Source organism: Cynocephalus volans, chromosome 3 (genome assembly GCF_027409185.1).
Source record: "Cynocephalus volans isolate mCynVol1 chromosome 3, mCynVol1.pri, whole genome shotgun sequence".
Classification (NCBI taxonomy): Eukaryota; Metazoa; Chordata; class Mammalia; order Dermoptera; family Cynocephalidae; genus Cynocephalus; species Cynocephalus volans.
The window spans coordinates 16,462,025-16,532,152 of NC_084462.1; the positions used below are offsets into that span (position 1 = coordinate 16,462,025).

The following is a 70,128-nucleotide window of genomic DNA, read 5'->3' on the forward strand; positions in this document are numbered from 1 at the left end:
TTCCACCACCACCCCTACCCCACTCACCGTGAAGAAGTGGAAGGAAAGGCCAGTTAACAAACGGGGAAACCGAGGCTCAAACAGACGTGCCTTGCCCGGGGCTTAAGCCCTGGGCAGCCCGGCCTCCCCGGGAGCAGGGCACGCCTCGCATTTCAGGGTTTTCAAAGGACTTCCCAGTTAGTCTATTTTCTGTTTTCACGCCTGGTACATGCCCGCGGCGTGTACCAGGCAGGGCGGGGATGACGCCTCCGCGTTTACAGAGGAGGAAACTGAGGCTGGGAAGGGGCTGTGGTGCCAGGTTATGCAGTTGGTTTGTGGGAAGGGATTACCCCACCCGAGTTCCTCTCCTTGAGGGCCTGCCTCATGGGCTGTTCCAGGGGCAGGCGATTCCTTGGTGATTTTTGGAGTGTTTCTCAGTTTTCCACTTGAGCATCTACGACACAAGTAATTAAGGAAAAGTTCCTCTCGTGGGGCCCTAAATTATCCCGGGCCAGCCCTTCTACACATTCTCTGAGAACCCTGTGGACTGAGCAAAGCCAGAAACACTGACACTAGAAATATGAGGTTGCCCCACCCTCCTGGTCACCCAGCCCTAGGGCTTGCCCAGGCAAAGCTCAAAGGAAGGAAGGTATTTTGCACAAGTGGCCCCGGTTAGGGAGTCAGGGTGGCGTCTCTGTGCCAGTTGGAAGGAGCAGAAACAGGCCTTCCAGCTCTTTTCTGAGGCCAGCCCCCGACACCTCGGTGTGGACGTCCCACTGCCGACCAGTGTGAGTGTGGTCTGTGTGTAGGTGGTGAGCTCCCTGTTGCAGGGGGCATACAAGCAGGTACTAGGCAGGGAGTCCCTGTGACTTGGGATCGTTTCTGGCCATGCTCACTGCTCGGCTGCAGTCCCTGACCTGTCAGGGGGATTCCCAGCAAGGGGACAAAGGACAAGTTCAGCCAGCACTGGTCCTGGAACTGGGTTATTGACCCCTAGGGCAGAGGTTAGGAGAACTGTTAGGAGAACCAGAAAAGCTGGTAATGAAGGGAAACACCAAGAAGAGGAGTGGGTGGGGGAGGACACTGAAGTGGACAAGGGGCAGACAGGGGCCCTCTACCTTGAAAGGAACAAGAGTGGGGTGGCCAGCGTTCTGATTTTTAGGAGTTACAGTTGCACTCTCGAAACCCACTCACCAGTCACCACATGGAAGCCTTTATGGTGGTTCCCTGGGGCCACCGAAGATATCCCCACCAGCACCTCACACGCAGTATGTCCTTCAGGATCCTCCAAGCCAGGAGCCAGGATACCCCCCATCCACCCACTTCTCCCCACTGCCCACCACTGCTGCCCCTCCCATCCAGACCACGGTCATCCTGCCCCTGCAGACTGCACCAGACTCCCTGGGCTCCCTCCGGCCCCCATAGTCCATCCTACTCAGCAGCCCAAGGGATCTTTCTAGAAAGCCTATCTGGCCAAGCCCTTCCTCTGCTTGGAAGTCTCCCTTGCTGCCTCTGAATACAGTCCAGGCTCTTATCAGGCACCCCTCCACCACCCTTGAGCCTGCCAGGCCCTGCTTATCACTTCCTGCCATTCCCTGGCCGCACCCGGCCACACTCACCTACAGTCTTTGTCCAGGCTGGGCCCTGCACTCGCCACTCCTCCTCAGCCTCTGACACCCCACTCCCAGGCCCCCTGAGGAGCCACTGAAGCTTTTTGGGGTCCCCACTCTGCTCCTCCATTGGCCCATGGGTCCCATTTGGCTTCAACACCCTCCTGAGGGCTGCTTTGTGGATTCTGCATCTGGGTGCCTCCCCCATCAGACACAGAGCCTCCATCGTGGGAATGCACCACCTTCCTGCGCGACTCTCGCAACTACCTTCCCCTCTCTTGGCCTCAGCTTCCTTATCTGCAAGGGGAGATCATAGTCCACTTCCCACAAGGGTTACCCCACAGCCGGCACACAGTAGGCACTCAATAAATGCAGGGTCATGTTCCCACACTTGAGCTCAGGGGTGAGGAACAGGTAAAAGCTGTGTGAGCTAAACAGGCTCCCGGGAGGGGTGGTCCAGACCCCAGACCCTTTAGAATGTTTGCTGATTCCAGCCTGAGACCAACAGAGAGAGAGAAAGAGACAGAGAGATAAAAAGAGAGACAGAGAAAGAGACAGAAAGACAGAGAGGGACACAGAGAGAGAGATTGCTGGGGAAAGTTGTAAGAATTTTCCCACGAACAAAGTAGTCCTTATTTATTGTAGAAAATTGAGAAACTGCAGAAAACAAAAAGAAGACAATGAAGTCCTCTTTATTGGTTTGTCTGTTATACCTTAATAAAATGTTTAATATAAAAAATGAAATGAATGACTTCCAGTCAAGATGGCAGAACAGACGGTCCCCAGCATCACTCTCTCCCACAAATAAACTAATTTACAACTATTAAAAAGCAATGACAGCCAAGCTGAGGCCTCTAGAGCTCAGGGAAAGAGGAGCAGAGATGTACGGAGTGCATGAAGGCGGGAGAAGCCATGATGACAGAAAAAAAAATCTCTGACCATTTTGAGCCCTGGCCACATCCAGGCTGGAGCTGCTGAGTATGCAGGGCATGAGCCGGCAAAAGCTATAGCTGTGCCCTTCGGATGAAGGTGCTTGGAGGCAGCAGGGGAGAAGAGGGCCTTGGTGGCCCCCAGGCTATCAAGACCACTAATAGGGTTCCCATGGACCCACATAGGAGTGAGCAGCCACAACAACTGAAAAAAAAGGAGCCACTCAGAGGCCAGTGAGTCACTGCAAGGGACCAGCACATGGCCTGTCCCATGGGATTTGCACCACAGGTGGTGGGGGAGACAGGCCCACAGGGAGAATACTGGGACACAGCAAAGACAGCTGATCCACCCCCCAATAAGCATAGGACCACTCAGAGGAGACTGGTCAGGAATATAGAATTGCATGGGTGCAGTTTGATGAAAAGACTCAGGCCCAGACCAGTGTTTCTATACAATCCAGGTGCATTGGATTTCATTAAACACAGAAGTCCTATAAAGTCAACCATTAAAATCTGAGCTGCACAAAAAGCTCTCCCCAGAGAATCAACAGCAAAGCAGCAATTTAGCTCAACCACAGGGCTCAAGTGCTGGTCCTCACAGGAAGTTCCCCCACTTTAGAAATAAGCAAAGGACAAGAAATTGGTTCCAGTACAGAGTTTAAGTGGTGGGAACAGCAAATAATCCAACACAGAACTGAAAGAAAAAAGAGTACCCACAACCAGAGACAAAGTTTGATATTAACTAGTAAAGGTCTCATTTCACCAAAGAATACCTATAACACCTAGAAGGACCGGAAGTCCCCTGGGCTACCAAGCCAGAAATGGGGGACAACCAGGCACACCGCCAGTGCCATAGGACCTGCCCAGGGTCCTGAGGTATGGAGTTGCAGACTGGACCCTCTCCCACAACCAGGCACACTGTCATCGCCACCACCAACTAGTTAAGGAGCATGCCAAAAACATCATCTCCATGTGGGTGGCCCACCACAGCCACCACAACAGCCACGGCTGCCACAAAAGCAGCTAGATGCCACAACCACCATGCAGATGGCCCACCAGCCACTGGAGTGCATTGACACAAGGAGAGTCACCCCAGAGACCAAAGAAAAGAAGAGGATGTCTCTCTCCACAAAGCCTATTCCAGAGTGACAGAAGAAGCATCTGCTCTATGATAATATTGGGGGACCTGAACACACCTCTCAGCATTGGACAGATGATCTAGGCAACAAATCGACAGAGTAACGATTACTCTTTCAGAAGGAAAGAAGAAATCTAGGGTAATAAAAGGGAGGAGAGAGAGGGGAAGGGGAGAGATTAGACAAAGGGTATAAAGAATAAGTATGATTTGTAACAATACATATGCTAGTAATATTGATTTGATCAATATGTCAATGTTGAACCCCCAAAATATGTATAATTAATTATGATTCAATAAAAAAAACAATAAAAAATAAATAAATAAATGAAATCACCACCCACCACCCACTCACCTGGCCACCAGCAACATCCATTGTGAACATCTCTGCACATCCTTCAGCGTTTCTCTCAGCATCTGCACCTTGCAATTTTTGCAAAATGCCACCAACTTGTTTGGTGACCTACCCTCTTCACAGAGAGTGGCATTTAGGAGCCAGAAGAGGAACAGGCCAGGTGAATCCTTTTTCTTTGCAGGCCTGGGGGAGCAGCGGGGGAGACAGATGAAGGTGGATTGCAGGAATACAAGGACAAGCACAGCAGGGTGGGAGCCCTGCACAGCCCTGGAGGCGTCATTCAGTTGGACTGTGGTGGGACTGGTACCTCAGGAGTTGTGCAGTGCACAACCTGCACCACCCTGGCCACCTGTCAAGAATATGTGGGAGGGGAGGTTGAGCTCAGGCTGTCATCCCCACCCCACTGGAGGCGACCCTCAGAAAGTCCCTCTTGCCCTGACAAAGCTGAGGTTTGTTGCTGGAGGACAGGGAGAAGAACAGTGCTGGGAACCAAAAGACCTGAGTCTGCACAGTGCCCTTCCCGGAGACCCAACCCTTCCTGGCTCACACCCTCTCCTCCAGGCCCGTCACTCACTTTAACACTCTCCTTTGGTGAAGTCTCAATCCTCTGTAGACCCCAACTCTCTGCCTATTTGGTCCTGTGATGGGCAGCCACAGGCAGTCACATATAAGTGCTCTATCGGCCACCAGCCATCACCTAATCCAGGACCAGGACTGAGAGTATAGGACGTGGGGTAGGGGGTCCTGAGTGCTACCCAGGGCAATCCCACCCCACTTCCCCTCCCGACCCCAGACCAAGCTCCCACCTTGTCTTTGCTCAACCTCCCAGCACCTCCTCCCTGCCCCACTCTCAGCCAGTCACCTTGCCCCATCCATCCCACTCAGAAGTCAAAAGCCTCTGAGGAGACCCTCAGAGGACATCCACTCCCACATCCCTCATGTCCCTGCATCCACCTCCCTCCCACATTGGGCACTAAGGCCCTTCACCTCCTGTCACCCAGCACGTGCACCCTCTCTCCTGCCTGGAGGCCCCCCTGCCCAACCACTCCCACCAGCCTTACAGACAGGTTGTTACTTCTTCCATCTTAAAAAACAAAACAAAACAAAACAAAAAACACAAAACACTCTCTCCATGCCACTTCCCTGCCACCTTTCCCCCATTTCCTGTTCCCATTTACAGCAAAACTCTGAGAAAATTGTGCATGCTGTCTCCAATTTCTCTTCCCCCTTTTTTCTAGAACCTGCTTCAAATAGATTTTTGCCCCCACCATTCCACCAAGAACACCCTGGCCAAGGTCACCCCCAGCTTCACACTGCTAAGGCCCATCAGTTCTGAGCCCATCTTATTGGGCCCCTGGCGGTTTCTGAACAGTCTTCTCCTGCCTGCTGGGCTCTCCCTGTGCTCCTGGGTCCCCCCCTCATCCCCCGACTTTGGCCCTCTTTCCCTCTGTTACTGTCCCTCCCTTGGTGACCTTGCAGCATTAAACTCCATATTCTTGCTGACGAATCCCAAGCGTCCATCTCTGGCCCCTCCCTGAGCTCCAGGCTACCCGCCTCGGGTGGCTCCCAGACATCTCAAGCTCAACTTCCCCCAAACTGAACTCTGACTTCCCCCACCCCAATCCAGCTCTACCCCCAGCCAGCCCTACACAGTCGCTGGCAACTCTGTCCTGCTAGCGGCTGGGGCCAGAGCCTGAGCACACTCCTTGCCTCTTGCCCTCTCACGACCCATATCCAATCCAGCGGGAAGCCATTGAGCTTGACCCTAAGAATATGTACCAAGGCTGCCCCCGGCTCACCCCCCACTCAGTCATTGTCTCTCCCACCTCCTCTCAGCCATGCTTGTCATGTTCCTGTCTCAGGACCTTTGCACTAGCTATTTTTCCAACCTGGGACTCTCTTCTCCCAGATATTTATTTGCCTGATTTGCTCCCTACGTCCTTCAGTTCTTTGATCAGTTACCTTCTCACTGAGGCCTTTCCTTATCACCCTGTTTAACAGTGACCCCCCAAAAAAACTTCCTATCCCCTTCCCTCCCTTACTGTTCAGCACCTGGCATACTAGAGTGAAAGCTCCACGAGGCCAGGAGACTCATCCATTTCATTCCCTGCTATATCCCCAAGCACCTGGAAAGTGCCAAATGCATAGTAGGTGATCAGTTAACTATCTGCTGAATGACTAAGTCCCCACCACAGAAGGCTCACCGTCTGATAGGGGAGGTGGAAGTGAATAAAATGGTCATGTCCTCAACACCCATTTTCTCTTTCTCCTGAGCACACTGCTGGAGCAAATCTTCCAGCCTCCCCTACAGGGGTGGAGTCTCGTCTGTTGGCCGGAATTCAAAGGACTCAAAGGAGGACCTGGAAGATGATGAGGATGCAGGTGGAGTGGTTTGGACACTGCAGGGTCAGGCAGAAGGCAGCCTCTGGGTGAGTGAGAAATAAATGTGGCCTGTGTCAGTTGCTGGAACTTTGGGGCCTGTTTGTTACAGCAACTAGCATTCTTACTCTGACTGATACACACACAAATGCACGATTGCACCGTGACCTTGCTCCAAGGGGATGTGCGGTGCTGTGAGATAGTAAAACAAGGTCTCCTATCTTTGTCCAGAAGGCTGGGGATGACTTCCCTGGGGAGGGGACATGAGAACTGAGACCTGCAGGATAAGTGGGAATTAACTTGTTGAAGAGGAAAGGGCAGAGGGAACAGCATGTGCAAAAGCCCTGCAGCAGGAATAACGGCACAGAGCAGCACTCAGGGAATGAAGAAAGGCTGCTATAGCTGGCACAGAGGAACCAGGGAGGAAAGAGTAGGGTTCAGTAGGAGAAAGGGTTAGGGAGGGCAGGGGGACCTAGCCAGGGCCCCAAATCCAACCTCTTCTATTGATTTTCATGCCCATTGTTTCATGTGATACAGCCACTCTTTAAAAGTGGCTCTACCCCTTGTGCAGCCCAAGAACCTAAGGTTCTGAGATGAGAATGCCTGATCAGCCAGGCAGAAGCCCCTTCCCCAACACGGTAGGAGAGCTGGGGAGTGGGTCAGCCAGCTGGTGTTCTGCCTGGGTGGCTGCCCTGGTCTGGGGCAGATTTCCAGGACAGATGGTCTCAGTTTCTCCACTTCCTGCTTCCACATGTTCTGATCCTCTCAAAGATGACAGAGGGACCACCTGGGGAGGAAGAGGGTATCTCAGGCCATCAGGGTGGCAGGGACAGTGCTGGGACCCAGGGAGGGACGGGGCCCAAGGCATCGCTCACTTCAAAAAGTCAGCTCTGGGGCCGACCCCGTGGCGCACTGGGGAGAGTGCGGCGCTGGGAGCGCGGCAGTACTCCCGCCGCGGGTTCGGATCCTATATAGGGATGGCCAGTTCGCTCGCTGGCTGAGCACGGTGCGGCCGGTCACAAAAAGACAAATAAATAAATAAATAAATAAAAAATAATAAAATAAATTCCAGCTCCACTTCTTTAAAAAAAAAAAAAAAAAAAAAAGTCAGCTCTGGCTTGCATGTCAGTTTAGCTCCTGGAGGACGACTGGTTGCTGGGCACCCAGGAGGGGCTGCAATGGTGGGGACACCATGCTGGAGGGGTGGGGAGGGGCCTGTAGACCCTTCAACTGGTGGATTCAGCCCTAAATGACTGTTTCGATCAAGGCTGATGGACCAAGCTGGTACAGAACCGGTCGCTTGGCCAAACACACTAGACCTGGCAGCCCCTTGAACCTTGAAGGCAGAGGAGGAGGGAACCAGAATAGAGGGAACAGAGCCAGTATGAGAGAAAGAACCAAGGGCGGTGTGTGTCCCAGCCCGTGAGGCGTTTCCTGCGGGACTTCTCAGAGCCTTCATCTCCTGATGTGTACTGTGACTCTTCAAGGGAGTGAATTCTCTGCACAGCAGTTCCTAAACTGACTAGCCCACAGATCCTTTGTAGGTAGTTGGAGGGTGGGAGTCATGCTGGCTTCACAGCAGAGTGTCCAAGGGCCATCCCTCATCCCCCATTCCCAAGGCGAGGGTTGGTGAACAGCTCACTTAGGTGGTTGAGGACACCAATGCCATCCCTATAGCCCCAGGCAGGAGAGGGAGTGGGAAGCTGTGACACCCCATTTGAAGGGGCCACACATTAATTAATTAGGCCCAATGAATAATGCATGCCACTTTGGGTATATTAATAGCATATTTATATGGCATGCTATGGATAGTATACATTCTCCTCTGAACATCTCACAAATAATTCACGACCCTGCTCCTTTCCGGGCCTCCAGGAGAACCTGGCCGGTGCTTCATGCTTCGGCTGGGGTTGCTTCCAACAGCCAAATTTTACATTTCATTATAAATGGCTTTGCTGGGCATGTCGGTAACTTTTACATTTCCATCCACTTTATTATTAATGGCTCTCCTGAACTGTAGCAGCCCAACGTCGTGCACAATGCGTTATAAATATTTGATCCAGCATCTATAGTCTGCCATTTATCATTTATAACGGGTTACAAAAACATTATAAAACATTTACTGCACATTTATAGATCATTTTCGGCTACCACGACGATGTGTTATAAATACATTATTAATCCTCCTCACACCATTTATAGGAACCCCTTGTAATGGGGCTTAGCCCCTCCAAACTCCTAGTAAACAGAGTGCACAGGGTCTGATGATGGGATCCCAGATGGCAGGACCTGGACGGACAGAAGTCCAGCCTGCCTCTGATTGCTGTGTGTCCTTGTCCAGATCACAGCACCTCTCTGTTCATAAAAGAGATAACAGTGACAGATGTCCGGTACTGAGCATTCTGTGTGCTCACACACATGGTCTTCACAGTCTGTGTGAGGTGCAGGCATATTTTTATGCCCATTTTACAGATGAGGAAACAGGCTCAGAGAGGGGAAGCAATTTGCCCAAGGCCACAGCCAGGGAGTGGTGAGCAGGTGTCAGAACCCTGGTGTCTGCCATGCCCCCAGTGTTACCACCTATTCTGGCCTCTGTCCTGGCTGCCCCTCAGCTCCTGCAGCCACATACTCTGCCACCAAAGCCTCTCCTGGCTGGAACCTTGTGGCCTGTGGGCTCCTGGCTAAATGCTGACCAGGGATGAAAGGGGCCTGAGGGGGTCTTTGGGATGCAGCAACTCCTCCACAACTCCTCAGCTCCAACTCAGCTACCTAGGGAGTCCCCGGGAACCTGTGTCCCCAGGAGTTAGGTGGCACTAGCAGTCACCCAGGTGTGCAGAGAAGATGGTGGTCAGCAACCTGGCTGCTTCTCCTGTGCTCTGTAGCTGGAAGTCCTGCTCTAACTCAGTTCCTCTCCCTGCATGTGGCCATGGCAGGGCCAAACCTTGCGGGGGGGGGGGGGGGGGCAGGGGGGAGGGTATGGCTCCTCCCTGACTCCCTCCCATGCAGACCTCCTGTCTCCCTACCTGGAGCAGCTAGAAGCAGACCTCTCACTGGCTGGATGCCCAAGGAGCTTCCTCTCTGTGCCAGGCCACCCCTTGCTCTTCACCAGGCTCTACCATCCTCTCCGGGGCCTGACCTTATACCAGTAGGGGCACCAGCAGGAAAACCAGGGTTGTGGGCTCACTACCCCACCATCCAAGTTATGGCCCATGAGAGCCCTGTGCCCCCAAATGCAAGTCGATGAGCTGAAGGACCTTGACTGGGAAACTTCTATTCACGCCTTAAGATCCACTCGACTTGCCACCTTCTCCTGCCTCCCCTGGGGAGAGCTGGTGCCTCCAGTGCCCAGCTATAGGCCTTGTGGAATCCAAACTCTGTGTACCCTGTGACCCCAACTGGGCCTGGCACTGGGAGGGTGCCCTTTTGGGTCTGGACTGGTGAAGGGCTTGGGGAGATAACCGGGACTTCTAGTTCTGTCTGCCTGTTGTGCCAAATCTTCCTAACAGGTCACCCTCCCAGGAGGGAAGGGGTCATAGTCCCAGGGGGTGGGGGGAGCTCCTCCAGCCACATCCTCCCCCTGCCAGACACCTGAAATGTCCCTACTCCCTGAGTGGCCCCAGACTAAATGGGTCAGAGTTTTAAGTTGCTCTGAGGAAGGAAGCTGGGGGAGGGGTGGTGTGCAGGCCCAGGACCACCTGAGCAGCTAGCTCCTACCCTGAACCCCACCCCTCCTTGTGACCTCAGACAACTGTCTGGGCCTCCTTGCCCTCATCTGTGAAGGGGGGCCACACGCCTAGCCTCCCAGGGTGAATGTGGGGAGTGACCCGGGACAGGGCCTGCTCCAGAGGCGGGGGGCGGGGGCCAGAGGGGCTGCCCACACTTCTCAGCCCTTTGTTCGGTTGCTGGCTGCTGCCATTTGTCTGGCCTGTCTGAAGGTCAGTCAGTCCCCACCCAGAACTGAAAATGAAACTAGGAGGCGTTTGTTTCGAAGCTATGAGGAAGCAGATGAGCTCATCTCCATGACAGAACCTCACCTGGCCCCACCCCCTCCCCACCTGGTGAAGGAAGCCCACGGACTGACCCAGAGGCTGCACGGAAGGGCTTACAACGCTACCCTTTGACCCTACCTGGACTTGGCTCAGCACCAGCCTCTGGTTTCCCTTCTCTCCCAGAATGAGGGGAACTGTGGGGCCTGGGGCAGGACCTGCCAGGGCCCCTGGGCCATCTGTAAGGGGAGCTCACTGACATATCCACTGTTGGAATGCAGTGAGCCCAGAACAGATGGGCGGGGACCTGTCCACGGCAACCCAGTGACAGAGAGGTTCTACTGAGTGGTCCTCATGACTGGTCACCAGAGTCCCTGTGCCCAATGGCTCTGGAGGGGAGGGGGATGGCCACAGGTGAGGAGCTTTTGGGGGGTCAGAGAGGAGGCTGGGGCATGGGTCAGACTCTGGTGGCCCTTGGTCCACTGTACGTCCCACTCATTCACCCTGGGCCAGTACCACTACTCCAACCTCCCCACCTTTGCTCTCATGGTCCCCCCATGCCCTCCACACATCCTTCACTTGCACAAATTCCAAATCCACCCATTTACTTGTCCAGGCCCAGACAGATCTCCCCTCCCAGAGGTCTTCTCCAGCATGGCTCACAGAGGCACATCCCAGCTTGGCCAAGGCCAGCTGTGTCCCCTCCATGATGGGGACAGTGCTGGTGCCATCCTCCAGTGGCTGTGAGAGCACTGCTGCCCTGTCTGCCCTTCGGGCACAGTTCCTGAGCCCTGGCATCAGCAGCCTGGGGTGTGTGGGATGTCTTGGGCATCAGCATGCACACCTGAGCAGAGGACCCCTTATCTTAGCCCTCACCGTTGCCCAGCCCAGGCCAGGCATTTCACATGGGATGCCTCAGCTTAGCTTAACCTCCACTGCCACACTGGGCAGATGTGAGTGTAGCCCTTGTGATGAGAGGGAAGCTGAGGCCCAGAGAGGGGAGCTTGGCTCCCCAGGGCCATATGCTCCAGGATGGGAGCCCTGCTCTCAGCTTCCTGCCCATCCTGCCTGTCCTCTCTCCCCACACCCAATCTGTGATCTGGGCCAACTTCCCAGGGCTCAGCAGGCCACGGGCTGCCCTGAGCCACGCATGAGCAGCCCCACGAAGAGCCCAGGTTTGAGGCTCGTGGGAGGATGTAGCCTGGCCTTGAGGCTCTTGCTATGGTGACCCCCTCCCTCTCCCTGCCTTCAACCCAGATAAAGAGATTGGATCTCTTTCCCTCCCTCACTTGCTCAGCACACCCCAGGTGCGTAGACCTTGGCTGGAACAATACCCATCTCCCAGCCTGGCGGAGTGACAAGATGATCCAGGGACTGCCAGAGACCATGGGGTGCAGGAAGCCCTCCTGGAGGAGGTGCCATGGGAGCCCACAAAGGGAACAGCGAGAAAGAAGGGTGGATTATGGCAGGAGGAAATGTGGCCTGTTTGAGTTTCAAAGGTTCACAGCTGGGGTGCTGAGCTGGGGGGAGAAGAGTAAGGATCCAGAAAGTTCTGACTGGGTTGCACCCATGGCCCCCTTGCTGGGCCTCCCTGGAGCTGCCTGTCCGGCCTATGCCCTCTGACTGCTGAGCCACACTCTGGTCTGTAGGTCAAAGGCCCATGTGGAGGCCCAGGAGAGGCAGCCAGCCACCCAGGCACTGGAGTTTGGATTCAGGGGCAGGTGGGCTTGGAGGGCTCCCCAGGCTCTGAGCTCACGCTGTATCAGAGGGGAGCAGGTCATGCCTCCCTGCCAACCCCCAGCAGACAGGTAAACATGGGGACCATGAAGGGGAGCATGACCTGTGTCCTCCACACACCGGTTGACCGCCCACATCACGCTCACTGGCACACACCTCACCACACACACCCCTGCTCCCTGGGGCCTGGGGGACATCCACATCTGTGCCCAGCATCTGCTAAGCTTTTTGAGCCCCCTTTCCCCACATAAGCCACAAGGCCCTGAGCCCCAGCTGGTGACCACTCCCGCTGCCTATGGGGCTCCACCTGCCCAAGCTCGGGGCCTGGGGCAGGCTCTGGCTCCAGGGCCCTGGCATTCAAATTTCAGCTCAGCCCCTCACCAGCTGGAGACCTGGAGCTGGCACTCCACTTCCCTGAGCCCGTTGCCTTATGTGTATGACATAGATGGTGGTAACCGAGGGCTGGAGCTCAGCATAGGCCTGGACGGCACTGACAGCACCAGCGCCACCTTGGGAGCACCTGCGGCGTGACAACAAGCCCGGGGCAGTGGCAACATGGGCACACACAGTCGGCCCAGCCCAGGCCCAGCTTTACTCAACACGTCTTCACGTGAACTCTCTTCCACGCTGCCCAGTATCCCCTGGGTAAACCAAATGGATGTCTCCAGCCCCCTTTTGCCAAATTTAATGTGCCAGCGACTGGCCTGGCATTGGGAACATTGGCAGATAAATCCCTGAGAGGGGCTTGGGCGTCTTGGGGCTGTACTGTCCACACTGCAGCCTGCCTCCCCATACCCGCTAGGCCCCCAAACGATTCAGTCTTTGCCAATCTGAAGGTGGAAACTGTCCTGGGGCTGCCGTCACCCTCGTTTCTCTCCTGGACATTCCCTCGGCCTGCCCTACGCTCCTTTCTGTTGCATGAAGAATGCCATTTGTGCAATGAGCCTGCGAGCCAGGAGCGAGGAAAAGCAGGACCATGTGGACACAGCCCAGAGGCTGAGGCCCACCTGTGTCCAGCCTCCAAACGCAGGCCTCAGCACTGACGTTGGCAGGACCAGGCAGGAGAGTCCCCTCAGGGCCTGCTCTCTGCGTCTGCCCTCAGGGCCTGCTCCTCCTCAGGGGCCTCGCTGCCTCCTGAGCCTGTCATCGCCTCACACACCCCAGTTGTCAGGAGAAGGAAATGCTGGAAGCGGCAGTGTTATGGGGGCCGATGGCTCCAGCTCCCAACTTCCTTTCCACTGAGTCCCCAGCATTTTCCTGAAATTCTGGGGCCCTGCCTGTCTTCTCAACCATAGAGGGAATATACTCCCCCAACCCTCCAGGTGGCTGAGATTCTGTGGTGGCACTTAGATGTGTCAATGGCTGTTACCCAAGCCTGTGGGGGGGGGCAGGGGAGGTGGGGAACGACAGGTGGCATTATGTTAAGTGACATGATGAAAAGGGGGTGTTTTGAACATGGCAATTCCAGACTTGGCACAGCACCCGCCACTTCCCAATTGAACAGGTAGGGTAGCAGAACGCCTCCATGCTGTGGAAATTCAGGAAGCCCAGCCCTTTTCTAGGTCTCTTTTGTCCCTTTTGGGGGTGGGATGCTGGCACTCTAACCCCAGGGGCAGCCCCAGTTCCACGTGCCCTGTGCCAGACACTGTAAGCCACAGAGTGAGGGGACAACCAGGCCAGGAAAGCTGAAAACAAGCACAGCCTGGAAGGGGGGCCTGCAGCTTCGGGAAGGAGGCAGGTGGGGGAAGGACCAGCTGTGGACAGAGGCACGGAGGGTGGAACACAGCGGTGGCCAAGGGCAGAGGGGGCAGAGAGGCCAGCTTGGCAGGAGATGGGGGAGCTGGAAATGGGGCTGGCTCTGAGCACAGGCTGGCAGGCTGCACAGCGAGGGGCAGAAAGGACCTAGAGAGGAAAAGTTAAGGGACCAGTCAGCCTGCCCTACGCCCATGCCCGTGCCATGTGGAGGGGTGTCACTGCTGTCCCCAGGTCTGGACAAGGATAGGGCAGAGAAGGAATCACCTCACACACTAGGGGCCTCTGCAGGGCACTGGGGGCAAGGATGAAGGTCAGCAGTCCTGCACACCTGGGCATGGAGGCCACTCAGTGGCCCCTGGTCATATGCCCCTCACTCCCCAGCCAACCTGGGCTTCCAAGTCACTCCCACAGCAGTCTCCAGCCCCCTGCCCCCAGGAGCCACTAGCAGCCAGCCACAGGCAGCATGTCTGGCAATAAACCCAACACTCACTCACTCACCCTACCTGGACATCGTCCTTGGACCTGCACTGCCTTGCAGGATTCTGGGGAGCGTGAACAAGCAGGTGCAGGGGCAGCCAGCACAAGGCCCACATGAAGGTGAACTGGGGCGGGTGGGCCAGGCCTGTGGCCCCCGATGGCTGGAGTGGAGTGGGGGCTCTGGGCCCAGAGCCCTTGCTGCCTGACTTGCAGTGCATCTGTCTGAGGACGTCTCCAGAGGCCAAGGCATCTTTAAGAAACTTCTGGCCTCACACCCACCCCAAGGGGTTGGTAGGCAGGGGGTGGCATGGTGCTGGGGAAGGCCCTGGGTTTTTATTTATTTATTTATTTATTTAACTACAGTGCTCCCTGGTGGTCTTGATGGACCCAGCTGAGCAGAAGGCTGCCTGAGCTGCACTGGGGCCAGGGAGCCTGCCAACTGCAGGGTGCCAATGGGGAGCAGCGGTGTGCCTAGAAAAGTCCTCTGGCTGCTGTGAGCATGGAAGGGGCGGGAACAGCTTTCATCACCACTTTTTTAAAAAATTAAGCCTACAGTACCCAGTATTCCCAAGTGGGCAATATCCCATCCAAGTACTAAGCAGGCCCAACCCTGCTTAGCTTCCAATTTGAAGGGAAGGAAACCAGCTGGGAAGAACACCTGGGTGCGGTCTGGTGTGGCCAAATTCCTGAGCCCAATGCTGCAGAAAGGGAGCATGGCCGTCGTCACACTTGGTAACAGGCACGAGGATACTCTGCTGGGTGGTGCCCCCACAGCTGCACCCTGGGGATACTTGCTGACCCCAACCCCTTCGGGTTTGCTCCCCACACTTCTAGTGGATGGGAACTGTGCTGGTACAGGAGGCACCACTGGCTGCTTGGGACTGTCTGGCACTGACTCCCTCAACTGAGCTCCTGGAGTGACACCCACAGCTGAGGATCTCAGGGCCCTGTCGACCCTTGTGTGGTGAGAAGGGGAGACTGGTCAGCCCCACTCAGCCCCATACCCTTGTGTGGTCTGACAAGGTTGACCCACCAACAGAGAACTAGGGCCAGGCAGGTGCCCAGGGGCCAGAGCAAAAGGAGGCAGTAGCTGTCCCCTCCTGCCCCTTCCTCTCTTCTGCCTGAGAGGGGAGGGCTATGACTGGTTGGGACAGCCAAGCAGCCAGAGACTCCCCAACCCCCTGAACACCCATGGGAGCAAGCTAGTCCGCGGGGAGAGAGGCCTGCCTCAGTCTCCACCTCTCAGGATCCTGCTTAACTCCCTGGTTTCTCAGGGGTGGAGAACCAAGACCAGGGGGCAACACAGGACACCAGACAGTCTACACACGGGAAATTAATGTTTCATTTAAAATCAGCCCCTCGCCATGCCTCACTGGGACACCAGCCTCTCCTGGTGGCTGGGCAGTTCCCTCCCACTGCCCTGTAGCAGGGCCACAACCTGGAAGTTGGTGAGGCCTTGGTAGACAGCCACCTCCCATGGGAGCAGCTGGCCTGGGAGCCATCACTGTGGGCTCTGAGTGCTGCTCCCAGCCCCTGCCCAGCCTCAGGTTGGTTTGGTGCCCCCACCCCCTCCTGGGCGAGACCACCAGTGGGCCATTTCTCCTGGGCTTGGCCTTGGGGACCCCAACAACGTGCTGAAGGACCAGGGACTGGTGTGTGGGTGGGGCTGCTTCAGGTTCACATCACGGCCTCCATGTGCAGAATCTTCAGGGCCTCGGAGATCTGCGCACTGGTGTCCACTTGGCCATACATACCCACCAAGAAGGCCCGGTGCAGCAACACGGGTGCATGCTCTGTTGGAGAGATGAGGACCTGGCAAAGCTGCACTGGCCCGATACATCCTGGCCACAGTGAACAGACCTAGGGACTCCTGAGATCTGTGACTGTCAGGCAGCTCTTGGAAGATGCACCTCTGGGCTTTCTGAAAGCCAGTGCATGGTCGAGGACTTTCAGAAACACCAGGCACCCTGGGCAGGGGCATGACTCACCTTGGCAGAGGAGGGTGTACTCGGGTAGGTTCCTGAGGGCCGTCTGCACCACCTCAAAGTCCCGGCTGCCCAGGCAGTACATGAATGTGGGCAGGAAGTCGGCTGCAATGCTGAAAGAGCCATGTGCTTGAGTGGGCACCTCCTCCTGAGCATGTCCAGGACTGCCAAGGAGTCGCAGGCTCTGCCCCAGAGCCCCAGGACAGGGCAAGCTGACCTGCCTGGAAGCTTCATGTGGCTACCACGTAAGGCCAACCAGGGACCTCGGCAGCGGCTTTATGGCTCAGTCAGGAAGCATGCCCTCAGTCCAGTGGAGCATCTGGACACAGGCTGGGGCATGCTGGGTGGTACTGGGCTTACCTGGGATTGTTCTGGATGGAGCGCAGGGCCAGGCTGAAGGCCAGGTTGCGGCAGGACTCCTCGGCTGAGCTCATTAGCTGCTGTAGGTTGGTCTGGCCAGAGATGGGAGTGGGGTATCACCAGGGTGATCCCCTGTCAAGGGCTCCAACTCTCACCCTTCACCCCTCAGCCATGTAATGGTCAATGGCAATGGCAGGGGACTGTTCCAGTGTGGGGCAGGACCCCAGCCCCCTGAAGTCCCACCTGGGTTTCTCCATCGGAGTGGCTCCTCCCAGCCCTCCCTCAGCCCCATCCCACTCACCGAGAAGAATCCTAGGATCTCAGGTCTCCGCCGGGACATCTCGTCTATGTCACTGAGAACCTCCAGCAGATCTAAGACAAGACCAGGGGGCCAGGCCAGATCACAGGGAGGGGCATGTGAGAGCCAGGCTACAGCTGCTGAGGCCAAGGGAGGACTTCTGTCCCCTGCATGCCTAGCAACCCAGAGGTAGGAGGTAGCTGTGCATCTCAGAACAAAAAGCACTGCTGGCTTCCCAATCCCACTAGGCCAGCGGCACCTACACTTTGAACACTAGTCACCCGGGAAGCTTTCCGAGGTGCACACCCCCCCAGATATGAAGGAGGACCCAGAGATCTGCATTTGTACCAAGCTCTGCAGATGCCTGTCCCTGGTCGCCCCACCCCACCCTCCCCTCCAGGTAGCCACCAAGCCCCTTGGCTGCCCCAATCCTTGGCTCTCCTTTGGAAGATGACCAACTGTCCCACCTGCTAGACCTTTCTTCTTGAAGTATTTCTGATACCTCAGTGGGCTCCCTGACATTTCCTCTAATGCCCTCTCTGGGCACCACCCCCATGAGGAAACAGCCCACCTCTTCCCGTGGCCTGGTGGGGGCCACACTCTGAAGTCAGCCTCCGTTGGGATCCAGGATGCCATAGGGGCCAAACGGGTGCTGACCTCAAGTGGGATGAACCAGGCTCCCTGACTCACCTTCCACAGTCTGGCCCCGGGAAAGCCTCTTCATGTAAGGGGCCATCTCGGCCGTGGTCAGAGGAGTGAAGAGGGAGACACTGACCAGGGGCAGGGAGCCGGCCGAGCTCTCATCTAAAAGAGCAAGTCAGTGTTAGGGGAGGACTGAAGACTGAACAGCCTGGCCTCAGGAGCCACCCGTTCATGCGGGACCTATCAGGAGGGATATCCAGTGGCAGGAGATGGGCAGGAAACGGCCAACACCACAGTATTAGTCTATGATACTGTGAGCACACTGGCCACTGCCCATGGCTGAGCATGGTGCATGGTAAACAGTAGGTGCTTAATAAATGTGATGGAACAAGCCTGCTGGGAGCTGCCTTTGGAGATGTGGCACTTTTCCGAGTCTCTCCCTGCTGTTTCCTCAGGATGCTCACATCACCCAGCCCTGGCCAGAGAGTGCTCTTCTCTTCTCTCCCCTGTAGCGTCACCTCCAGGACAGAGCTGCTCCCTCTGCGGCTGAGGGCCTGGCGCCTAATGCGCGCTCCATTAGGGTGTCTGTGTGCCTCATGTTCCCACATGCTGCATGTTTTCCTGGACTGCCGAAGGGCCATACTCAAATAACTTGGCAAAACCAGGGATGCAGGACGACCATAAACAGCGCAGCAACTGCCCTGGCCTCACGCCCTCATCCACTGCCTGCCTGGTGACCATGTCTGCACAGGACAGAGCCCTGCCTGCGAGTGCTGTGTCACCACATGAGACAAGGGACGTGAGCAGAAAACCAAGAACAAGCTCTACCCAGTAGGGCAAGGACAGGCTTCCGGGGGAGGTGACATCTGACACAAGCACTGGCAGGATCGGGCGACGTTCCCTAGGACTGGGGGTGCTGCTGCTCAGTCACACTGGCTATGGCACAGTCAGCACTTCACGTGTGTGATGGACCAGGAGGCTGTTGACATCCCAGGGCTCACACAGCCCTTTTTAAAATACCTCGGAACACTGAGGGCTGGCATGCTGTTGTGGAAGACTACACCGTCCTTCCCCCGTGGACCCTACCCATCCCCACTCACCCTCGCCTTCCTCATCTAGACCTCGGTCAGCTCTGCCATCCCTGCTGGGAAGGCTGAGCCCTGCAAGGAGGGATTTCAGCATCACCAGGTCACTGTTGTCGAAGGACAGGTCGCTGGGGAGAGAACACAGTGTTCACCTTGGAGGAGACGCTGGTAGATGGGAGGCTGGGTGGAGGGCCAAATCAGGGTGATGCGGACGGGAGTGGACACGAGGTGTGGGTGAGGCCAGGGTGCTCAGGAGAAGGAAGAGGCGGGGGCAGGCCGTGTGTGCACGGACATGGCAGAGTGGGTCCAGCTCAGAGCAGAACACCTGCTGCCATTGCTCCCTTCCAAGGCAGAGGAACTTCTGCCTGAGCTCTCCCTTGCTGTCCTGGCCTGAGCACCACAGTAGCTGTTCTCAGCCATCACCTCCCCCACTGCAGGAGCTCACGGACCGGACCAGTGACAGGACCTTCTTGGGAACACCCTCCCAGTCCCCTGTCTAGATCATTATGGGAGGGCAGAGGCTTGCCCAGGAGCCCATGCAGCCTGGGCCAGGGGCACTCACTGGAGTGGGTCAGCATGTTTCTGCAGAAAGGAGACCGCCGCTGGGGCGTTGCAGGTGATGTACTTGTGGATAAACTGCACGAACTTGCTGATGAAGGGAGCCAGGTGGCGTGAGGACTTCCTGTAATTCTGCAAAGGAGAAGCCGATCATCGTAGGGCTGCTCGGAGCCTGTGGTGCCGAGACAGGCACCCTGCGTTCCCATCCTGCCACTGCCTCTCCTGCAGCTCAGCACACGGACCCCCTGACACCATTAGCACAACCACCCTCTGCCGACCACTGCATGGTATGTGAAGGGTCCAGGTAATCAGACAGGGTCTTTGTCCTTCATGAGCTTACAATGCAGACGTGTATGTGCCCAACTAGGGCACATGACAAGATGAATTACAGCCTCGGGACAGCACAAATGACATGCAGAGAGAACAGCACTGAGAGTCTGGGAGGTCCGAACTGGGCTTCTCAAGAATGTAGGGTCCCCCCCAGACCCATGAGAAGCTGGGGAGGGGAGGGGCAGCAGAAGGGAGGTGAGCCAAGGGGAGAAATTTCAGAATGTTTAGGTGTGTGTGTGGAGGGTCCCCCACAGGAGGTGGCAGCTGTGTGAAGGAAGGGTGCAGGGAGTGGTATGCACTACAGACATCTCCCTCCCAGGTCACCGCCCTGTGCTGGAGCCAGGGATGCTTTCCTCCTCACAGAGGGGCCTCCCCACACCAAGGCGAGAGGGACCCACCAGGAGCAGGCGGACGAAGGAGAGCAGGCAGTCCCACAGTGCCCCCTGGTGCTCATTTTGGAACACCTGTGGCTGCAGCAGCTCTAGGACCCCCAGCACGTGGACAAAGAACGTCAGGTGATTCTGCTGCCGAAACTCCTGGAAGTTGAGGTGGGTGCGGCCGTGTAGGAGGGCAGCGATCATGGGCAGATGTCTGGGGACAGGCAGAAGAACACTCAACAGCCCACCCCCTACCCAGGCCCCTCTATCTGGAAGTCCAGTGTTCCCATCCAAGAGCCCTGACCAGACATCTAACATCCCCTGAACCCACACCCCCAGAAGAAGTCCTCAACACTGACAAGGAGACGGTAATCACAGCCAGGTTGCTCCGCTCACCTAGTGCACAAACATCCCCCGGAGGGAGCTGCTAATAAGCCTGAGTCTGCATCTCTAACAAGCTCCAGGGATACTGGCCAGGGACCAGCTTTGAACTGCCGGGAACTGGGCCACCTGTGCCATCCCACCTGGCCCTAGGTCGAGGAGCTGGCAACTCATCTTCTGATCTACCCTTCTCTGGGGCCTACCTGGCTCCTCCTGCCTGAGTCTCAGTCAAGGCCAGGAACTGCCCTGCAATGGATACTACTGCCTCAGCCGAGCTCTGGATTTCCAGACATCAGCTTTTAGCTGAAGAAACTTTTCTTAACCTAACATCTGGTGTGGGGCCAGGACTTGGAGATCGGGAGTGGGGAAGGGCAAGGCCGGGTGCAGATCCCAGGTCCTCCCCACCAGGCTGTCACCTGGTCAGGCCGGGCAGTACCTGAGCAGCAGGATGGGGTGGGCCACAGCCAGCTTCCGACAGGCCATGTTGGCATCTGCCACTCGGTTCTCGGATGACCGGGAGTCACTGGTGTCCGCAAGGAGGGTGATGAAGCGGTGAATGAGACTGTCCATCTAGAGGAAAGGGGGGATGGGTCTGAGGCTGGGGCTGGGGTGGGGGCAACCACAGCCTTCTCACCTCACCTGCCACCCCACACCAAGTGGCTGCCAGCTCTGATGAGGCCCGTGTGTGGCTCTCTGGGACTGAGCACCTGTCCCCTGAGGACCTGGCATCGCCATGCTGTAACCTGAGGAACCTGCCTCTCTTGTTTTCCTGAGTGCTTGTGGAGACCAAGTAGGCCACAGCCAGTCTCCAGACAACCAGTATTTGAAGCTAACCTCTCTACAAAAATAAGACGAAAGCTGTCAATACTAAATGCAAATGATATATGCTGAACGAAGAAAAAGAGCCAAAATTGTACAGAAAGCTGATTTCAACTGTGTAAAACAATACGTTAAGTATAAAAAAGCAGAAGAAAAAAACGGCTTAAAAAAAAAAATCAGCTTCCCTCTGTTGCACTGAGAGGCAGAGACAGCTGCAGATTCACACTTGGGAGCCAATGGGACAAAGCAGGTGGGCACAGGAGAGCTGGCCTCCAATCCTGGTGCTTACTCAGAAGTGAACGTGGCTGTCCACAGCCCTCGGAGCAGCTCTATCACAGCCCCGAACAGCAAACAGATCAGTCTTCCACACAAGGCAATACTGCTCAGCAAGAAAAAGGAACAGACTGTTCATGCATACTACAGCATGGGTGACCCTCAAAATTACTCTGAAAGATGCCAAACTATACAAACTGTGATACCACCGATACAAAACTCTAGAAAATGCAAACTAATCTATTGTGACAGAGCAAAGCAGTGGTGGTCTGGGGAAGGGGCAGGAGGAGGGACTCCACAAGGCATAAAGACACTCCTGGGGGTGATAGGATGTTCGTCATATTGACTGTGGCAATAGTTTCACTGGTGCATACATGTCAAAACGTAGATTGGGGCTGGCCAGTTATCTCAGTTGGTTAGAACATGGTGCTGGTAACACAAAGGTCCATGGTTTGATCCCTGTGCTGACCAGCCACCAAAAAACCCAAAAAACAACATCTTAAATTGAACACTATACACACATGCAGCTTATCGTATGTCCGTTACACCTAAACAGAGCTATGGAGGGGAGGAAAGGGTAGGAAGACACCCATTCTTCTTTGCTCCACAACCCCAAGGATTTCTTCAAGGAGAAAGATAGTTTCTGGGACCCTCCAAGAGGTCAGACAGGAATGTGTGGCGCGACAGGCTCTGCCCTCAGATGACACAGAAGAGAGAGGCAAGGCAGCCCACATGCTCCATCACTACGTGCCATTTTCCTTTTCTTAAAAAATAAGCCGAGGGCTGGCCCAATAGCGCATTCAGTTAGAGCACGGTGCCGATAAAAGCAAGGTCAAGGATTCAGATTCCCCTACCGCCCAGCTGCCAAAAAATCTGAGAAAATATATTTCTCCATTTCTACTTCAAATGAGGAACAGCAATGTTGACCCCCAAAAATATGTGTAATCAATTTTGATTCAATTAAAAAAAATTAATTAATTAAAAAAAAATCAAAATAAAATGCTTGGCTCCAAGAAAAAAAACAAAAAACAAAAAAACAAAGGAGGAACAGGACTGACCCTGACAACATGAGAATCATCAAGGGCCTCGTGAGTGATTCCTCACGGAGGAGCTGGGCTACTCCAGGGAACCCGGCCAGTTTGGCCAATGGTCCTGGACTTCCCTCTCCCTGGCAAGGCTGGCGTGTAGAGGGAGTGCCACCACCCTCACCTTGCAAATGCTGCTGCCGGTGGCCCCTTCGCTGTGCAGCAGGACCTCGGGCACGGGCACCCGGAGCTCCGGCCGCTGCAGGTAGAGCTGCAAGAGCAGGTCTCGGCAGCGTCTGCCCAGCACACTGGAAGAGATCAGATTGGGTGCTTGCCGGGTGGACAAGGGTTGGGGTCTGCCTGGGGCTGTCATGAGTTGCTCCCAACCACAGGCCGTCCACAGCAGTTAGTGGTGGGCAGGTGGGGCTGGGCATGCTGATGAGAGCTGATCCTCGGGGCCTGGGCCTTGACTCATTCCCATGGAGCTCCCACATGAGGGTGGCATCCAGTCACATCAGCAAGGGGGAGAAAGAGGGGACCCCTAAGCACCTGTCACCCCACTGCTGGATGCAGCCTGTCAGGTACTCTGTCACTTTCCTGATGCTCTCGTCGTCTCCATGGCAGCAGCTGAGCAGCAGGGGCACCCGGGCCTGGAGGAGGGTGCCAGCAGCGGTGTCCGCATCCTGGCTCTTGGTTTCCGCCTCAGCCAGGATCAGCTCCACCAGACTGATGAGCTCCGGAGCCTGGACCCGGAGCGCCAGCTCCTCGCGCCGCTTCTACAACCAGTTGTTTGCCAATCAGCTCTGGGACACGCTACCCCACCCTACAGTGCCGGGTCACCCTCCTGAGACCTGCCTGTGGGGTGCGCTGGTCCCTCCCCTGCCAGATCCGGGGAACATGGATGCAGGCCCAGAGGAAATCCAGAGAGGCAGAAGGGTCAAACCTGGAAGGAAGCCAGGAATTTTGGCTGAGCACAAGAGAAGCTTGGCTCAATTTCTAAGCATAAGGAGAAAAACCAATCAGAGAAAACAGGACAAGAAGTTTCCTGGTACAGAGTGTTTTCGTGGAAAATCCAACAGCATCCCTTCTGAGGAGATCCACAGAGAACGTGAGTCTGTGGGCAAGTCGCCCAACTGCACCCCACAGAGGAAAAACAAACATGGGGCCTGCCCACCCCTCAGGTCCTCTGAGGAAGGCAGGTGACTTCCTGCTAGGGGCCGATGGGTTCTCACACAGGGTGGGAACACAGGTGGGGGTAAAGGGTCAGATGCCCCCAGGGCCCCCTCAATGCTGAGGTCATTTATCCCTGTCTCCGGGGCAGCACTGGAGTGGTGTGGCTGCCAGACAGAACCAGCATCTCCCAATGCAGGGACATGAGCCCCATGTCATACCACACCTGTGGTGAGACCAAGAACCTGCCTGAGCTGGCGGCCACACTAGCAGGGAGGGCATAGCCCAGGCCGGGAGGGGTGCCCACCTCTGTTCCCGGCTCTTGCCCAGCAGGACGTGGATGCACTGGTGCAGTGTGGACCAGCTGGACTGGTGTGTGAAGAGGGCCAGGAGGTAGGGGCGGAACGACAGCACCTGGGTGCTGCTGTGGCCTTTGCCCTGGGGAGGAAGGAAGCCAGGAGGGTCCCAACTGGGCCAACAGACTGGCCGGCTCTGCTGAGTAAAGCCAACTGGCGCTGTCTCTGAAGCTGCTTCTCAGAAACACAACCAATCCCCAGTGGGACATCAACTGAGGGCTGGCTGACATCAGAAGGCTCCTTCTGGGTAACTCGCTCAACATTTTCTCACCTCTTCCATGCAGAAGCAGAGTGGAGGTGTCCCTGAGGAGTCACTCGGCCCCTTCCCCGCAGGGCCCTGTCCCTCCCCTTTGAGTGACACTAACTGTTAATGGGGGAGACCCTGTCTTTCTTCTGGGTTGCCAAGTGGACTCGGGGTCTGAGTGGCAGAGCACTGGCTGCTGCGGTGTGCATCGCCCCAGGCCAGGGCACCGTCCACATCAGATCAGGGAGCCCAGACGTGTCCTCTGCCCCTGGGATAGTCCGTGGTCCTGAGAGCAGAACGCAGTCCTCACCTTCCTCCGGGAGAAGAGCAGCTTCTGCTGCAGGTCGGGGCAGCAGCTGACCACCTCGGGATCCAGCATCTCCAGCCAGTCCACAAGAAGCCCAGACGAGGGTCCCAGCCGCACGGCCTCCACGCTGCAGAGAGGGAGGGGGCTCAGGGAAGGGCCTTGCCTAGCCACATGCCCAGGCCGCCTGTGGCTCCCCACGGCTCCCCAGCTCACCTGACATCTGGGTCCTGCTTCGCTGGGGACGGGGGCTCCTCCTTCTCCTGCAGCAGCAGGGAGCTCACTACCACAATGGGCTTCAACACCGGAAAAGAGGAGGTGACGTCCACGGTGGCAGAGAAGAGCGCAGTCAGCAGCTCCTCCAGGTGAGGGGATCTCACCTCTATCAGACCCTGGAGAACTGCACATGGGACAAAAGGATGTTCTGGGTTACTCCCAGGTCAAGGGAGACGGCTGAGTGGGGGTGAGTTAGCCAGTGTTGGGCGTGTTGAAACTCCAACAGCAGAACCCAGGTGGGGGAGGGAGCACAGCAGGCTGTGGCTCTCTTTGCTGGGGTGGGGTGGGGGCTCCCTAGAGGAGGAACACTCCAGCTCATTCTCAAGAAGCCCCATTTGGGGGTGCCTGGGAGTGGATGGTGCTAAGCAGTCACTGCTTGGCCCCCGCTGGGCAGCAAGAAGGAGCTGTCTCCAGGCTGCGGGCTCTTTGCAGGGCCAGGATGGCACCTTTGCTGATGAGCTCTGGCTCCACGCTGCACTTCTCCCCAGACTTCAGGGTGGCAATGATGGCCCGGATAGTAGAGCTGACCATGTCCAGGTCCCGACGGAAGGTCAGGGACTCAGCCAGGTGCAGGAGCCCACTTCGCACTATGGAAAAGTATGTGTGACTGCCACTGCTGGCCTTGGCTTCTGTCCCTCACCCTGCCTAGCTTGTCCTGTCTGGGGAGGCCCCACAGTGAAATGAGTCCCCTCGGTCCCTGCAAGTACCTTCCTCCCTGAAGGAACCTCCATCACTCCCCAAGCCTCTAGATGCCAAACCTCTTGGCCAGTGTATTAAGCCAGCCCAGTGCCTGGGACGCTGCCCAACAGATGCCTACTGGCCCCGCTGCGCCTGCTACCCTAGTCCTGCCCTCACCGTCGCTGATCCTGTGTCTTGCCGAGTACTGGGTGGCGAATAGCTTGAGCTGGGCCCTGAGGGGCCCGTCCTCCACAGCAGGGCTGTCCAGCCACTGTAGCATCTGCATGAGCACTTTGAGGAAGAGCGAGGAGAAACCGGTGTCCTGGGGCACACAGCGCTGTGGGGACGACAGGCTACATGTGGGCTACACTGGCCCAGAGACAGCAGGAAGGAGCTCAGACTCCACACCCACTGTTTATGGAGGAACCCAAATACCCAAAGCCCAGAGAAGGAGTCCTGAGGCTTGGGCCAGTGTGGGGCCCCACAGTGACTAGCACTGTGCAGCTTGGGCAAACACCATCCCATCTGCCACGTGAAACAGTGCCTACCCCTGCATGTGCCAAGACAACCTTGCAACGACTGACACTCTTAAAACTCCACAGCTGGTGAGGTGTCCTACCTTTGGCAACTTATTTCTGTAATGTTCAGAGAGAAAAAATACACACATGCACACAGGAAGACACAAAAACACATTCACACAAGAAAATGGGCAGATAAGGTGAATACAGCAAAGCCGCTAAATCTAGGTGGGAGGTATGCATGCAGGTAACACTATCATTCCTTCACTTTCTCTGTTTACTGCAAATTCATCATCATAAAGAGGCGGGGACTCTGCCACAGCTCCCTTGGCCCAGTTTCCTTTCTCCATTTAGGAACAAAAACCAAGGCCCACAAAGGGACAGCCTCAGGGTAGAAATGGGTGACAATGGGACCCTCCCGCGCAAGGCAGAGCCCCACGTCACCCTTCTCTGTGCTCCCACCACACTAGCTGCTGCTGCTGGAAGCTTCTGCCCTCGGGTACCTGGTACTGGTAGAGCTGGCGCATCAGTGGGCAGGAGAGGAAGTGGCTGTGGTGCATGGACATCACCAGGGCACCACTGTGTGGGGAGCTGAGCAGGGTGGCGATGGCCTGCAGGAAGCGCACCGTGATGCCTGGCACCTCAGGGTTCCCCTGGCGGACTCGGGCCAGCTCCTGGCCCATGGCCTGCTGCAGTGCGAGGGCAATGGGGCGGGGACTGGAGCTCTGCCACCGTGGGTCAGGGCTCAGCGGGAAGATCTGGAATAGAGCAGGAGTGGGCATCAGGAGGAGGAGGAGCGCTGCTGGAAGGCTGAGGCCTCCCTGAGTAGCTCCTGTGCCAGAACGCAATCCCCTGTTGGGTCCCCGATCATTTGTGGCCCGAACTCTGTGGACTGAGGGGTCCAGGGCCCTTGAAACCTGTACTAGGGAGCAGCTAGGAACCCCAACACCCTGAGAAGCTGCCCCTAGAGGATAAAGATGCCCAGACCCTGCCAAATGCCCACAAAGCTCTCCATTGGGGAGGAGTGGGACAGGATGGGGCCTGCATGAGGACCCCAGCTCTAGCAGTGAGACCTCAGGCAAACCCTGCAAACCTCAGCTTCTGTACACATAGAGCAGAGTGCTGGGCTAAGAGGGATGTGAGGATGGCAGGGAGTGTGTCCAGAGGGGGACACCCCTGCCCTTGCCACCCGCATACCTGCGCCCCCGAGAAACCCATCTGAGAGTGTGTGTGTGTGGGTGCACATGCATGAGGAGCGTGCAAGTGTTGGTGGACACACGTGTGCAAGAGGACCCCCAGCTGCAGATCCATGCACAGTGGTGTTGGTACCTGCAGGAGCATGCTGGCCAAGTCATCCTCAGGACCAAGCACCCGGACCTGAGTCCCAGCCCGAATCCTCCCCTGCCCTGCAGGGTGCTCTGGGCTGCTTTTGGGTTTTGGTGCCTCTATACTGTCTGCAGAGAAAGAGGGAACCGTCACCAGCTGAAAACCCTTTCTGACCAGCTCCAGTGGGGGAACAGTGCAAACCACACCCAGTCCCACCTAGGGACCATCACCCAGGAAGAAGAGGTCTGCACACTTCCTGAGAACCCTGGGCCTCACTCAGGCCAACAAGGAAGACAGACTAAACAGGAGTCCGCACACTGGCCAGAGACAAACTCTGGCCAAGGAAACTGTCAAGGAGTCTCTGCAGGACCAGGGAGCAATGGTGTGGTGAGTTGGGGGAGGTGGCCCGGTACCTCGCCGGGGGGGCAGGGAGGCTGTGAGCAGGGAGTGGAACGTCTGGCCTCCAGAAGCACCTCTCTCATGTTGAACCTCAACCAGGTGAGCCATGTAATCTGCAAAACAGCAGCCAGGGGGTATAGGGAAAAGGAATTCCCTTTCCCACAAGAACCTGAGCTGGGAACATGCACACAAATGCTCCAGCAGAGCTTACCACAGCTTCCTAAGATTCAGAAGCTGAGCTAGGGATCTTCCAGAAGCAAAGGATCAGTCTGTGGAGAGAGCCCACCAGCTCCCTCCAGCCTCCAAACAAGTGCCAAGCGGGACACCTGGCAGGGCAGGGCCCAGGCTTTGTTCCCTCCCGACTACTCCAGCCTCACCAACCCCCCACTCTAAGCCCTGCCCATGAGTGCCATTCAAGCCCCACCTGACCTTGCTCCCTGAGTCCAGCACGCAAACCTGGCCAGCCCTAGGGCACTCGGTCAGGACTGGGGACCGACCTGGTGGACCCTGGCTCTTACTCTTGTCCATGATGTTCTGCTCCAGGGTCTGGGGATCATGAGCCACTGCCTGGTCCAAGTACTGGAGGAGCTTGCTCATGCTAGACACGGGGATGCCAAAGGACTGCACGAAGAGCAGCAGCTGCTGAGGCTCCAGGTCCTGTAAGGCTGAGCACATAACTGAGTCAGTGACCCCTGCTCACAATCCTGGGTGCGCACAAGGCCGTTGGTGGCTTGGGGTCACCTGGAGCCTGCCCAGAGCCCAGGCCCTCCCCTCTGGGTGGCAGCTTGGAGGCTCACAGTAGCACTGCAGAGCCTGGCACCGCGTGGCACACTACCCCACTCACTTGCAAACCTCACGCAGCTCTTGTGGTTTTTACCTCTTAGCACTCAGCTCTGAGGATGTTACTTTCCCAAAGTTATCCATGGCTCCCCACAGCTCACAGAGTCCAGACTCTTCAGTGCCTGTCCTCCACTGGGCTTCCCCAGCTAGCTCTACATACTCACCAAACTGTCTCCCCAAACCCCTCACCCTGCCCAAATGTCAGCCTGACTGACCCGGGCTGGCTTAGGCTGCTGTCCAGCTCCTGCTGGGACCTTCCTCCTCACTGCAGCTCACCCAAATCCTTCAAGAACCAACTCAGAGGCCCCCCACCACCTGCCCTTCTCCCCTCCAAGTCCCTGACCTCTTTATCGACATTTCTTTTCCAGGACTTATTTCTGACTTTGGGCCCCTGAGCCTGATACCAGACCGTAAGCTGCTTGTAGGCAGAACTAGCATAGGGCTGTGCTGGGTCTTCTCCAGCACAGCACCTGGCACAGCCAGGACTCAATAGTATCTGCTGAATACATGGAGGCATGGGAGCCTCCCAGAAGCCTGAGTGGCCCCCCGGCCTGTCCTCTCTTATCTGCAGCAGGTGGAAAACACCCAGGCTCACAGGGGGCAGGCATGAGGCCCTCCCCTCTCTCCCAAGCCCAGCCTGGGCCTATACCGGCATCCACCAGGCGAGGCACCTCCGAGCGGATCATGCGCAGCTTCAGCCAGTCAGGCAGCAGCAGCGCCTCCTCAGATGTGTCCACCAGGAAGGCAGTGGGCAGGGGCTTCTTCTCTGGAAACCAGATGTCCAGCAATGCGTGGAACTCCCCATCTCCAGCTTCAGGAAAGACAACGGGGTGAACAGCCTTCCAAACCTCACCATCTGAGGAGCCCCAGACCCCAACAACAATGAAATGCCAAGGCCGGAAGAACCCAGAGATCACCCAGTGCAAATCCCGGCTTCAGAGGACCGAGGGAAAACTCAAGTGTTAGATGGACACTTGCAAATGTGCCAGATGCTTTGCATAAATTATTTAATCCTCACAACTGCTGTGAGAGGAGGGCTGCATTATCCCCACTTTACAGTTGAGGAAACAAACGGAGATCGAGCCACCTGCCTGAGGCCCAGTATCCCCTGGTGGGCTTGTGTGTGACCACGGGCAAGCCCTTGCCCTCTGGGCTCAGTCTGACAGGCTGAACAAGCTCCCTTCTAGCTCTCAGACTCCACAAAGCCAATGGCAAAGCCAATGGACCCAGGCCAGCGTGAGGCCACCTTTCCTGGCTGCCTTTCCCAAGGGTATCACCTGTGACTGCACATCCAGGGCGACCACCTTCATCTGCCTTGTTGGGTCACTGTTCTGGCAGAGCCCACCCACACACCACCCGATCCCCAGCAAGAGCGTTTCGTCCCGTCCTGTTCCCTCCACTCACAGACACAACAAGTAAGTAGCAGAGCACTCACAGCAGTCAGCCAGAAGGGAGAGGAGGAAAAGGCTGCCAAGCCAAAGAGGGCTCAGAAGGCCTGGGGTCACCAGACTCTGGACACTGCCCCACAGCCAGTGAGTCCTCAGGGCCACGCACCCTCGGACCTCATGGAGAGGACCCAGGGCTCAGCTGGACGGCCTCATGCTTGTGCCTCTATGTCAGGAAACCCAGAGAACTGGCTCGGCCGTGAGAACAAGAAAGGGCCGGGAGCTGCCTGCTGGGCACCTCAGAGCGATGAAGTGTCTGGAGCTGGGCAGTGAGGAATCTCTGAAAACCAGGTTCTCGCCACGGTCTGTTTCCAGGGCTCTACAGTCTACAAGGTCCTGCCACATAGAAAATCTCACGTGCTTCCACAAAAACACTCTAACACAAGCAGGGAGGGGATTACTCTCTCCACTTTACCAAAAAAGAAACCAAGGCAAGGGGTGAAAGGGACCTGCCCAAAGCCCCAGGCTAACATGGCACCTCTTGCCCTGTGCATGTTTCATGCCCAGAGCAGAGAGGAGGAAGGGCCGCTGAGTAGGGGTGTGGCCCGCCTGAGACAGACCTCAAGGGGCTGCCTACCTGGGGCTCCTTTTCCCATCATAAGCCCTGCAATGCCCAGCTGCTGCTCACCTCGGGGTGGGCCCAATGTCAGCAGAATGACCATGGCATGGACCACAAGGATGTGCATGGTGGCAGTTTCTCCACTAGACCAGCGCAGGAAGACCTGGTCTTGAGACTCCGACTGCAGGGAAATTAGAGGGCAATAGGGGGCTGTGGTACGGGGGCTCACAGGGCCTAGGGAGCCAAAGGGCACCTTACCCAGCTGTAGACCTCCTCGCCCTCCTTGCTCTTGCGCATGCGCCTCACATAGCGGGAGAAGATGGAGAGCAGGGCGCCCAGCACGGCGTCCGAAGCAGCACTGGAGGATAGCTTCGAGAAGAGGTGGGACATGATGGTGGAGCGCTCCACGACGAGCCGGGCCACGTCCTGAGAGGTGGGGGGCCGTCAGAGGCTGCTGGGGACTCCAGCTATGTGCCTGCCTGACAGCCACCCCCCCAACCTCCCTGCACACCTGGCCAACAGCTGGAGCCGGGCAGCCTCATTATGAGGCTGACCACGATGCCAAGTTATGCTCTGTGAGTCACACGCCCGTCAGGAGCACAGCGACTGCCCCCAGCAACGTGTGTGCTCACGGCAGGGAAGCGGAGCTCCACAGAGCTGCAGGCCCTCACTCAGAGGGCAGTGCAACGCAACCCACCAGGCAGGTAGCAGCACTGGGAGAGGAAGAAAGGGCTTTATCAGACTCTCTGGGGAGGACGTGGCTCTCAAAGCAAAAGGACAGCAACTGGGCCCTGAGAGTGGACATTGCTGCCCACTTCCTGCCACAGCGGAGAGGAAGGAGCATGTGGGAGCAAGGAGAAAACAGGCCCACAGGACACCATTCCATGAGCATTAGAGACATGCACTTCTCAAGACCAAAAGAAAAAGGCTGTTGCAGACCATCCAGACACGGTATTTATAAATTTGCAACAACGACACTGAGACACCTTGCATGAGCTACCTGAGGTTGTCCACTGGACCAAAGACTCAGGACAAAGGCCTCAAAGGCCACCCAGGTGATGACATATGCAATTTACTCTCCAGCCTCCAGCAAGAAACCCATGCTTGGACAGAATCCAATCCCCCTGTGAATGTGCTGTCTACTCATTCAGTCACTCAAAGACTCAGGGCCCATGAACTTGTGCTATGTCACACACTTGACAGGAAACCAAGGTCAGAAGAAACTCAACTGGACAAGGACGGCATAAAGGAGAGCAAGAGTAAATGCCATGGCTTTCAAACTGTCCTCGACACCACAGTCTCAAGACTGAAGACAGGCTAATAACACCCGGGCTGGCCCAGCAGCCTGCACTGCATCCCAGATCCTCCAGGCACAGCAGGCAGGTGACTCATGGTTCAAACTCCACCTTCCCATGACCAAGGCACTCCCACCTCCCTGGCAGCTCTGCACCCTCACAATCTGGGAAAAAATGGTCCATGAAGTCAGTGGTGACTAAGGAAGGGACACAGATGGCCTAGCCTTGGTGATCACAAAGGCTCCTGGCTCATCTAGCTGCGCAGGCTCTTGTACCCTCAACGCTTCCCTGTAGCATAAGGTCACTGGGAAGTAGGCTGGGGGTATGAAGAGCCTCCAGTCCAGGGCATGGCACAGCTGGATCATGGTCCCCCCACCCCCAGTCCCCAGTCCAGGTCACTGTGCCAGTCCTGTCCCTCCCTCACCAGGGCCAGGTCGCTGTGCTGGCCCTGCTCCTCCACCGGCATGTGTTGGGACAAGTACACCAGGTAGGCACTGATGGTCTGGGGGTCGGTCTCCATGTGGATTGCCTGCAGAGAGAGAGGTTTCTGAGCTAGCTCCTTGGGTAGTGCTGCCGCCATTCCAGCTGCTGCCTGTCCCTCCTGGTTGCCCCAGGATGTTACCCTCACCTGCTGCAGCGCCAGGGCAGTGGTGGTCCTAACGCTGTCAAACAGGGGCAGCTTGGGCAGGTCCCGCAGAAGCCACTGGTAGCCCTGCAGCATGTCCGTGTCCCCTGAGTCCTCCTCCATGGGGTGCTCCTTCTCCTCCCCATCCCGCAGGCTGCCCTCTGAAAGCACCAGCGACAAACCCTGCAAGCAGACACAGGCGGGCTGTGCCCAGCCCTCACCACAGCACACGGGCAGGGGGTCCACACCCTGAACTTGGGGGAGCAAACACATCCTGCAAAGCCCCGTGCAGAGTGCAGGACTTCCCAGTCGAAGGACTCCTTCTGTCAGGGTGACCACAATTAAAAGCAGAAACAAGTAGCATGAGCTGGTTTCTTTAAAAAACTTTCGTTCAACACCTTTTAAGATATGGCAAATCCTGGTTTATCAAGTCACCCTTGGAACACTTCACATTGTTCCTCAGGGAAGAAACACCAGACAAGTGACAAAAGGCCTCCAGTCCCAGTTCTACTGGTAGTACCTCTTCCATGCATGAAGATTAGTTTGAGAAAATCTGGGAGAGCCAAACACTCATTTTACTTATTTACTTAATTATTATTACCATTTTAATGCTCATCTTAAATAGAAAGAGAGTGAGGGCACACGGGCAGGCACGCCAGGCGCCGCCGCTGCTTACTGAGCTCCCTCCCCCCATCCTCACCTTCATGGCCAGTACCCTGGAGGCCACCTGGGAGGAGCCCAGGCGACGCAGGAAGTAGTCCAGCACCTCGCACGTGGTCTGCTCGTCGGCCTTTGGGCCCAGCAGCAGGTCTTGCAGGCGGCCCAGCAGCTGCCGCTGCTTCTGCTGTCTCTGCAGGGACGAGGGGAGCCTCTGAGGGAGGGCATGAGACCCCAGCCGGGGGTTGGGGTGCAGGGTGGGATGGAGAGGGGCCTGACCTGCCGCTTCTTGGCCTTCTGCTCTCGGCTTTCGCCCTCCTCCTCCTCCTCCCCGGAGGCTGTGTCATCGGCAGCATCATGCAGCAGAAACTCACACAGGCACTGCACGGGCAGCACGTCCAGGGAGCCCTCGCTTGACTGCACCAGGTCGGCCAGCCAGGGCATGGACTGCGAGGAGGCCTAGTGGATGACAGCGGTGGCAACACTCAGTGCTTCCAGGCTCAAACCTGCCGTCTTCCTCCTGCCCCAACCCCTGCTACCCACCTATCCCCAAACTCTTGAAGGAACCCTCCCACCATGTCACAGGCAGAGACTTCCACAGTCACTGCCACATTCCTGAGCCGAAGGAGGTGTTGTGTATACGTCATGAAGCCAGTGCACTCAGGTGTGCTCTGCCCTCTCCTGGCTATAATGTTTCTAATGCCAAAGCCCGCTGAAGCCTCTGGGACATACCAAGCCCGCTGCCCAGATCTCCATCTCTCTCTCTCTCTCTGGAGCCCAAGGCAGAACTCACCTGCCTCTGGATGATGTTGAGGAGGAAGTCGGGGTTGCGGCTCCGACACAGGAGGTGGCCGAGGCGGAGGGACTGGTTGAGGCATTTCACTTGATCCAGAATGTGAGAGGGAGGCCTCCGGGGGGGCCCTCTGTAGGTCACAGAGGACACGGTGAGTCAGAATATCCCTCAGAGCAACAGCAACGGTGAGAGCAGGGGAGCTGCTGCCTCTCCGCCTGAAAGCAACAGTGCCCCTGCTGCCCTGCTTCTGAGGGGCAGCCAGGAAGACTGCCACTCACCACAGGTCCTTGACCTCAGCTGCACCTGGGCTCAGACTCCAGAGAGCTAAGCTGGTGACATGGGGACTGGGTTCCTCCAGGCTCCATTCCACCCATGCCAACCCCCCACCAGTCCAGACTCAGCACCTGCCCTAGGCTTCAGGGCTGTGTGTGCACCACCCCATGTTTCCATCCCTGCGGGGTCAGGGGGGTGGGTGGAGTGCTTACTGGGGGTCCAAGCTAGTGAGCTGAGACAGGAGGAGGCTGCTGCTCTCGGTGATGGTCTGCTTGGTGGAGGCGGCAGCCAGATGTCCCTCAAATGCCAGGATCTCCTGCTTCTCCCGCTGGGAGATCTGCAGCTCCCGATTAATCATCTCTGTCCGGGTCTCCTCATCCGTTAGGGTGCATGGGGGGTACGAATAATTACTGGGACAAAACAGGGAGGGACCTATTACCTGCCCCTGTCAAAGGCTTGCTCCCATCAGATGGCGCTCACCATCAAGGACAGCCAAACTTCACAGTGATGCTGCTGCTCAGTGCATGGCTTGAGCTGTCAGGAGCGTTGGGCGCCCCAAATGGGTCAACAGCAGTGCTCTCAAAGCTGAAAGACCTCGGCGAGAAGCTCAGCATTCTTTAAAGAACTCAGCCCCAGCTATTTACTCTTCTTCCATACAACAGCACCATAACCTCTCCAGAATCAAGCCCAACTGGTGCCAGAATCCCATAGCTTCTTTCTAGGACACTTACTCTTCCACACCATGCCATGGCAGAATACCTGTTTATTACAAAGGACCCAAATAGGCCTTTACCTGCACTGAGGGATCTCCAGGGGCAGGGAATCAATGCTTCCAGAGGCACACATGGTTTTCTGGAGGAGCTAATGGTGCATCTGCTTTCACACATTCCAAAATCTGTCTTCCTGTAGAATCCCTCATCTGAGTTCTGCCCCTAAGGCCCCACAAAATCGGTCTGCTCCTTTAGCCACCTGACAGCCCTTCAGAGGTATGAAGGAGACAGTGGGTCTCCCAGCCACACACATGCCCAGTCCCCACAATGCCATGGCCTCAGGCTCCGTTCCATCTTGACCACTGCCCTGTGTGTGGTGCTCTCGCTGGCTAGGCTGGGCACCAGTGCTGTAGGAACACAGCTTGCAGTAAGCTGTGGTTGTAACAGCCCCAGCTTCTCCTCTTCAGGCTGTGCGCAGTCCAATGCCATCCCTGTATGGAACTGTACTGGTGCAGTTCACCTGTTGCTGATCCCACCGGGTCATATCTAGACCTGTTAAAACCTACTTTGTCTCCTTGGTCCCTTGTCTCCATCTGTCTCACCCATCTCTGACTCCTGATTCTTCTGCTACATTCCTCTTATTGTCAAACCACCCATCAGTCTGTCCCCACTGCTGTCAGCAGTACAAGTGCTGCCCAGGACGGTCCCTTATCAGGCCCTGCAGATCTCCCTACAGGCTTCCATGGCACTGCCTCAATCCACATTTCTTCTCCCAGCCCCAGCAAGAGAAAGAGGAGAGACTAAAGTACAATAGACTCAGATTCAGAAACCCAAGTCCACAAGTAACCAAACACCAGGGATGCAGCCCGCCTGGGAAAATGGAGGGAGTGCTCAGAATGAGTCAGGAGACAGGGCTCATGCCTCGCTCAAATTCCCAGCAGAATGGAGACCAGCCCTGCTCCTCTCTGGGTATGCCCCACTGCCTCCAGGTGGGGAAGGGCCCCCCTGGTCCTACCAGGTAAAAGACAACCAGACTTACTTGGTCATCACCATTTCCATGAGCATCTTCAGGGTGGGGTACTCCTCCCAGGCGGCCAGGCCTAGGGAGCAAGGAGAAAGTGGGAGCTGGGCCTGGACCAGAGCAACCCGGCAGCCAGCTCCCTGCATGCAGCGTGGGACCCCACCCTCTTCCCAGCTCTTCTTCAAGTCCCCAGCCAGCTTGAGCCCAAATCCTGAAAAACCAGCTGCCCAAGGGAAGAATTATCAACACACAACCATGACACTTATGAGCTGGCCACAGAAGGCTCACCGATGTTCTCGGGGTTGAACGCAGCAACGACCAGCAGGAGGGGCCACGCCTTCCAGTAGAGGGTTGAGATGGCAAGGTTTGGAGGCTGATACCTGAAAGGCAAGGACGAGGACAATGCTGCCTCAGCCATGCTGAGCTCAGAGCCAAGAATGAGTGTGGGCCAGGGAGGCAACACCATGGGTAGATGACACAGTGACTGGCCAACTTGGTGATTAAAAAATCTGCAAAGGACCTGAATAGACATTTCTCCAAAGAAGATGTGCAAATGGAGAAGAAGCACATAAAAAGATATGCAATATCACCAATGATTAGAAAAATGCAAATCAAATCCAAAATGATGCCACCTCACACCCATCACCATGGGTAAAATAAGAAATATAAGTATTGGTGAGGATGTGGCAGAACCAGACCCCACATCAGAGCTGGTGGGAACATAAAATGGTGCAGCCACTGCAGAAAAGTCTGGCAGCTCCTCAAAAAGTTAAACAGATGATCCAGCAATTCCACTCCTAGGTGTCTACTCAAAAGAACAGAAAACATATGTACACAGAAAAACTGGTACACTAATGTTCACAGCAGCATTAGCCACAAAAGCCAAACACAGTGGACCTAACCCAAATGTCCATCAGCTGAAGAATGGATAAGCAAAATGTGGTGTATCCACACAATGGACTGTTATTCAGCCACTAAAAGGAATTAAATATCACTCAGTACATGCTACAACATGCATGAACCTTGAAAACATTATGCTAAGTAAAGGAAGCCAGTCACCAAAGACCACACACTGTATGGTTTCATTTATATAAAATATCCAAATGTCCAAAAAGGCAAATACAGAGAGATGAGAGATTAATGATTGCTGAGAGCTGGGGTGGGGGATGGGGAATGACAACGAAAGGTACAGGTTTCTTTTAGGGGGAAAGAAAATATTCTAAAATTAGATGAAGTAGTGAAGGATGCACAAATTGTGAATATCCTAAAAAATATCAAAGTGCATGCTTTAAATGGGTGAAGTATATGTGAATTATATCTCAATAAAGCTGTTAAAATATAGAGAATAAACCCATTGTTGTCTAAAAAACAAAGCACACATGTATTAATAAATATAGGAGAAAAGTATGACTCAGAGACACCAAAGAGAAGAACACAGGGAGATGTATCACTCAAGCCCAGACAGTGGGGGGAAAACACTGTGTGTCATTCAATGCCCAGTTTAGCCTCACAGGTCTTTGAGAACAGGCTACCAAGAGCTCATCCCATGGGGAGAGGGAGCGGGGCAGGCCCCTGTGGACGGGCCAAGCCTGAGGCTGGTGCGCTACAGGCCTTACCCAGGCGGGAGCTGGATGTTCTCCGGATGATGATAGGTGCACAGGTTCAGGACGGCATCAATCAGCTGAATTCTCTCCACCTTCAGCACCTCCACATCTAAAACCCAAGAGCCACATATAGGTTCCAGAAGCCCATTCAGATTCACACACTGCACAGTGAAGGCACAGGATGTGGCCTTGGGGCATTAGAGAGCAAGAAGACAGAAGCAGGAGCAGTGGAGGGGCGAGGTGGGGAGACTGACATGGGGCACCACCATAGGACTCCAGACGGAGTGCAGGTGGCATGCCTGAGCCAGGCAGGTGGAAGCAGCACTGATTCTGACTGGGGAAACAGAGAAGTTTTGCTTGGGGACATTTGAGCTGGGTCTTGGGAGAGTAAGCAGGACTGTCAAGGGAGAGCAGCACAGCCCGGGCTCAGGGAGGAGCAGACACATGAGAATGCATGGTGTGTTGGGGCAGAGTCACCTGCGTGGGAAGGGCCCAGGGCATGACAAGCAAGCCCTCAGGTCACAGAGGGCCTCACCACCATAGGCTTCAGACTTAGGCTCACAGGCAATGGGGATGCTATGTTTAAGATCATTCTACTAATCTTTTAGAGGAGAGGAGACAGACAGAAGCTGCTGTTCAATCACAGAGTGCGCAAATTCCAACATAAATTCCAGAAACAGTGTAAAGACTAAATCACTACCAAAGACACAAACACACTTCTGAATTGTCAATTTCAGGTCCCTGAGCTTCCCAGAGAACAATCTATAGTTGAGCAGAGGGGGTATGAACCCAGCTAAAACCCAGCTGAACCTCGAGTGGAGGTGGACTCCCTGCCGCAGACTGCAGACGCATGTTCTAACACCCTTATGGCTTCTGCAGGGAACCCGTCATGGGACCCATCATCTAGAGGGGTCCAGGACAAAGCCCAAAGCAAAATCCCAAGGGATTGTTACCATCTGCCTGCACAGCTGCAGCTCGCTTCACGAGATGGTCAGCAAGTTCCATGGCATCTGCAGGGCCCAGTGGGAGCTCCCGGGACAGTCCGATGACCAAGATGCGCATCAGGGTGTCCTCCAGAATGGGCACCTCTGAGCAGAGGCGTAGGAAGAAGCTGTGGGCAGTACAGGGAGAGGCTGGGTTTCATGGGGGGGCCAACCCTGAACCTGCCAGGGACCCCTGAGTAGGGCTGAGGACAGGGACCAGACTCCCCATGGCAAAGTCCCAAAGGCCAGTGGAAGAGGGGCTGTCCACCTCCCCATGAGACCATTCCTCTCGAATCTGAGCATCCCCTTGCAGAACTAAAGCCCCAGCTGTAAGTCTTGTCTGCACAGGGAGAGAAGGGAAGCTCCCCACCCTCTCCCATGGCCTTGGCGCAGTCACTCATTCCTAACACCATCATGGGTGAGGCACTGCCATCCCACAAAGGACCTGAGATACTTCCCACCCTTAAGGAGCCCGGAACCCAGTGGGCAGAGACAAGCTGTACATGGCCCTCCAAAATGTCACTGAGAAGTGCCAGAGTGAGGGAGAGCAGGGTGCTCAGAGTACAGATGGGTCAAAGATGAGCAAGCTGAACTGTGCAGCAGGAACCCCAGGTGGGGCTAGAGGGCAACGTGCTTCTAGAACATGCAGGGTTACCAGCTGGGCTTGGAGGGAGTAAGAGCCAGGATGTTAGCTGAGTGAGGAAGGGCTTTATGCATGGCTATCTGAAAGCAAGGCAGGGCTAGACAGTGAGTGTGGAGATGTGCTGAGGGTGAGGGGCTTGTGGTTGTCCTGGGGAATGTTGAGAAGGTGGGAGTCAGAATCATGTGGGCACAGGAGGTGGCCAAATCCCTTGAAGTGGAAGTGACTTGGCAGAGACACCACCGCAGAAGAAGAATGGCACCCAGGGTTTGCAAGAGTAGACAGAATGGTGACCACTAGAAACAAAAAGTTGGCTCTGGTGGGCCCTGACTCTGAACTGCTCTTACTGCAGCAGACGCCCCCTGGCTGGTGGTAGCTCCCCAGCCCCGGCCCTGAGGCTGAGCACACCACAGCCCCCACCCCAGCAGGCTTGCTCACTTGCGGTCACTCTCAGGCGGCCAGTTGTCCCACTTGTAGTAAGTCTCTGGCTGTTCGGTGAAAAGCACCTTGTGGAGGCTGGGGGCAGAGAAGGAACATCTGTTAGGATGTTGGTGCTCAGGGACTGTCTCCACAAGGTTGAAAAGGGACCCTTGTCTCCCACAGACTCAACTCGGTCAAACACTGTCAATAGAAAAGTGCTCAGAGGTAGGGATGCCTGATTTCTGGGCTCAGTACCTCCTCACGACACCTCCCAACAACTGAGTGTCATTTACAAAAGCACTGTAAGAGAAGCACAGCTCCCTGCTGAACAGGCCCCCAGCCCACCCCTGGAAGCAGAGGCTCCGAGCAAGGTTCTAGCACACACACAAGATGACCCTCTGTCTGTACCGAGGACTGCTGTTGTCTGCTGGCACGTTTGGCTCTTACAAGGCTGGAGCCAGCTGGCAGCCACATCCGGAGGTGACAGGCACATCCGGTCATGGGTCAGCAGGCAGCTGGGAAAAGGAGCTGTGGCCACGCACAATGCAGGGGCCATACCAGTGCACATAGTCCTTGGGTGCGAGTTTGCTGATGGAGGGGACGACGGTGTGAAGCCACCAGACAGCATCCCTCTGGATCGCAGCAATCTGGTTCTGGAATGAGCGCAGCACCTCCAGGTCTGAAAGGGACAAGCAGGGTCAAAGGCGTGCCTGTGTAGGGGGCTGTGAGGGCAATAAATGCCTTCAGGGTCCAGTTCAAGGACAGCACTAGGAGGGAGGCTGGATGTTACAAGGCACCAACTCAGAGCATTCTAGCTCTGGTACCATCTACCGATCACGAACAGGAAGCCAACTTGGCTGGAATAACCTCCAGGGGGCATATAATAATCCTAACAAGGGTCGAAGAAAGCTCAGATAAGTGGAATCCTCACATTCCAAGTGATTTCACTCTAGCCAATCACTTAAAGGGCCTCTGAAGCCAAGCCTTCCAGCAGGATTAAGAATGAAACAAACAGGCTGATTTAGACACCATCTCCCTTCTTGCCCATCCTTAGCTAAGAGGCCACCATGTCTGAAATGCCCACATAACAGGCACGGGAGCTTGAGTATACCAATGGTGCACCTGGAGAACAGGGCCCTGAGCCTGAGCTGCTGTTCAGCCTGCACAGAAATGGAGAATGGCAACTTCCAGAAGCTCCCTCGGTCTCCTCTAGTGGCCATGCTGTAGGACCACTGCCCCCATCCCCCCACTGGGCCTCTCAGTGCCGCCTGCCACCAGGCCAGGACCCTGCTGCCTTGAACCCAAGTCCCATGTCCTTACTCCTCTTCTCTCCCTTGTCCCAGGCGACACCAGCCTCCTTCACCTGTGCCGTGATGCCCAGCATCATGGACACAGCCAGCACGTCTGTTATGTGAACCACAAACCGTTCCTGCAAGCACAGCACAGCAGAGTTTGCATTCTGGAAGGGCCTGCACTTGAAGAAACCCCCTTCTCCCCCCCACCCAGACAGCTGGGAAAGGAGGACACTGGGTGGTCCAGAGAGAGCCCAGGGACTGTCATGCCAGGAGAGAGGCCCAGCACGAGGTGTTGTGGCCCAAGAGCCAGACAAAGGCCCCTATCCCAAAAAACCAAGGGCTGACTGCCAACCTGCTGCAAGGCACGGTCTTCCCCAATTCCCCATTTCTGTGTCAGCTCCCTCCATGTCCCTCACGCACTCTAACACCTAGCCAGGGCAGATCATCTGCCCCTCCATCCCTCCCTGCTCACACTGTCCCTTCGCTCTCCCAGCCCTGCTGGCTACAATTCTGTCTATGTTCAGCCCAGAAGCCCGTGCTTGGTCAGTCGCTCCTTGGTCCTCGCACAGGATGGAGCTACACTTGCCCTGTGACTTGCCGCTGTGAGTGAACTGCAAGAGTGAGCGAGCCTCGCTGCACCCGCCACTTAGCCCAGAGCAGTACAGACAGGGCAGTGTGTGACCTGGGGTGAAGGCACAGCTGTAGGGAGTTAGAAAGGCTGCAGCCCCCATAACAAACAGAGGAAACCGAGGCACCTTGAACTCCATGTCCAGGTACTGGGGCTCCTTGCGCTCTTGCATGAGCCCAAGGCAGAAGGCCTGGAAGTTGATCTCGTGCTTGGTCTGTTTGATGATTTCCCGGAGCAGGGCCCGCGAGGCCCGTAGGTAGTCATCCTTGTTGGTCAGCAGGTCCTGGAACACCATGGCCAGGAACTGGGCAGAGAGAGAGACCACAGCAGGGGCTGGTGGATGACAGCTGCCACAGACACCATCACCAGCCTTCATCCTCCATCGCTTGGTCCTGCAAAAAGCCTTCCCCAGGTCCATTCCAGGAGAATGCCCCCATCTGCTTTCCTGAATCATAACCAGGCATGTCAGCATGTAAAGGCACGACAGCACATCTCACAGAAGAATTTGTTCTGATAGCAGGAGGCAGCGCCTTTTCTTCTACTGGCTGAGGGCTCTTTGAGAATAGGGACTACATCTTACTTAACTCTCCTGGCAACTGGCACATGGGGAGCTAGTCCTTGTTAAACGAGGGGAGAGATGAACTAACAGACACTGTAGACACCTGCAGGGGCAGGGTGTTGCTAAATACCCGGCGGCAAAGCCACAAAAATGAATACATTCTCTCAGCTGTCCCTCCCCCCTCCCCCAACACCTGAACAATAGAACCAAAGATCTCAACCAGAGATCTTAAATGATCCACTGCTTTTTCTAGAATGCTGATCATCAGAATTGGCACTATGCCTATCACGTGTAAACACCACTGAGTCCATTTAAAAGCCTGACTTGTGTTAATAATACAACTGATTTTCTAGGTTTTCTCTTCAAAGAAGCCACCTGAATTGGAGAGCTACAGAGACTCCTCCTTAATTTTGGATCACTGCTCAGGAAGGATGGACCAGATCTTGAAAACTTTGGTGGCTTTTTAAGGGCTCAATGCTGCTCCCTCCTAAACAAACTTGTTTTTAGTTTCCAAGAAAGACATTCTGAGTTGTGGCTGCACCCTCCCTGGAACTGACTGTCAGACTTAAGTGAGTTTCAAAAGCTCTTGCCCCCTTTGGAGCCCCTGGGAGCAACACCTAAAATGACAGATGCCACTGTGCGCTTCCCTCCAGTCAGTAGCCAGGGGCCGCCCCAGCACAAAAGGCTGAGTCTGCAGCTCCCCAGGAACACCTGCCACATTGTTATTCTGCCAGGTGCCCCATGGGTCCCCTACCTTTGGTGCCAGCTCTGAGCTGTGCTGCAACACGGTGTATAGGATCTGCATGTTGTTTGGGTTTCGGGCGTTAGACAGTTCATTGAAAATCACAAACTTGATAGTGGTGCCCAGGTTGTCCTTGTGTGCATTCAGCAGCTCTCTGGACATGGGAGCCAAGCAAATGGGGTATGGGGGCAGGCCAGAGCACTCACCCCTGGCACCCACCCGCCCGCCTACAACGTACCTGACACAGAGCATGTAGTGGTTGAGGAGAACTTTGGGCTTGAGGCGGATTTTGATCAGATGGGAAATGACATCCATGTCCTCCACGCCATGTGTGTTGCAGTTCATGCAGACCGACATCAGCAGGTCCTGGGCTGGCCGGGTCAGCTGCAGGGAGCCGGGAAGAACTTGATCGACCTGACAGCCTAGGTCAGGCTGGCAGCATCCAGAAGGAGGATGGCCCTGTGTGTGGGCCACTCCCAAGTGGACCTCCCTGGAGACTCACCTTTGGGTTCTGCAGCCACATCTCCAGCTTCTGCACTGTCATCAGCCGTACCTCCTTATAGCCGCAGGTGGAAGTGAGAAGCCGGAGGAGGTTCCTGGAGACATTGTCGATGGGCTGCCGCCGATTGAGCTGGTCACGGAGCATGTCCAGAACATACTCCTCCACACTCTCTGCGAGGTCATCGTACCTAGGCCAGAGGGGGGAGGAGGGAAGGGAGGAAGGCTGTCCTCCAGGCACCAGCCCCACCTGCCTCCTCCAAAGCCCTGGGGGGCTGAGCCACGCGGTGCACCTACCTGGGCATGAGCTGGCCCTCCTGCTCAGGGCTCAGCTTTTCCTCCGCAATCAGCAGCTCTGTCTGGCTATCCTCCTCCTCTGTGAGGGAGGGGTGGGGGCTGCTCCCTGTGCAGACCATGGAGGGAGCCCCATGGAGTGCCTTCCCCACCTCATCCTGACCTCCGTCACAACTTGCCTCTCAAACCCCAGGTTCCGTGGAGGGAGGCCCCTCTCCCTGGGATGGAAACCCCATCCTCTTCCCCAGACCAGCCCCTTGCATTTCTTACCAGCCCCGAGATCCCCTCCGCTGCGGCCCACCTCCCCCTGCAGCAGCACGCTCTTGGGGGGCATCTTAGTGTTAAACGCCGTCTGGATATTGTCCACAAATGTCTTGCAGTGGGGGCTGTCCACCCAGATCCGCTCCCCTAGGGAGTCCTCGATGTACACCTGCACAGTGAGCCACAGGCTCAGGCACCTGGCTGGGCACCGCTGTCCTGCCTGCTCCCTATGGTCAGTGCATCCTGCGAATGGTCTCTAGCTGGCTGGCAGGGTGGACACCCAGAAAGCCCTCATCAACTTCTCAGAGCAGGAGACAATGACATGACACCCTGGGCAATCAGACACACAACCCTCTAGACAGAACACACTCAGTTTGCTTCATTCTCTGCTAGGGTCTCCAGCGGACCACCCTCCCTCCCAATGGCACTCTGCTCTGCTCTCTTCCCTGATGCAGCCTCCAGGAGGGGCGACTTGCCTTGACAAAGATCTCAGGCCAGTTCTCATCCTCCTCATAGGCAGCCATGAGGAGATTACAGGCCAGCACAGACACCAGGCTGTTCCCCTTGGCCTTGAAATTGATGGAGGCGTCCCGCCGCAGGAGGCTGCACAACGCCTGCAAGAGAGAGTGCACGTCACTTGGGAAGCCTCACCTGTATGCAAAGGCAAAGCCAGTGCAGCTCCAGGTCGAGGCAACCTGTGAAGGAGAAGAGGAGAAAACAGAGATGAGGGCCTGTCATACCTGCCCACTCCCTTCCCAGACAGAGGAGGGGCACCAGCTCTCACCTCAATGACACCCTCCGTGGCGAAGATGTTGGGTTTGATCTTGGCCAGGTACATCAGGCTTAGGTACAGGGTGCTGTCTGGCTTGGCCCGGGTGACTTTCAGCTGCTTCACTGCCCCGCACAGCACTCCCTCGATCCTGTCATCGTTGCCCTCAAGCTCAGCAGCTTCTATCTCGTCCAGCAGCACTGTGGGCAGAACTGGTCAGTGCAGGAGGGTCCGGTTAGAGCGGGAGGCCAAGAGAAGTCACCCGAAAACCATAGGGACACCAAACAAACCATCAGAAACCCAGCAAGCAAGTCTCAGGGTCATCCCTGCAACTGACCATGCTTTCCAGAGTAGCTTCCCACACAAAAGGCGACAACAGTGACCCCCTTGAAGGGCGCAGGGCAGATATTCCCCCTCTAGATAATGACAGGCCGCAGACCACGGCCTTGGGGTGCTAGCCCTAAAGTCATCCAGCCCTCTCTGGACTGCATCCTACACAGGTACCCCAGCTATGTGCTCCCATGACACATTTATTTTTCTACAAATTGGTCAGTCGGTAGCCTCACTTTTCCCTTAACTGCAGTTCCGTCTTTGGTTCTCTTTCTAATGCTGTCTGTTGTGCTCTCTCTGTTTTTTTCTGGATGTCTCACCAGAGGCTTTTCTGCATTAAAGATCTTTGCAGAGAACCAACCTTTGCTTTAGCTGGCCTCTCTCCCATGCCCTTGACTTCTGCTCCTGTCTTCAGCACTTCCTTCTTTCTCTTTTCTTTGGGTTTACTCTATTTGCTCTCTTGCCTCTTCATCTGGGTGCCTCACTCAACAGCCCTCCTTTACGATAAGCACTTGCCTCCCTCAGCGTCCCTCTCAGAAAAGCTCAGGTCCACCACACACTTTTTTATCTGGTATTTGTTACTGTTCAGGTCTAGGAATTTTCTAATCTTCCTTATGATTCCTTCTTTGACCCAAGAGTTTCTCAGGGTTGTTATAAAATATCCAGACATATGGAGGGAGGTGTTGTTATTGATTTCTAATTTAACTACGCAAAGAACAGAGGGTTCAACAACGTTTACTGATGGTTTAAAGACAAATGGGCAGTTGCTGAAGGGTCTGGCCTTGGAGGGACTCCAAATACCAGACATGAGAAACAGCTGAATGCAGCTTTCTCTCTGTTTTCCTAAAAACATCTAATGTTGTGAAGTACTTTATTATTCAAAATATGCTGTTCACAACCATGTCTCATTCAATCTTAGAAACCACTTTTTACAAGATGACGCTAAATAAAGTAACAGCGCAGCCAGCAGCTGAGAGAGCCATGGCCCAAGTCGGGCCCTCAGCCCTGCAACTGCTTTCAATCTTCACAAGCACTGGCTGCTCAGGTGAGGGCCTCGCATCCGCCTGATGCGCAGCTCCAGCTGTGTCATCCTGCTCCATATGCCCCCAGGGCTCCCTACGGCCAACTGAATTCAGCACAAACACTGTCCACAGTGATCGGCCTCGGTTCTCACCACTGTGTGCTGCCCATACTAGACCTAGCCTCTGTTCCCTGGCATGTTCCATTCTCTGCCCTGTTTAGCCAACTTCCTCTCCTGCCTGTCAAAGTCTTATCCCTGCTTCCAGGCCCAATCTCATGCTGCAATTCCCTAATAACTCTTCTCTCTCCCAGGGCTGTCAGGGAGCTCCATTTTTAAACTCTTCACCAGGACTCGCTCACAGGCTGCTTTCCATCACAGTACCCTGATCCCTTAGAGTCTTTCTCTTAGAGACTCTGAGCTGAGGACAAAGGCCACTGTCCTCCATTCCTCTAGGCCTCGCATATGTCAGAACTCAGTAACAAGTGGTGGTCTAGCTTTAACTCTTACATCATTACTAAAGTAATCAGGACACTTGTTCTTTTTGATGCCTATGAAAAAATTATCCTAAAGGATGCTCCAATGGACACAAAAAAAACATACAAACAAGGTCTGTCATCAGAGTGCCTGTATGCTCAAAGATGGGGACTGGTTTCAGAGTTAACAGATCTACTCTACGGGGTATCACAGAGCCATTAAATACGATCATCGGGAAAATGGAGAAAAGCAGGAGCAATTTTAGACATATACAAAATTAAAAGCATGTGAGCAATGGGATCATGGATGAAGTTTATATTTCCCTTTAATGTCCTGACTGATGTTGTTGTGCTGCCTTTTCAACTGAGAAAAGGGAGAGATAAACTCATTCTTAGCAAGAGGGAGGAAAGGATGAATGAAGTGCAAATCACTTTCTCCCAGGTTGAGAGAGGAACGCACTAGATGAACAACCTTGAGAACGTGGATCTGGAGTGTCACCGCATATTGTTTTACCCCCGAGGGCTCAGAACTGTGCCCATCACAAGGGGAATTCAACAGATGTCAGATGAACAACTAAACAAAGGAATGAACCAGTTCCCAAAGGACAGTTACTGGTAGTCCAGAATTCAGAAGCTCAAATGGGTAAAGACACCTGCGTAAGAAGCACTTTGTAGAACAAATTCACAAGTGAACCAAATGTCCTATTAAGATGACTCATCCATTCTCCCAAAGCTATGCTGTACAGACAGTTCTAGGCCTTGAGGTGGGCTTTACTGAACAACTGGTCGATTGACATGGTGTGGAACACATTCTCTGGGGAAGTCCACGGATTGACTTTACCTTCAATTGGCACCACAGATGGTTCTTTAATTGAGGGAGAAATGGCTCGTTTTTCTGCCACTGCAGCCTCAGCCAGTCGCCCCAGGGCACTCAGAGGGGGTGTGGAAGAGAGTTTGGGGCGTTTGGTGAGGCCAGTGAGGGCCGAGGCACCAGACAAAGCAGCTGCGGCATCGCGCTTGCGCTCTGACGGCAGGCCGGAAGGGGCTGGCTTCAGCAGGGTAGATGCCGTTTTGGATTCATTGGCTTGACCCTTTGAGCCCAGAGCAATGAAGTCTCCTGGTGGAGGGTGCCCTGCAGAGAAGGGAGATAGAAAAACTTGCACATTTACAAAGCCCAAGGTGGAAAAAGACTGACTCCAAACTCCTGTTATCTCAGAGAGGATTAAACAAGGGTCAGAGGAAGCAAAAAGCAAGCCTGATGTTACTCAGCGAGTCAATAGCAGAGCTGGGACTGGTTTGATGCTACCAGTGATGGCTGATGGCTATTTAGTGCTTACTACAAACCAGGCCGTCTCCAGCTCATAACTATTAGTTTGCTTAATCTTCAACAAGTTTCTGAAACAGTACCACTACAGGTAAGGAAATCAGACACAGAGAGATTAAGTAACGTGGCCAGTGTCACACAACTGGCGAGTGACAAAGCCAGGATTTGAGTCTAGGCAGTCTGGCTCCAGAGTCTGTGCTTTTAACTACTACACTGTGCCGCTTCCTGACACAGGAGATCCTTCCACTACTGTCTGCTGCCTCAGATGCTCGCTCTGAAGCGAGATAACCGTGTCCTGGAGGAAGTCGCAACTGTCCCAACACTCCCAGGACTCACAGAGCCCCTTACATCCGAGGACTGTTTGTTTTTCTAGACCCAATTCCTGAAAAGAGCCTTTGCTGCTGAACAACTAAGCACCAACTCAGACTCCACAGCAGCTGAGAACCTCCAAAGGACCCCCGGCTGCACAGAACGAGGAGAAACCATGCACCTGAGGGTTTGGCCGCAGCGCTGGGCCTCCGCACGGTGGTGGGCTTGGCCCGGTTCATCCTGCCCGCTTCCCCTCGCGGCTCCTAGCTGCTGGTGTGTCACCTGCGAAGACCGGCACGAAGTCACTCATTCATTCGCTTGCTCATTCGTTCGCTTCCCTACCATTCGGGGCGGGGCCTGGGACCCAGGAGCCAGAGGCCCCGGGCACGCCGGGCGGAGCGCTTCTGCAGCGGGCTGCACGAGCCCCCGTCTCAGAACCGCCCGGGGAGGGACTCGGCCAGGCCGCACCGCGCGGCGCGGATGCGGGGCCCGGGCTGGAGCAGGTGGCCGAGCGGGAGAACCCGGAAGACCAGGCTCTTGCCAGCAGAGAAGAAGCGCCGAAGGAGGCGGACCATTCACTTGTTGCACATAGGATCAGCGGCCCGCCGCCGCCCCGCAATCCCGGAACGGGAAACAGACTTCGCAGCCCTCGAAGCTCCGACTTCCGGAACAACCGGAAGCAAAATAGCGCGACAGGAGGAGGGTGGGAGGGAGAGGCCAGAGGAGCCCGCGGCGCCTGCGCAGTGCCTGCAGCGCCCTCTGGCTCTGGGAGGCTGGCTGAGCACCGCCGTCGGTCTCCGTTTCAGTCCGTGTCAGTTTACAAGAGCCTGGGAGGCGGGAGCTGTCCTCTTTTCGCAGATGAGGCTGACGTTATTTAAATGACACGCTCAAGGACACACAGCTAGGAAGGGTGGCATCAAGATTCAGACTCCTTCTCTTCCATTGATCTTCAAAGGGCAGGCTCTTGCAAGTCCCTCTTGGGGTCGGGGGTGGCCTGGGGTCTGCAGGAACTGGGGAGTGAGCACAGCCTGGGGCAGAGACTGAGCTGCTCTGACACCAGCCCGTCCTCTTCGCAGCCCCCCAGCATGATCACTAGGGACGGGAGCTGAGAAGGCATTGCATCTGAACCTCAGTATCCTCACCTGCTCCACGGATCTACTGTTAATCGAGTTCTTGATACGGGTCAAGTGCTTCCAATGGTAAAGGAAATAACCACCCTCACAGAGACCCTCACTCCCTCCTCCTTTCAGGGGGCTTTCCCATAATTGCCTTTCAACAGTCCTGGGGTCTGTGGCTGTAGCCCTGCCAGGAACGAGGAGCCAGGAGTGACAGCTTGGCCCACCCAGCTCTGCCATCCTCAGGCTGGGTGACCTCAGGGAATTATGATGATTCCCTGTAAAATGGACAGCACTAACCTTGAAGGGAAACCGAGTGCATAAGAAAGGAAACCATCACAGCTGCTGTTAGAAGGCATCTGTCGGAGAGCAACACAGCCAGACATTGGGTGACCTGGTGGGAACAGATTTTATTCAGTCACTATTGACAGTAGGGAAAGAGCTGAGCTCCATTCTGATTTGTGCAGAGGTAACTGGGTATTTTAAAGGGAGAATGAGGGAGTAGTAAGGGGAAGGGGATAGGTGCCCAAATAGTCAGGGAAATGAAAAATTATAAAAAGTGGGTAAGAAAGTTGGTTAGTGTACATGTGATAAAGCTTTGTCCATTTACTGTTGCCATAACAGACTACCACCCACTGGGTAGTTTATAAGGAAATGAAGTTTATTTTGTTCATGCTTCTGGAGACTGGGAAGTCCAAGGGCATGGCACTGGCATCTGGTGAGGGCCTCCCTGCTGTGTCATGACATGGCAGAGGGCAAGAGTGTGTGCATCAGCTTTGGTCTCTTCCTCTTATAAATCCACCAGTCTCATCATGGGGGCCCCACCCTGATGACCTTATCTAACCCCCATTACCTCTCGACATTCAACATATGAATTTGGAGATTAAATTTCCAACACATGAGTTTTGGGGGACAGATTCAGACCATAGCAACTACCTATGTCTGCTAGCTGGAAGTCACAGATGTTAGGGTCCTACCCTCCTACAGAGCTTGGGAGACAGAGTCCCTGTCCTTCCTGATGATGACATTTCAAGGGAATGGCTCTCAGGTCCTTGAGGAAGACATTTCTGAGTTGTAGGAGACACATGTATATCTCAAGGGGACAGAGGAAGGATTCACAATGGTAAACTTGGGGGATGGGGGTGGGCAATCAGGGGCCTATCCCCAGGTGACTACAACAGTCAGTTCTTTTGACAGCCCTGAGCTTTCACAAACAGGAACTCAAAGGGGCTGAGTCGTCTCCTGGATGTGGCCTTGGGCTGCAAGAATCCATGCTGAGGTTTGATCAAGTCTCTCAGTGCACAGGTTTGAGTGAAAGGTTTGTGCCGAGAGCTCCTGCAGTCCTCAGGGCCCCTGCCAGCCCCGCCTCCTGTGCTGAGGTAGTACTGTGCCCTGTGGCTCTGGTTCACCTCCACTGCCTGCTGACAATGAAACAACACCCCTGGGTGTTGGGGTTCTGAGCAAAGGGCCTAAAAGTTCTCCCTGGAACCTCAACGCAAAGAGGCTAAGGTTGGGCGCCTTGAGATGAGGGCAGGAAATATCCCAGAAGCAGCCAGGGAACCAGCCAGGGGACTGGAGGTTGCAGGCAGGGCCTTGCTGGCTGAGGTGGCTGAGCAGGGCTTCTCACCTGGAGGTCACTCTGCAAATGGCCTCTGGTAAGATAGAAAGGGTCGCAGGCACACAGGAACGGCCTCCCTCTGAGCCCATGGCTGCCCCCTTGGCATGGCAGGTGGGGGGAATTCTTTCTACCTCCAGGGAGGCTTCCAAAGCCTGGAGAGAGATGGCAGTGGGGCCACCTGTCCTGCCTCTGGGACGCTGGGGGAAGCGTAGGAATTCATGTTAGAAAATCCATGTGAAATGCCTGGTGCCCCGTGGCCCCTCCACAGATAGTGGTTGCTCTTACTGCTGTGGGTGTTGCCATAACTCAGCACTATGGAGCCCTAGGAAGCAGGAAGGAGGTCCTCGGAGGTTGTCAGCCCAGCACCCACTCTTAACAGGGGAAGGAACTAAGGATGGGAGGCAGGGGCCTGCCCAAGGCACAGAGCAAGGAGGTAGCAGCCCCAGGGCAGGCGTCTCCCCCACCAGCAGACCAAGGCTCAGATGAGATCACTCCTGAGCTTGTGAGCCGATGGGATGGGAGGAAGGAGGGAGGGGAGCCCGCTGACCAGAGGCAGGAAGGTCAGGCCCAGGGACCCAGACGGGCTCCCCAGAGGCTGGAGGAGGGACTGGCCTCTCTGTTTTGCCTCTTCAGAGGTTGGATGCCCTCTGGAACTGGATGCAAAGCTGAGGCCAGGTCAGCCCAGAGCTCCAATCACCTGCCTCCGGGGCTCCTTTGGGGAGAAGAGACTGTTGTTGGGGCCACAGAGCTGAGAGTAGGAGTGACTGGACCCAGCAGATGGAGAGAAGGGGCCAAGATGCCCAAAGCCATTAGACGAAGCCCAGCCACTAGACCTCAACCAGCCAGGAGCTCACCGGCTTTTGTGGGCTGGGGAAGCGGGAACTAGGGGTGTTTTAGTCCATTTTGCGTTGCTAGAATACCTGAGACTGGGTAATTTGTAAAGAACAGAGTTTATTTGGCTTATGATTCTGGGACGGCCATGTCTGGTGTGGGCCTCAGGCTGCTTCTGCACATGGCGGAAAATTGCAGGCAGCCAGCAGGTACAAGCAGATCACATGGCCAGAAGCAAGAGAGAGAGAGGAGAGGAGGTGCCAGGGTCTTTTAAACAACCAGCTCTCAAGAGAACTAATAGAGTGAGAACTCACTCAGGCCCCCCTCCCCCAGGGAGAGCATTAATCCATTCATGAGGGATCCGCCCCCATGACTCAAACAGCTCCTAACACTGCCACATTGGGGATCATATTTCGACATGAGTTTTGCTGGGGACAACATATCCAAACTCTATCAAGGGGCCTCATTCCTAGGTGCTGGGCCCAGCAGGTGGGCATGACGTTCACAGGGCAAAGGTGATAGATGGAAGGTGTTAGAGAAGGTGGCCTTGCAATCTTCCAGCTATCAAGAGGGGTCAGCGAGCTGATGCCACACCTGTCTGTACCTCAGTATACACAAGGGTCGAGCTCCTGGAATTTGTTCTTTGCCCCTGTCCACCCTTCAACCCCCACCTACTAGGGAATTTCATGACCCTAGGGCTGGGCTGCCAAATGAGTGAAAAACCCCTACACTCCAGCACTGCATGAGCTCTTGGAGGACAAGGAGGACCCACTTCTGGATCCTCAGGGCCAGCCACAGAGGAAGTGCTCAGGAGTATTTGTTGACTGAACACTTGAGTGGATGGGTAACCTCTTCATTCCCACTGGGATGGCCATAACCAAGAAGACAGACAGTAACAAGTGGTGGCAACAATGTGGTGCTGGTGGGAATGTGCAACAGTTGTGGAAAACAGTCCAACAGTTCCTCGCACATTTAACATAAACTTAACATATGACCCAGCAATTCCACTCCTAGATACATACCCCAAAGAATTGAAAACAGGTGTTCAAGCAAATTCCCGTTCACAAGTGATCATAACAGGGCTATTTACAACAGCCAAAAGGTGGAAACAAAGTTCATCAACCTGTACAATGGAATTTACTCAGGCATGAAAAGAAAGTATCAATACATGTTACCTTGAAAACAGTACCCAAAATGAAAGAAGAAAGTTACAAAAGGCCATATATTGCATAATTTAATGTACATGAAATGTCCAGAATAGGCAAATTTATAGAGACAGAAAGTAGACCAGTGGTTGCAGGGCTGGGGAGAGGGGACGTGGCAAATGACTGCTAATGGGTATGGGGTTTCATTTTTGGATGATGAAAGTGTTCTAGAATTTGATAGTGGTGATAGATGCACAACTCTGTGAGTATACTAAAAGCCACTGAATTGTACACTTTAAAAGGGTAAACTTCACGGTGTGCAAATTATAGCTCAATAAAGCTGTTATTAAAAAAACGTAGATCGATGAATGATGTGTAGTTTTAAACCACAGCTGCAGAATTCTTTGACACTCCTGACATCAACAGGTGGGGTCCCTGATGGCTCTCTCAGAATCTGGTCCTGGTGACTGCTTGACTAAAGGAACGTAGCAGATGTGATACTGGCAGTTTCTGGGCTCAGGACTAAAGGAAACGGCAGCTTCCACTTCCTGTCCCATGGGACGTTCGTGCTGGGAACCTAGCACCATGCTGTGAGGAAGCCCAAGACATCTCATGGAGAGGCCCAGGAAGAGAGGAACAGAGAACCCTCCCAGCTGACAGCCAGCACCCGCTTGCCAGTCACGTGGGCCATTTGGAAGCTATCTCACTTAATGCCACGCAAAGCAGAGACAGCTGTCACCTTTGAGTTCTGCCCAGATTCCAGATTCGTGAGCAAAATAATTATTGTTGTTATTTTAAGTCACTAGAGTTTTAAAACAATTTTTCTTTTATTTTGACATAACTTCAAGCTTTATACAAAATTTCCAAGAATAATACAAAGAATTCCTGGATAGCCTTCACTTGATATTGCCAAATGTTACAATTTCACCACCTTTGTTTTATTCTTTTTTCTCTCTCCATTGATATTTTTCTTCCTGAACCATTCAAGAATAAGTTGCAGAAGATTCCCCTTTGCCCTTGAATACTCGAGTGTGCATTTCCTAAAAATAAGAAATTCTCTTACACAACAATAGTACAATTATCAACATCAAGAAATTGACATTAGGGGCTAGCTGGTTAGCTCAATTGTTTAGAGCATGGTATTATAACACCAAGGTCAAGGGTTTGGATCCCAGTATTGGCCAGCACCAAAAAAAAAAAAAAAAAGAAAGAAGAAAGAAAGAAATTAACATTAAAACAATACTGTTCACTACTCTAAGGCCTTATTAAGATTGTCAATTGTTCCAATAATATGTTTTATAGCAGGAAGCAATCCAAGACCTTGCATTGCATTCTGTTATAATTTATGACCTTGACATTTGGGAAGCATTCAGGCCTGTTATTTTGTAGGCTTTCCCTCCATTTGGGTTTGTTCCTCACGATTAAGTTCAGGTTATGTGCACTTTTAGCAGGAAGACCACAGCAACACTAAGTTCCTCTCAGTGTATGATATCAGGAGGTACAGGATTTTAATTTATTCCATTACTGGCAAAGTTAATTTGATTAGTTGATTAAGGTAATGTCTGCCAGATTTTTCCATTCTAAGGTTACCATTTCACCCTTTGTAATTAATAAGTATACAGTAGTCCCCACTTATCTGTCATTTTACTTTCTGCTGTTTCAGTTACTAGCTGTCAACTGTGGCCCCAATATATGAAATGGAAAATTCTAGAAATAAACAATTCATAGATTTTAAAGTGTGTGCTGTTCTGAGTAGCATGATGAAATCTCTAGCCATTCCCCTCTGCCCAGCCCGGGGTGTGAATCATCCCTTTGTCAATCCACACTGTAGATGGCACCTGCCCATTAGACTGCTCTTGACATCTAACCATTGACGTCGTCACGGTTTGATGATCCAGGACCACCGAAAGCAGATGGTCCTCCTCCTGACATGTCATCAGAAGGTCGGTAGTAGCCTAACGCTATGTCACAGTGGCTGCATCAGTCCCCTCACTTCATCTCATCACGTATGCGGTGTGTCATCTCACACCATCACAAGGAGGCAGGTGAGTACAGTACGATAAGGTATTTGGAGAGAGCCAAGAGAGACCACATTCATATAACTTTTATAACAGTGTGTTGTTATAATTGTTCTATTTTGTTATTAGTTGTTAATCTCTTACCGTGCCTAATTTATAAATTAAAGTTTATCACAGGTATATATAAGCACGGGGAAAATATAGTATATATAGGGTTTGTGTATTAGTCCATTTCTGTTGCTTATAACAAAATACACAGAATTGGGTGATTTATAAAGAAAATGAAATTTATTGCTTACAGTTTCTGAGGCTGGGAAGTCCAAAGTCTGGGGAACACATCTGGTGAGAGCCTTGGTGGTGGTGACAGTGATGGCAGAGTATCACATTGCAAAAAATGGCAGAGCAGAGAGAGACTAACCTCCTTATTCACTCTTCTTTTAAAGCCCTCAGAAGCATGCCCCTGACTGCCATTATTAATCCATTCACAATGGCACGGTCTTACAATCTAATCACCTCTTCAAGGCCCCACCTTTCAATTACCATAATAGGTTAGGATTTCCCACCCTCAACAGTTAACAGTGGGGATTTAAGCTTCAGTGAGGTTGGGGGACATGCAGTCTACAGCAGTTTGGTACCACCCACGGTTTCAGACATCCTCTGGGGATGTATACGGGGGGACTAGTGTATAAGAAATAAGTGTAATATACAGTGAGACTAGATAAATATCCTGTTACCTCTCGAACTTCTACCTCTCAAGCTTTTTGACAATTTGTGTCTGAGTCAGTCATGGTAGAGGTGATTGGCAAGCGGGCATTCCTCTTGCCCTCATCCCGTCCACACCTGCTGGCTGGCACTCTAATGTTTGGAAGAGCTGTCCTTTCTTTCCCATTTATTCATTTACTTATCTCTATCAGTATGGACTCATGGATGCTTTATTTAGTAGATTATAATCCTTTACTTTTTTCTTTTTTTTTTTTAGTGACTGGCCAGTACAGGGATTGATCCCTGGGCCTTCGTGCTATCAGGGCCATGCTCAAACCAACTGAGCTAACCGGCCAGCCCCTGTCATTTATTTTGATGCTTAAATTGTCCTAGATTTGGTCAGTGGGAGTGCTTTTGAGCTTGCTTCTCTCTTCTTTGGACATGTCCCCACCATTCTTTTTTTTTTTTTTTTTTTAAAAGATGACCGGTAAGGGGATCTTAACCCTTGACTTGGTGTTGTGAGCACCACGCTCAGCCAGTGGGCGAACCGGCCATCCGTATATGGGATCCGAACCCGGGGCCTTGGTGTTCTCAGCACCACACTCTCCCGAGTGAGCCACGGGCCGGCCCTTTTTTTTTTTTTTTTTTTAAAAGGAGGTTATTTGTTACACAATAATAAAATAACTGATACAGGTGGACAGGTGGAAGGATAGAAAGGAAAAGTTTGGGTGAATGGGTGGGTTGCGGGGACACGAAGAGGGGCGGGCAGCCTGGGGGATGAGTTTGGGTGGATGGATAAAGAAATGTCTCCTCTGCACCAAACTCCTGCCAGCTTCCCCCAAGCCTGCCCCACCAGAGGCTGCCCTGGGTCATGTTGGAGGAGACCTTGCTCCAAGCCTCCCTGTGGGTGGGTGGAGCTGGGTTGCTGGCTGCTACGACAGAAAATTATGGAAAGACAGTGGGAAGGAAGACATCACGACCAGATTCCAGCAGAAACTCTGCCCTATGCCTGCCTGGAAGGCCCTCCAGCCTTGGACATCTGGCAAGAGCCTGCAGCAAGTGGACTGTGCCTGTTCTCTGACCCAGACATTACACTCCTAGGCTTGATCCTGAACATACAGAAATGCAGGCAGCAGCTTGATCCTCGTGGATTCTGTTCCTCACAGAAGGGAAACAGCCTCACTGCCCAGCAATGGGAACTGGGCCATCCATCCAATACAGTTCTCAGAAGCTGCTGCAAAGGGACCGCACCAGCCCTGCTGTGATGAAATGGCACATTGGGTGGGGAAGGGGGAAGCAGTCTGTGGACCTGTGTATGTGAAATGACCACTGTATCTAAAAGCAGAAAAGAAATATGCCCAAATGGTTACCCACGGTTACAGGGGAGGGCTGGGTGATGGCAAAGTATCCACTCTGTGTGCTGTTTTGAATTTTGCAATTATGTGAATGTCCCAGGAAAAAAACCCCAATGTTTCCATTAAGAAATGAAGAGGAGTATATTTGTCCCTGGGACCTTCAGTTTCCTCCTTTCCCAGAATCTTTCCCGCAGAGGTGGCTGGTCCCTGCCTCCCTCTCAGCCTCTTCTCCCCAGCTCTGCTCCAGCCCCAGCATGGACTCTGCAAACCCTCCAGCAGCCCCCCTTGCCCAGGACAGACGTGCCCATCCCAGTCCCGAGGTCTCTGCCCTGGCTGCTCCCCATCCTGGGCATGCCCTTTCCCTTCTCTCTTTCTCACTTGACAATTTCCTCTTCCTTCAAAACCCAGCCTCCCAGCTCCGTCCCTTACTCTGTGAAGCCTGTTCCCCTCCCCAGGGCAGGCAGTGATAGCAATTTGCACACTCGTTCTACGGGTGCTCCTGACATGCCTACCTGGGACAGTGCCTGGCCCTCGGTGTGGAGACCAAAGACTGTGCTGACCCGAAATGCCCTGGGCACTGCCAGCTGGGCATGTGGGGTCAGGAGTCACAAGTCGAGGATGTGGGGTCAGAACTTCCCTCCTCCCCCAACTGTGCCTCATTGCACTGGGGCAGCAGCAGCAGCCCTGGAGGTTTGCTGGGACTCAGATTGCGTGAGCGCTGGAGACTATCTTCAGGTGCGGGAAGGAGGCAGTGGCTGCAGCACCTCCCTTCTCTGCTGTAGATTTCATGGGGGACAGCAGGGCAGCCCCACACCCAGATCTCCGAGTCCAGGTATGTGGGGTGGCCTGGGAAGCTGCATTTCCCAGGCTCCTTGTGCATGCTGATGCAGGTGTCTCCAGGTCTCCCTTAACACCCTAACTCCATATTAGTCTGCTAGGGCCACCATAACAAAACCCCACAGGCTGGGCAGCTTAAACAACAGAAATCTATTTCCTCACAGTTCTGGAGGTTGGACATCTGAGATCAAGGTGTCACAGGGTTGGTTTCTCTGGAGGCCTCTCTCCTTGGCTTGTAGATATCATCTTCTCACTGTGACTTCACATGGTCGTCCCTCTGTGCATGTTTGTGCTCTAATCTCCTCTTATAAAGACATCAGTCATGTTGGATTAGGGTCCACCCAATGACCTCATTTTACGTTAATCACCTTTTTTAAAGACCCTGTCCCGAAATGCAGTCACATTCTGCAGTACTGGGGGTTAGGACTTTAGCATATGAATTTGGGGGTACATAGTTCAGCCCATCACACTCACCAAAATGTCAGATCTGGGAGGTCTCAGAGGATGCCCAGGCCCACTTGCCTGTGCAGGAGGAAGGGCAGGGACCCCAGGGCAAGTCAGGCCCAGCTGGGCATGTCATCTGGCTCTGGAAGATTCTGGGACAACACTGCAACCTTGGCATGGGGGTGGGACTCTATCATGGAATAACAAGGGTCGCTTTGTGGAGGCCCAGGCTGGTGATGAGGTGGGCCGGTAGGCACAGCTTGGGCAGTATCCCCACCACAGCCTTTTCGACCACCAACTGCACTGTGCCTGTCTGGTGGGCAGGGGACAGCTGATTTGCACATCCCGGGAGGCAGGGGGCAGCTAGACTGCTTGAAGCCCGTCTTCCACCTTAGCCTCCCTTAGGGTAGGTGTGGCCAGCTGCCCCACTTCCTGAGGCCAGCACCAGAACTGGACCAGATTGTCCCTACTCAGACAGGAATGCCAGGACCACAGGGTGGGGAGCTGAGCTGCCCCAGGACAAGGACAAAACTCCAAATCTTTCCATGGAATCAATACCATATTCCTGGGCATCCTGCAAGAGAGAATGGGGGGCCATCCCCCCACCTGCCATGTCCACTCACTCCCCAGCAGGCAACTGGTTACCTGTGCAGAAAAAGGAGAGGGATTTGACTACTTTTTAATTTAGGATCTCCTTTTTTTTTAAAAATTTAAATTGAATACATCAAACACCGACAGAAGCAAAAATCAAAAGGTATAAAAGATTATACAGTAAAAAGTCTCCCTCCCACTCCTGACCCCTGCCCAGTCCCCTTCCTTGGAGTTAACCACTGTTCTTATTTTTTGCCTATTTTCCCAGTATATTCTACACACATTCCAGCAATTACATGTATGTGTCTTCCCCCTGCATTTTTACCCTGAAGGTAGCATGTTATTCTTCTTGCCGTGTGCCTGGCTTTTTTTTATTTAACCACACTTGTGGAGATCTGGCCACAGCAAGGCACTGAATTCAAGTCCTGCCTCTGCCACCATGGCTGTCCCTAGTGCTGTCTGCCCAGGATCTCTGGTCTCCCTCTTCCTTGTATGGCAGGATTTCCCTGTCCCCTCTGAAGTTAGGCCATTCACCTGTGGCATGAAATGTGGCTGTGCAGCTTCAGAACCAGCGTGGACCCACTGCATTCTCTTCCCATTGCTGCGGGGATCAGCCTGGGTCCCACCATGTCCCTGAGTACCCTGCGACGTGGGGCGCATGAGCAGCGAGGCCCAGGAGCAAACTTTCACTGTGTCCCCCAGTGGGAAGAGGGGCGAGTTGGTTCTGCATCCTCACCCGCTGCCAGGCAGTAACTGTGCAAATTGGTCTGACCCCTGCCTCTCCACCTGTGCTCTGCAGTAACTCGACAAGGTGGAGGGGAGCCCAGTGCTTCCTTCTGTCTCACTCAGAAACCGGAGCAGCCTGCACAGAACTTCCTCAGCCTTCCACCACCACCCACCTGCCCACCGGCCTCTGCCCTCACCCTGTTACCAGCATCACCCAACTGCAACGGTCCAGGCTCCCCGTGGGGCCACCCGTCCTCTGCACGTGGGGCCCTGTGCCTTTAGCAAATGCCCTCACCCCATGCTCAGGCCAGAAACTCAGGAGCCAGCCTTGACTTCCCCTCCTCCTCTTCTGCTCCTCCTCCTTCCCCTCCTCCTCCTCCTGCACCTGTCTCCCTCCCCCTCCCCCTCTTCTTCCTCCTCCTCTTTTGAAAAACAGTTCTATTGAAGTATAATTGATGTTCAATAAACTGCAGATATTTAAAGGGTATAAGCTGATGCATGCTGACACAGGCACACACCTGTGAAACCATCCCTACCAGCAGGGTAATGAATATTTCCATCCCTCCCACAAGTCCCCTCCCAACCTGTCCCCAGGCAGCCACGGATCCACTTTCTGTCACTAGAGATGAATTGTTTGCTTTTCTAGAGTTTCCTATAAATGGAATCACACAGAGGGTGCTTGGAAAAAATAGAATTAAAAAGATAATACAAATCTTTCCATGAACCTTTTGCAGTACGTGTGCTCGTACTCTTGTCTGTCTGGCTCTCCTCATTCGGCATAATGATTTTGAGACTCAGCCACCTCGTGTGTCGATGGTTTGCCCCCACGTGTTGCTGAGTTGTAGTCCACGGTGAGGACAGGTCGCAGCTCATGCAGCCATGCACCTGCTGGTGGAGCTTGTGGGAGGGATGGGAATGTTCATTCATCCCAGTGCAGGTCTCGTGGTGTCTCACTGGGCTTGTTTGCATTTTCCTGATGACTAATGATGTTGAGCATTTTTTTCACATGCCTATTTGCCACCAATATATCTGCTTTGGTAAAATGTCTGTTCAAATTGCTCGATTTCTTATTGGATTTTTCTTCTTGTTGAGTTCTTCCCTCACTCCCCCACATCTAATCAATCCATCAGCAGGGCCTATCACCTGTCACATCAAAATAGTCCAAATCCAACCGCTTCTCCTCACAGACTCTGCGGCCACCTGGGCCAAGCCACCCTCACCTCTTACCTGGACCATCGCGCCAGCACCTGGCTGGTCTCACGGATTCCTGCCACAGTCTACTTTTCTCCCCAGAAGCCAGAGCAATGAAAAAACACGTTCATCTAATCGTTCTCTCCCTGCTCAAAACTCTCCAATGGCTGCTCAGCACACTGAAAGTAAAATAAACACTCCTGGATGAGTTTCCAGTGGCTGCTGTAACGAATTACACAAACCTGATGGCTTAACACCACAGAAGTTTCTTCTCACGGTTCAAGAAGGCCAGAAGTCTGAAATCGACGCAGGGCTGCACTCCCTCGAGGGCTCTAGGTGAGGATCCTTCCTGCCTCTTCCACCTTCTGGTAGCTTCGGTGTTCCTTAGTTTGTGGGTGCTTCATTCCAATCTCTGACTCTGTTTCCACAGGGCCATCTTCTCTCTTCTCTGTGTCTTCTCCTTTTCTGTGTCTTGTAAGGACACCAGTAATTGGATTTAGGGCCCTGACTTCATCTCAAGATCTTTACCTTAATCATATTCGCAAAGACCTTATTTCTAAATAAGATCCCATTCTGAGGTTCTCGTTGGACATGTGTTTTGGAAAATACTATTCAACCCAGTACAGCTCCACCCTGAGGACCACCAGATCTGCGTGATCTGCCCTCTCCCTCTTCCTACACCATCCCAGCACCTCAGCTTTCTTACTGTTTCTGGAATAGGCCAGCCTGGCTCCTGCCTCAAGGCCTTGACACATGCTGTTTCCTGTGGCAGGAATCCCCCCAGCTATTCCCATGGCCCCCCTTCACCTTATTCTTTGCTCAAGTGTGGCCTCCCTCCCCAGCTACTGTAACTAATGCTGCCAACCCCACTGGGCCTGGCTGTCACATTAATGTCTTTCTTTATAACGCTATCACCTCCCAAAGTCATATCACTTATCTCTGTCTTTCTTTATTATCTGTCTCCCTGCCTGACAGTAACCTACCAGCAGGACCCAACTACACATGTTCTGTGAACGCTGGAGGGCTGCTGAACGATGCCTGTAAACTCCCTGGCACAGAGGAAGAGCCAATACCCAGAAGCCGTAATTGCTGTGAGACCCATGCTTCAGCCCTGTCAGCTGAGGCAAACCCAAGTCTCCTGACTCCCACTGTCCTAAAGCCCTTTTTGCTGTCACCCTGGCACTACCATGAGAGCCAAAGAGAACCCTTATCCCACCAGGAGCTGACCTAGTGACTTCATGGTGGGGCTCAGCCTCCGGGCACCACTGTGGCACTGCTCAGAGAAGGTTGCTGCAGCAGAGAGCAGAGTGAGGCATCCCCACCCCTGAACCCGCCAACGCCAGAGGCTGGGGTGGCAAGCAGAATGGGGGGCAGAAGGGAGCAGGGAACTGGGCTTGGGCCCCTGCAGGGAGATGGGTGAGGCAGTCAGGACTGCAGCTGCATGTGGTTTAACCGCCTCTCTGCAGGAAGCAGCTGCTGCCATCCGCGCAGCCCAGCCTGAGAGCTGGGCTTGGACCTGGGAATGTTCCCCTGGGTGCTCTAGGTCTCCCTGCCTGGTTCAAGTGTCCCCAGCACAGACCAAGCCTGGCACTTCCTGTCAATTACAGGGCCCTTCCAGGGAATCTGTTACTTTTTCCAAGTTCTTCCCACCCCAGGGGCCTCAGCCCCTTCCCCGCTCCCTGAAGCTTCCCTTCTCTACCCAATCCATGGCCAGTGCCTCCAGAGGCACTCACTACCTCTACCACCTCCTGGCTGGAAACCCTAACCTTGCATGGGGTTCACATATGGTGACCCCAAGGGCAGACCTGCACCTGAAGACCCTACCTCACCCAAAGATCAGACAGGCCACTGAGACTGGGGACAGCTGGTCTACCTGGGGGAGTGCCTCGGATCCTTTGGCTTCAGAGAGTGAAGGCCAGCCGCAGTTCTACCACCCACCCCGACTGCTCACGAGAGAGGTGGGCTGCCAAAGGAAAGTTGGGGTGCCATGGCAAAGGTAAACAAAGCTGGGAGGCCTAAAACCCCAAATATCCCATGCATCCTGCTATGGACCTCGGACCCTTCCCCTAACCCTCTCCTCCCAAGGTGGAAGCTGTCCGTCCTCTGCCCTGGGCTGCCCACCATGTCCTCCAGAGCCCACCCCTCAGACCTCTCACTTTCCATCCCCCCTTCTCTGGTCTGTGCATTCAAGGGCTCCCTCTTTCTGGGGTCCTTCCCAGCGCCTTTCAGGAAGCTCAAGTCTTTCCCACTCATACAGACATGCCTCTCTCCACTTCACTTGCCCTCCTGACTCTGCCCTCACAGTCTCCCCCTTCTTTTTTTAGGCAGCTGGCCAGCACAGGGATCTGAGCCCTTGACCTTGGTGTTGTTAGCACCACACCAGTCTTCCCATTTTGAATCCTAACGTTTCAAGGGTTGTCTGTGCAATCGTTTCCACTTCCCCATCTTCCACCCACTCCTCACTTGCTCCAGCCTGACACTGACCTTTCTAAGGATGCTGGCAACTGCCAGGCTGCAGAGCCAATGGCAATGGATCGGTAGTCTCGCACTTTACCCTGGGATCATCTGGTACTATGGACCAGGCTGACGCTTCCAATGCCCTGTGCCTCTGGTTCCATGACACTGCTGTTCTGCTTGTCTACTGCTGTGTAACAAGCAACCCCAAATGGTGGTGGTATGAAACAACCACTTTCACCAGGGTGGGGCTAGGGTGACGGAGGCAAGCGAGGTGCCAAGTTTAGGAGGCACCACCCTCAGGGCCGACCCTGCATTTGCACCAGCTGAGAGGGCGCCTGCACCCTGAGCACCTTGCCTGCCTCACCCTGGACCCGGCCTGACTGTCACGGACTGTGGGTCAGGGATTCTGACAGCAGGACAGTTTGCCTCTGCTCCATGGTGCTGGGGCCATGGCTGGCGGTTGGAAGCATCTGGAGGCATCTTCACGCCTGTATCTGGTGACTGATGCTGCCTGGAGCTGCCTAGGTGTGGCCTCTCCATGTGGTGAGGGCTTCCTCACTGCGAGGTGGCCCAAGGCTCCAGCACAGCTGTTCTAGCGTTGTCCTCTCTGACCCAGCCTCAGAAGCCCCATGGCATCATGTGAGCTGCATTTCACTGTTAAAATGAGTCACGAGCCTGCCCAGACTGCCCAGAGTCAAGGCAAGGGGACAGAGGCCACTTCTCCATGTGAGGAATATCAAAGACTCTGTGGGCATGTTTTAAAACTGTTCCATGCCCTGTCCTTGCTTTCCTGACTCTCTGGCTCTCTGTCCTTCTCCTTCTGGCCCTTAAACATTGGTGGACCTCAGCAGCCTAAGTCCCTCCAAAGTCTGTCCTTTCTCCCTAAGTGGCCCCAGTCCACACTCATGGCTGCAGTTACACCTTGGATGCAGGTGGATTCATGTCTCGGCTTGAGGCCTGTCCTCTGAGCTCATATCCAATTGCCTGTCTGATGTCTCCTCTTGTAACATAAGGGAATTAAAACTCAAGAAAAGCAAAACTGAACTCATATGCACTCTCCCTCCCCTTCCCCAAACCTGCTCCTCTCGAGGGTTCTCACCATCCATCTGGTCTTATGAGCCAGGGAGCTCGGCACCATCCCTACCAGTAGCAACTTGGCCAATGCAACCTGGATGGATCACCTGGAGTGGCAGGACTGGGCTATCTAGAGTCAGCACCTGTTGTGACTGATCATTCACTCCCCACTTCCCACCCATCATCAGGTCCAGCTGAGTTTCCTGAATCTGTCCTTCACTCCTCACCACCACTGTCCACCACCCTAATCCAGGCCACCAAGCTGTCCCCGTCAGCAGTCACAGCCTCCTCGCTGCTCCTGTATGGTCCACACTGCTGTCGGGCCCTTCTGAAGCACACATCGATCCTGCCACAGCCCAGTTCCATGCTCTAACTGTGCCCTGCCATGCTTAGGATAGAGACCCTGGTCCTGGGGGAGGCTCCCACCTGCCGCCTGGCCTGGCTGTTCCCTTTAGCCTGGAATGTTCTTCCTAGCACCCTCACCTAATGAATGCCTGCTTGCATTTCTGATGTCGACTCAAGTGTCACTTCTTTGGGGAAGAAATAAAAACACTGGAGTTCAGAGGAAAGAACCCTAGGGGAAACCTGACAAGCCGCATGGCTGCGGGTTGTTCAGTGGTGCCACGGCCGAAGGCGGCCTCTAAGCGGCCTGTGGTAGGACCCGCCAGCGTCCTGCCTTGCTTGGAGCTGCCGACTTATGCCGCTGCTTGTGTGCTCGTGAATTGCCGCTACTCTTGCCTCGTGGCCGGGCCGCACCGGAGGCACATTGCACTGTCGCCCCGCTACCTTAACAGGAAACGCACTGGCATCCGAGAGCAAATCGATGCGGAGCTCCTGCGCTATTCCGAGAGGATTTTTTTAAAGGCATTGCGTTTCAATTTTGGACTGTCTGCTTAGAGAAACCTTTCAGGTGTCCCCATTGCATATGATAACATTAAAGTTGTGGGTGAACTGGGAGATATTTATGATGATCAGGGACACATTCATCTTAACATTGAAGCAGATTTTGTTATTTTCTGCCCTGAACCAGGACAAAAGCTTATGGGTACAGTAAGTAAAATGTCTTCTAGTCACATTGGCTGTTCGGTACATGACTGTTTTAATGCCTCCATCCCTAAACCCGAGCAAACATCAGTTGAGCAGTGGCAGACCCTGGAGATAAATGTGGGTGATGAACTAGAATTTGAAGTATTTCGTTTAGACTCAGATGCTGCTGGAGTATTCTGCATTCGAGGAAAACTAAATATGACTAGTTTACAATCCAAGTGTTCTAAAGTTTCGGAAGAAGTAACAGAAACCAGTACTGAGGACGCTGTTGAAAAACTTCCAAAGAAGAAAAAGAAAAAGAAGAAAGACCCAGAGACATATGAAGCAGATGATGGTACCACCGAGCTAACAGATTTTGCAGATGTCTCCCCAAACAAAGAGACAGACCTGCAGATTACTAATAATGTGAATGGCTTCAGTGAAGAAGAGCCAAAGAAGGAGAAGAAGAAGAAGAAGAAGAAAAAGCACCAAGAACATCAGGATCAGGACCCTATTTTCCTGGGTAGTGACTCCAGTGGTTACCAAAGTGACCATAAAAAGAAAAAAAAGAAAAGAAAACACAGTGGAGATGCTGAATTTACCCCACTTTTGGAATGCTTACCTAAAAAGAAAAGGGTTTTGCACTCTACATAAAATGATTCCACAGTCTCAAAACTAGCAAAAGGACTTCATGGTACAGTATCATTCATATCATTAAAGAATGAGTTAAGTTTGGGTTTTTATTTGATTTGGTTTTTTTTTGTGATAGTTTTCACCTCTAGTCATTACATGTTTTATTTCCTTTTTTAAAAACGGAGAACATTTACCAGTTTTAGGTTTTTCATTATCATGACTACTACATTATTTCTGTTGTGTAACTTAGAACGGTTTGCCAAAGGAGCTTCTGAAGTCTCCAGAGCCAAGAGCTGTGCCACTTGTCTTTGTTGTGGGAAGCGATAATTCACTAGTCTTTCCTTCCACGTGCATGTATGTTGTTTTCTTTCTTTTTTTCTTTAAGTCTGAGAGGCTGGTGGAAAGGGCTGTTGTCTTGTACTTGTTCATTTGTACCTCAGCAATTTTGATTGTCGATGTGTCGGAGGAGGAGAGTGATGAAGACAGGATAAATGCGACTCTGACTAGTCAGAAACTTTCTGATTACTTTTTAATGCTTGGGGTAGGCTTCTAGAAATTGTTCTGGAGAAAAAACAGGTGTTCACGACTTCTGTTGAGAAAATGTGTAATGTCTTAACTAATAGGAAGACACTGAATAATGAAATGACAAGCTGGTTGAGGCTGATCATCGATGCTTGGCCATCTTCATTCCACAGATATTTGACCATCTACTATGTTTAATACATTCTACTAAGGCCCAGGGACATACAGCAGACAAAGAAGATGTAGTTCCTTCTCTCATGGGGTGTCATAGGATAAACATGAATGCACGTGCACACACACACACACACAGTATACATAAGAAAATATAGAAAATTAGTAATTATGTGAAACTTTGTGAAGAAAAAGAATTGTCCACTAACTTGCCTGTGTTACTATCTGCAAGTAGATGAATGGTTGAATTCGTCTCACAGTGTTAGCCATTTTTGTTGCCGTTTACTTAGTACCCAACATAATCCCGGTCTCCCAGTTTAATGTTTGATAATGAATAAATTCTGCTAGTGGTATATCTTTATCTAAATATGTAACAGTAGGACATAGAGTTTGGAGAGTGGCAGACATTCATACCCTTTGTCTACAAGAAGATGTGTCAGACAGTGGAAGGGTGCAGGCCAATGTCTTTTGTTACAATTGAGAGTCATATGAGTATTGAGCCCTTGAAATGTGGCTAGTCCAAACTGAGATGTGCTGTTAGGATAAAACGCATACCAGATTTTGAATATATACCAAAAAAGAAGGTAAACTATCTCAATTTTTATATTGGTAAAATTATAATATTTTGGGTATAATGAGTTAAATAAAATATTAAAATTAATTTCAGCTTTTGTTCACTTTCCTTTTTTAGAAAAATTAAAAATTGCACATGAGGCTCACTCACATCACCTTTCTTTTCGACAGTGCTGTTTTAAAGGAAGTATGAGTTCAAAAATGTTTGGAACAAGGTATATTATATTATCAGGATTTAATACAGTGGCATACCCAGAAAATGTTCAATGAATGCTTCCATCAAATTTTTTTTTTTTTTTTTTTGGCGGCTGGCCAGTACGGGAATCTAAACCTGTGACCTTAGTATTACAAGACTGTGCTCTAACCAACTGTGCTGATTGGCCAGCCACTTCCGTCAAATTTTAAAATTTGAAATATAATTATACTCATGTTTGACAACATAGAAAATTAATTTTTAGTGAAACAACTCTAACCCACCCCTCCACCCCCTCCCACCGCACACACACACCAAGAAAGGAGTCAAATTCATGCTATTCATGGAAAAATACATTGTAGCTTAGCAAAATAAGCAAATTTCTATGTTATTTTTGTTTTGTTTCAAATGGTACTCCGGCCAATCTTGTTTTAAAATAATTTGCATCTTTGAAGAAAAGAGCAGCATGCTGAACTTGAAACTAGATTTTTTTAATCCTTTTTTCACAATATGAGTGGTTTTAAAAAGTCAAATCTGGCCATTTTTCTTGCCTAAAATATAGTGACTTTGTTTTTTTCTGATATGAAGGAAATGATGATAGTGTCCTCTGTTCTTCAAAACATTTGTCACGTGCTTGCTAACCTAGGCTTTGTCTATTCTGTCTTGGAATTTGCTCCTTAAAACCCTCTAGCCTAGACTAGACCCCTTACCTTCTCTGTAATTCCAGTAATTCACAAATTTTATACTATGCAAGGTACCTTGTTAGTCATTGGAGATTCATAGATGATTTAAGCAGTTTGTGCTCTTAAGGGCTTACAGTTTTGTCTGTGAGATACACAAGTGATTGTAAATGACAGGTACAAAAAGTATGAATCAAGTGTTGTGGAAAGTCTTGAATAGTGCCACTTTTGCTGGTGGAAGCAGAGGGTAATGGTTAAGCAGGTTGCTGGATGAACAGCATTTTGACCAGTGGAGAAGGGAAAAGGCTGTGGCATTCTAGTGGGAGAGCTTGCAGAGGCCTGAGAGGTGTCTAATACAAAAGACCTCAGACACTACTTTCTAAATAAAGTTTTTCCAGACTAACGTGGGCTAAATGCACTTGTTTTGTAACCGTAATTCTTATTTTTCTTTAATAGAAAATTTTCTACTTGTAGCACTCTACATTATTGTTTCAAACTATTCATCTTTTTATAGAGCTTGTTTCTTGATCAAATTTGTCTCAACCAAATAAGTGTCTTGATGGATGAGATTGTGCCTTAACTATATCTGCAGTATTTACCAGTGAATCTTTTAAAGTCAAAGCATAAACAGATACTTTTAAATTGATAATTAAATGAAAAGCACATGTTCATCTGGTATCACTTTGTCTCTGATGTGATATTCTTAACTTTTCCACCCATTCTTTAAATAAAGGCATTCACTGTTTTGTCTAAAAAAAAAAAAAAAAACCCTAGAAGCCAGGGAGACTCTGAACCTTCTCCCAGCTGGCATTCACCTCTTCATGGCCCTTGAGGGCTGCGGAACCAGAGGTCCAGGAGGGCCCAGGACATCATGCCCTTTGTTCAGCTGTCACCCGGAGCAGGGAGCTGCCCCATGCCACACAGCCAACGCCACTCTGGAGTCAGCCTGTTGGGGTGTGCGTCCTCACTCTGATGCCCCAACTCTGAGAGCTTTGGGAAGTGACTTGTTTTCTCTTTGTTTCAGCCTGATGATCTGTAAAGTTGGATAACAGCTGTTTTCCTCATTCATTGCAGGGAAGGGGAGAGGGTGGTGTTGAAAAGGTGGTGCTGGGGAGAAGGGTGGGGACATTTATAATGAGAGCAGTAGCCACAGTCCACACAGCACCTGCTGCCTCCTGGACCTTGAGCTGCCATCACACATGGAGCAGTATCTTAGGGTGGGAGGCCTCAGAAGCAGTGCCTGGGCTGGCCGGTTAGCTCAGCTGGTTAGAGTGCAATGTTATAACATCGAGGTCAAGGGTTCAGATCCCATGACTGGCCAGCTGCCAAAAAGAAAAAAAAAAAAAAAAAAAAAAAAACCTAGAAACAGCCTGAGACAGGATCCAGGGGCCGTTATCTATGGAATAGCCTGTAAGGAAGGGAGGGAAGAAGGATGGACAGGGAGGAAGGCAGGCAGAGGTGTGGTTCTGCAAAACCCAGCCTCCACTTGACCCCTGGGGGCTCTGGAGCATGGACAGCTCCCCAGGTTGGCCTCAAGGCTTGGAGCCATCTTATCAGGTGTCAGTCAGTGGTTGGTTGGAAGGAGCTCCTTAACTTCCTTAGTGGTTCTCTAAAGAGGCAACTGTGAGCCATTATGAGCCAACCCTCGCTGTAGCCGGGGGGCCTGAGTGCCACCTATAAGGGGAATCAGCACCAGTGCAGGTATTACATTCTTTTAAGTTTGGCAAGCAAGGAAACTGGGGCAACAAGGGGCAATGGCTGTGCCCAATGTCAATGACTTAATCAGGACAGGGTTAGGGTTAGGGCATGCAATGTAGTAGAAAAGGACCAGGGACATATGGTTTTGAGTTGTGGCTCACCCTTTATTGGCTGTGTGGTGTTAGGCAGGCTCCCTCTCTGAAACTCAGTTTACTCACCTGGAAAATAGATGCACAGAGGTTCTGACCTCCTAGGGTTGCTAAGAGGCCTCAATGAAAAACTGTATGTGAGGGCCGGCCTGTGGCTCACTTGGGAGAGTGTGGTGCTGATAACACCAAGGCCACGGGTTCGGATCCCTATATAGGGATGGCTGCTTAGCTCACTTGGGAGAGCATGGTGCTGACACCAAGTCAA

The 70,128-nt window shown here is 53.4% G+C and overlaps 2 protein-coding genes across 3 annotated transcripts in view; one reads left to right on the forward strand and one right to left on the reverse strand.

Moving 5' to 3' along the window:
• Positions 1-15,674: 15,674 nt before the first annotated feature.
• Positions 15,675-48,747, reverse strand: INTS1 (integrator complex subunit 1). Of its 2 annotated transcripts, none has more exons than XM_063089657.1 (47): positions 48,296-48,747; positions 47,323-47,613; positions 44,673-44,869; positions 44,365-44,502; positions 43,898-44,057; positions 43,631-43,736; positions 43,338-43,524; positions 43,074-43,219; positions 42,848-42,989; positions 41,662-41,838; positions 40,932-41,040; positions 40,170-40,290; positions 39,630-39,707; positions 38,522-38,679; positions 37,581-37,677; positions 36,253-36,344; positions 35,983-36,043; positions 34,446-34,643; positions 33,961-34,090; positions 33,447-33,626; positions 33,211-33,360; positions 32,514-32,693; positions 32,310-32,414; positions 30,849-31,016; positions 30,660-30,771; positions 29,236-29,397; positions 28,265-28,411; positions 27,761-27,859; positions 27,351-27,475; positions 26,525-26,779; positions 25,681-25,840; positions 25,272-25,412; positions 24,766-24,949; positions 24,556-24,679; positions 23,953-24,083; positions 23,331-23,418; positions 23,025-23,251; positions 22,660-22,783; positions 20,795-20,928; positions 19,999-20,191; positions 19,275-19,402; positions 18,728-18,840; positions 17,676-17,789; positions 16,989-17,059; positions 16,688-16,779; positions 16,331-16,440; positions 15,675-16,135 (listed from the first exon to the last, which is right to left on the reverse strand). In XM_063089657.1, the coding sequence occupies exons 1-47, from the start codon at positions 48,351-48,353 to the stop codon at positions 16,020-16,022; spliced, it is 6,579 nt and encodes a 2,192-aa protein (XP_062945727.1). In that variant the 5' UTR covers positions 48,354-48,747; the 3' UTR covers positions 15,675-16,019. The 2 variants fall into 2 exon arrangements, with proteins under 2 accessions (XP_062945727.1, XP_062945726.1); XM_063089656.1 differs by having other exon boundaries at positions 28,244-28,411.
• Positions 48,748-64,815: 16,068 nt separating this feature from the next.
• LOC134372467 (DNA-directed RNA polymerase I subunit RPA43-like) overlaps positions 64,816-70,128 on the forward strand; it is a 6,628-nt gene continuing 1,315 nt past the window's right edge. The window contains 1 exon segment of the mRNA XM_063089960.1: positions 64,816-65,880. Coding sequence (XP_062946030.1) covers positions 64,816-65,880 — 1,065 coding nt within the window.

Coding starts and splice junctions, on each gene's coding strand:
- INTS1 (XM_063089656.1), bottom strand. CDS start 48,353: ATGAACCGGGCCAAGCCCACCACCGTGCGGAGGCCCAGCGCTGCGGCC. Junction 33,361..33,446: donor AGAAGGCCAAGAAGCGGCAG/GTCAGGCCCCTC, acceptor TCGTCCCTGCAG/AGACAGCAGAAGCAGCGGCA. Junction 28,412..29,235: donor GCCTCGCCTGGTGGATGCCG/GTATAGGCCCAG, acceptor TTATGTGCTCAG/CCTTACAGGACCTGGAGCCT.